The sequence below is a fragment of the Castor canadensis genome, chromosome 6, assembly GCF_047511655.1.
Source record: "Castor canadensis chromosome 6, mCasCan1.hap1v2, whole genome shotgun sequence".
Taxonomy (NCBI): Eukaryota; Metazoa; Chordata; class Mammalia; order Rodentia; family Castoridae; genus Castor; species Castor canadensis.
The window spans coordinates 33,416,065-33,488,153 of NC_133391.1; the positions used below are offsets into that span (position 1 = coordinate 33,416,065).

A 72,089-nucleotide genomic window follows, 5' to 3' on the forward strand; every position below is an offset into this window, starting at 1 on the left:
ATAAGGCGTCCTCAGGTCTCAGGTGAATCCTCTTCCGGATTAAGAAATAGAACTGGCCAACTACATGGAGGAAAAGGAAAAGAAAGGCAAGAAGAAAACAAAGGATTAGTAGAAGGTTAAGTCTCAGAAAAAGTTCTATTATATCTGTCCCTCTTTAAGATAAGTACCGGCTTTCTATACCATCTAAGCAAAGCCAAATACTGTCCAGGAACTTCTGTAATAAAACAGGGAAACTCAGAAGCCTGCATAGTCCCTGACATGCCATAGTGGAGCTATTGTTCTGCCTTACTCAATTTCAGATCTAATGTTAGCATATCCGTATATAGTATTGAAGGAATACTATATATCCAGTCCAAAATATTCCCATCATTGTCTAAAACTGACTTGAAATACCTTTCCATCCTCACTCCCACCCTTAGAGAAATTTAAGGATGGAAGGAGGTCTACTGGACTCTGGCAATCTTAGCATGGACAATCAGTCCAGTGTTGGGGCAATAAGCTCAATGCTTAACCTTTTCCTGAGAATACTGGAAAAGTTCTAAAAGGCTAATACTTCAATATATTAACTCTGGAGTAAACATATGTACAAAAATCTCACCAATGTACCCTAGATGAAGTGACTATTCCATTAAGGATCAAGGTAGAGACTGAATATATTCTTGTACTTCCAAACAGAATCTACTCATCACTAAAACTATCTTTAGGCAAGTAACTTACTTAGAATACCTACAATGTGATCCTCTCAAGAAACTGAGTTGGTTTTGTTTTTTGAATAAATCAGTATCATAACAAGGCTGATTTATTCTAAAAATGGTACCAATAATGGACAGCTGTTCTTTACTTTCAACAACTTTTGGTTTCACAGTGATGAGAAATGTTAATGGGAATTAGAAATGGAAGAACTATGGTGTCATTTTTTAATCAGCCAGCACTCTGGAGAATCTCACTCACTTTCACTAATTCTCACAAGAAGTAAGGACCCAGAATGTTTCGCCATGGAATGGTCAGGGGAGAGAAAGAGCATTACCGGTGAGGTCAGAGGGCACTAGGTACTTCCTCTTGTCCAGATCAGGCACCCTGGCTTTAGGAGCCTTCTCCACGATGACCTGAGAGGAGAGCAGGACAGTGGGAATGTAAACTAAAGAAGCTAACAGTATTTTCCTCCCATATGCTATAGCTGCCATATTGGAAGTGAAATTGTCTAGGCAATATATAATTTCTAAATCTCCCTTTCCACCCCTTTTCTGACTTTAAGTAATTTTAAGTTACCTGGGGTATCAAGGAGATTTTCTGAGGGCTAGGGGCATGGCTCAGGGGTACAGCACCTACCTAGCTAGCACAACACCCTGAATTCAAACCCAGAACCACCAAAACAAAAAAAAAAAGGATTTTCTGCTTTTTTTTCCAGGTGATTCTGATCATCTACTAGTTTTATTCTTTCTTAAAAATACCATTTATTAGGCCAGGTACAGTGGCTCAAGCCTGTAATCCTAGCTACTTGGGACGTGGAGACTGTGGTTTGATGCCTACCTAGGAAAAAGCTCATGAAATGCCATTTCAAGCAATGGCTGGGCATGGTGCCATGAGTCTGTAATCCCAACTACGTGGGAATGCACAAATCCCCACAAATGATCACAGCCCAAGGCAGCCTGGGGATAAAGTAAGGCCCTGTCTCAAAAATAATAACCAACACAAAAAGGGTAGCTCAAATGGTAGAGCACCTGCCTTGTAAGCATGAGGCCCTGAGTTAAAAAAAATTAAATTAAATTAAAACCACACTGCTATAATTTTATGTTAAAAGCTTGGTGCTGTCAGGTGGAGGTAGAAACTTTAAGAGGTGGGGACTAGTGGGAGACTTTAGGTCATTGGGGATGTGGCCTTAAAGGAGATGGTGGGACCTGTCTCCCGCTTTTTCTCTTTGACTTCCCCAGCAGGAAGTGAGTGGTTTTCCTCCGCCATGATATTCTGTCTTCACCACAGGCCCAAAAAAATAAGGCCAACTGGCCAGGGACTAGAACCTCTGATTCTAGGAGCTAAAATAAACCTTTTCTCTTAGAAGTGGACTATCTCTAATATTTGTCACATTAATGGAAAGCTGGCTAGCACACAGGTGAATGTGGCTCAAATTTTAAACTCAGTCAAAATTTTCAGGAATGACTGCAAAAAAGGCTTCAAGACACTTATTAAAATAGTTCTCACAATGAATGGCACACTATAATACGACAGTACACTAAACCATTTGTTGATATTGATTATATTAGGATTATATGTAATTTTCACTGTCTATGTTAAATATTTCCAAAGTACTTCAAGTTTTATGAAAATCATCTATTTCTGCAATAAAGAAAAAACCAAAATGTATAAAATCTTACAATATTTTTATACTTATAAAATAAAAATACCTTATAAAAACATTAATATTAGATTTTTAGTTTCAAAAATATAATAAATGTTAGATGTAAGATTTGGAAAGCATTGAAAAGTTAAGTGAAGAGGCAGAAATAGGCACTAAACAAGTATCCCTAGTAGCTGTGTGACCTTCAACAGGTCAATAAACCTCTCTGAACTTCAGCATTCCAATGAGTAAAAGAAAGATGACTTACAGTGAACCCTGAACTAGATTGACAGATGCTTTGCCTCTGTGGTCTCATCTGCAAAATACGGCCAATAATCCATTGGGATGCTTATGAATTTTTAAAAACAGACCATCTGTTTCTAACAGTTTTCTGCTGTTGCTAATATTTCAAAATCCCATCAACTCCTCTCCGAATGCACAGTGAGGTTAAGCTCAGGTTGTGTGAGTAATCAGAGTGGGACATTAGAAACTGCTTACTCTGGCCATCTTTTCATCAACAGGACACTTTAGCACAGTAAGATTAAGGGTTGTGCCCAAAGGCATACGGAATTCCTGTTAGACAGCTCAAAATTAGAAACAAATCTCCAGGGCCAAGGATGTAGTTTGCTCAGCAGTAGAGCACGTGCTTAACATGAGCAAGGTCCTGGGTTCAATCCCCAAAAGCAAAAAAAAGAAACTCTCTGCACATAGCAGAGTTCTTCTTGCATCACACTACAGAGGGTCATAAGCGAAGCATCTCATGAGCAGCTGGGAGGCCCATCGCTCCTTCAAATACAACTGAGATCTAAGTAAAAGTTTTAATGGCTTATAAATTATTACATAAGTAAAAAATTTAACACCAAGCTATGAACAGAAGAAGAATAGGAAGAATTAGTTGAAACATTCTGGCTGGTTGAATGCAGGTAAATGACTGAAATGAAAAGGGCTAAGTTTTGAGCAAAGGTAATTTTAACTAGATTTAGGAACAGGAACATGTCAAGAGCTGTGATTTATGAAAAAGCTACTGGTACAGACTGTTCTTGGTGAGTTCTAAATAAAAGGTAGTCATTTTGCATGAGTTACCCTGCTGACACCAGACTAACCTGTGAACTCCTGACAGTAACAATAGTCTATCTGTTTCCAGTACTCCATAGTATAAGGCATACAGTGTACACACTAAATTCTGGTTAATAGAACTGTATTAGAAATTCAAAAACAATACAGCAGGAGGGCCAAGGGCTCCAGAAGATCTACAGCATGACAGTCAGGGGTGGAATCCCAGCTCTGCCACAAGTCAGGAGTGCCAGAACTTTGGGAAGTTATTTTATTTCCCTGTACTTGAGATTCTTCATTTTACAACAGATTGTCATGGAGGGAGGATTACAGTGAACATATGGACAAGCACTCAGAATACTGTGAAGTATGTGGTAAGGTATCAGTAAAAGAAATTTGTCATTTTTAAATATTGTTTAAAAAGGGGTGGTACAACGAGAATTAGGAGAAACTTTTAAAGCAGTCGTCCAAAACCCAAGAGAGTAATTTGTAAAGGATTATGTACTAGGCTAGGACTAGCTCTCCACTCTGCAAAAAAACCTTTATGTGTGTAATTCCTACAGAATGGCAGAATCCTAATGTCTCCTCTTCCTTCAGGAAAAGGGGTGCAAGGAGTCTGTACTGCTGAGCTAAGGCCCATGTTTCTTCTGGTATCTAAAAAGCCAAGAAAGTGAGGTAAGAATTGGAGAAGAATCCCAAAGAGTACCTGCAGATGAAGAAAAAAATGTCAGATCATTCCAACTCTTTTACCTTCTTAATTTACATGTAATATTTATCCTAATGTCCCTGCCTGAAGACAAAGAGAACCACCTTCATATCTCTGCTCCCCACCTCCAAAATCAAAAGCTGTGTCTTCCACCTGTCAATTGGGCTGCGCAGCCTACGTAAGAGAAATATCAGGCAAGTGGGTGGCAGAAACCCGGATGCAAGAGACACCTTGATATTTCTTCCTTCTCCTCCTCACTGCTGGCACTGGCTTTAACTACTGAAACCAGGGTCCAAATCAGAGAGAAGAAGCCCTTAGTGCTGTCCCGCGGGGTCCAGGTACCATCTGACCACGGTGGCAGGGAGAAGGCCTGTGATCCACAAGGCCCTAGATCCAAGAATGATGAGCCAGGCCGGCTGTTGCGCAGAAAACGTGTGACCTTGTTTTCTGGGCCTGTCTTGTAGCGCACCCCTGCCTCCTCTCCTAATTCTAAGAAAACACAAGGAAGGATCTACTTCTTCTAAACCTTTTTCTCCCACGCACGACAGGAGGACAAAAGTTGATTCACACAGAACCATCAAAGGCAGAAACCGATGGGGAGCAAGTCCCACGCCATCAGCTGCTCCCACATTGTCCTATTTTTTTATGCAGCAAAACTGTGAACCCCAAACGGCCCTATTTCGTGCACACCACAACCTACACGTGTGCTGAGTGCTGCTGAGTCACGCGACACCGAGGCTCCGCTCTAAGGATGCAGTCGGCTCTAAAGATGGGACCAGGCCCTGGGGAGATGGGCTCTTTAAGGCCCGCAGTCTAATCTGCCCACAGGTTCTCGTTATAGCGAAAGATGTTCAGGGTTAAGTAATTGGGGACCTGTCTTCTCTGGGGACACTGGTGACCCCCAACCCCCGCCCACGCTCTGCCCCTTTTCCCTCCTCCTTTTCCTCCTTCTCCTCCCCGCCCGGATGCACTCACGGGGACCCTGTCCGGATATTTCTTTCGGATCTTTTCTCCTTCCTTTTTCCGATACTCAAAGGGATGGTCCTCCTTATACTGGAACTTCATGATGGACCGCAGGGTTTCTAGGATCCCCGGACGGGGCCTGCCTCCGTCGCTGATGACTGCGTCTCTGGCTCCTTGCTGCCCACGGTCAAGTTCAATGTTATCAGAGCCGCTTCAGAACGTCAGCTCCCGTCACAATACTATCTGGTCAAGCGTCCAGAAGGGATCTGGGGCTTCCTGGCCTGAAAGGTGGGGGATGGCCAGGTAAAGTAATCCCGGTGGCTTTTCTGAAGAGCAGGGAACACAAAAACACCAGGGCAGCGCGTTGATATTGTGATGTCATCGCGTCCAGCCCTTCGCCCCGCCCCCAGCGAGCGGCACACTCCGGGATGGGGGGTAGATCTAAACATCTGCTATTTCTATTTTCTTCCTGTCTAAGTTTTTCCTAAATGGAGTCCATTAAAAACATGCAAACGTTTGACTTTGACTTGTTATTTTGTTATGACTGTGACATGGAATATGGCTATAAAAACCAAAGGGATGTTCTAAAAATGACTTTTCCCCTCTCCTTCGCGTTCCTTGGTTGGGTCCAAAACAAATACACAGGGGGAAAATCCAGTCTTTTCCAGCTCCTTAGGATCAGGAATACAAGGGAGGAAAGGGGCCGGGCCTCATGGGATCCTTTGGGCCAGGCAGAGACATCCCGTGCTTGCATTTTGACCTTTGTCCAGTTGCACCCTCCTGGCACCTCCAGAGCTGGGCTGGCTTCCTCCTGCCACGACCTCTCCTTCCCTCTCCATGCAGGCGTCATTTTGTTTGGGTCTGTGTTGCAATTGGTTCTTAGAACGCAGCAACATAAACAGAGCATGACTCAGGAATTTGAAAAGATGTCTAAGGTCAAAGGGCATGAAGTGTAATCAGAGTTCAGGGAAGTGATGTCGGCGATGACTACTAAGGGCTTTTTGCACGTTCAAATACAGACATGATTCACTTTCTCCTATTCACTTAGAAGTTGGGCCTGTCTTCTGAAAATGAAAACATCAAGCAATTTAGATGATAAAGTCTGTGGTCCTCAAACTTTTTTTTGTAAAAACTCACCAGAAAGATAGTTCTACTGGTTACAAGGCCGTGTGGGAACAGAAAAAGCAGGCGGAGCGCAAGTGGAAGGTTCCAGGTGGTGGGGCAGGTGCAAGTGATGCCTCCCTCTGGTGTGCCCTGTTCCCCACAAAGAATCAAAAGACCAGACTGTGACCTTTCAAACTAGTGCTATTGGCAGCGATTCCAGGTCTCTGTAGGGGAAGACCAGCAGAAATATATAAAGAAAGAAAGGCTGCTTTGTCCTGGGCGAAGTCAGGCAACAGCACTCGCTATCACCTACCTTTTTTTTTTTTTAGATCAAGTTCTCAGTGTCTCTGATAAAAATACTAATAAAAGTAAACTGTTTCATTATTGAAACAAGAAAATGAATTGCCTGGCCCCACTTTTTAATGTTGTTTTTCTCCTGTCAATTCTTTTTACAAATGAAAACCAGTGAATTATTGTTTTACAGTATGTTAACAATTTTCAGGACTTATTTTCAAATTGAAAATAGTTTAAGTCCCCGCCAGTGGCTAACACCTATGATTCTAGGTACTGAGGAGGTACCTAGAATCCAGGTTCAAAGCCAGCCCCCAACAAATAGTTCCCAAGACCCTATCTCAAAAACACCCATCACAGAAAAAGGATTGGAGGTGTGGTTCAAGCAGTAAGAGTGCATATACAGTACATGAAAAATAAGTCAGAGATGAAACTTTGATTAATCTTTCTATCACAGGCTTATCTAAATAATAATACTTTACATTGAAATAAAAACCTGTCAACTTCCAAAGTTTTACTTTTTGCCTTTGTTCTCAGCATTGCATTTAAAATTTACAAAAGTTAGTTTTATAAATTAACACAGTCAAATAAAAATATTTCAAAATTCCCTTTTCAACCAGACAAAATGCCTTTTTTTTTCCCACCAGCCCTTTTTCTGTGATGGGTTTTTTTGTGATGGGTTTTTTTGAGATAGGTTCTCATGAACTAATTTACCTGGGACTGGCTTCAAACCTAGATCCTTCTCATCTCTGCCTCCTTAGTAGGTAGCATCATAGGAACAGGCACCCAGTTCCACCAGACAAAATACTTTTTAAAAGATCAAATTTTCTCAAATATTCATTTCAAATTTTTCTTACAGTTTTCTACTTTTTCTGTGTTTTCAACAGTTGAAACATTTTCCAATCTTTTATGAACATTTTCAAACATAAAAAATTTCATTCCTCTACATGATTACAATACTATGACATCTGAAAAAGTTACCAAAATTCCCCAAATTATGTAATACTATATAGGTTTATATTCTTATTTCCTCAACTGCACCTAAAACACTTTTTATAATTTTTCTTCAATCAGGCATTAGAAGCAGAAAACGGCTGCAAGTTGACTATATAAGTAGGTCTGGTACCTTCTATTCAGGGTATTTTATATCATACATAAACTGATACATTAAACCAGAATTTCAGTATATTGATCTTCAATGAGAACTATAATGGCTAGAAACAGTATCTCTTTTGCTCCCATATCTGAATGTAATGAGTCTCAGCTATGTAATTGTCTTGGGCTTAATCAGACTGTGACTGGAGGTAGATTTACTTTGAAGACCTTTCACTTACATGTCCTGTAACTGGTTTGGGAAGTTTCAAAACACTAAGAGCTTCAGGGCTACATCTTGCTTTCTCTATATGGTCTCATCATAGGTCTCTTCACATAGTGGCCACACACTATTGTTATTTCATGGCAGCTAGAAGCTTCCTGAATAAATTTTACAAGAGAAAGGATAGGCCCTTTTAACCTAGTCTTTTTAACACCTGCTATAGTTTGGATCTTGAGTGTCCCCCAAAGGCCCTTTTGTGTCCCCCAAAAGCCTTGGCCCTCAGTCTGTGGTGCTATTGGAAGGTTGTGGAACCTTTAAGAGATGGGGCCCAGTGGGAGGTCATACCCTGGGATTCTGGTCTCTCGTTCTCACCACCTTGGGATGAGCAGCTTGCTAAACCATGTGCTCCCCCCCATGAAGTACTGATTCACCATAGGCACCCCCAACAAGGAGGCCAACTAGCCAAGGTCTAAAACTGTGAGTGAAAAATAAGCCTTTACTCTTTGGAAGTTGATTGCCTTGGGTATTTTTGTTACAGTAAAACAGCTTCAGTGAAACTTCTGCCTCATGTTTTTCCTTAAGGCAGTCACAAAGTTCTCCACAGGTTTGGAAAGATGACTGTAAAGGCTACCTCTAGGTTGGGGAAATGTTAAAAAGTCCCTGGGTATGCTTTAAAACCACCATTGTTACTAAACCTAATTCCTAATTGGTCTTCAATCTTGTGTTCATCACTTGTAGGGGACAGAGAGAGAAAGAAAGAGAGACAGAGAAAAAGAGAGAAGAGAGAGATCACTAATGCTAAAGTAAGCGTAATAAAACTATATTTTCATTGTATGACTCAGTGGTTAGCAGTTCTCTGTAGTCTTTGAGAGAAAGTTCAAATGCCCTAGGAGAGAAATAGAGTACTTATAATCTATCTACTGGCTATCTCTCTACCCTGACATATATTAGGAGGCATGCCCTAATCTAATCACTTCCCAAAGGCCCCACCTTTAAACAGCATAGTGGGATTAAATCTCCACCCTGTTAACACTAATTGGCATAGGGTTTGGAAGGATAAACTCCATGAGTTCAGAGACAACCATATTCAAACTAGACCAGCAAGAGGTTTATTTCTCACAGTTCTGGAGCCTGGGTGGGTCCAAAATGAAGGCACCAGCAGATGCATTGTCTGTTGAGAGCCCACTTCCTTGTAGACAGTTGTCTTCTCACTCTGAACTCACAGGACAGAAGCAAAGAAGAAGTTTCTCCAGGGCCTCTTTTAGAAGGGCACTAATCCCATTTTTAAGGGCTCTGCTTTCAGGATTTAATTATCTCTCAAAGACCTTGCCTCCTAATACCATGAGTTTGATAGTTTTCATCATATGAATGGGGAAGGGGAACACAATTATTCAGACTAGTGAATTGTGGTGTTTGAGGATATTTTAATGGAATTTGAGTCCTTTGTTTCAGCTGTTACCCCTGTAGAACTATACACTGTGTGAAAGTCTTTCTTTCCCAGGCTTAGTCAATTCTTAGACCAGCAAAAAGTCTCAGTCAAGACTATTAGGCTGAAAAGCACAGAGAGATAGACAAACAGAACAGGTTTATTCAGGAAAAGAAACCTGCAGAAGTGGTCTACAGCAAGAGAATTAGAGCCCACTGCCACTCACAGACTGGGGTTTTATAGGAGAGGAAGGACCTGGTAAGAGGTGGGGAAATTTTTCATTGTGGTTTGCCCATTGTCTATTGCTAGGGGTAATCAAGGAACTAGGTCTTGTGTTCTGGTACAGGTGGTGAGAAACAGGACTTTCAGTCATGGACCAATGGCAAGAATAGGACTTTGATGGGGGTAGTCAAGGAACTAGTCCTTGTGTTCTAGCACAGGTTTAGAGAAGCAAGAGTTTCCCTTGGGAACCCATCTCTACTGGAGCTAAACAACTCTAGGATCAAGCAGAGTTTAAGATGGCATAAGTGATGTCAAACTGAGACCTAACAATGCCCATGCCTTTGATATGCAAACTGACAAACCCAGCACTTGACTGTCCTATATCTGGCCTATCTAATCCATGAGGCCATTAGTTATTCCAGGGCCAGGTACCAGGCAACTATAAATCACTCCTTTAGTTAGAACACAAGGGAATTATTCAAAATAGCCACTCTTAAACTGTTGACCATGCCTTGCCTTGTCTTTCCCAAGGAAACCCCAATAAAGATTCTGGTTTAAACCTTCCCCTTTGCTCCCGTCTTCTACTTTCTAAAAATTGTGGTATCTTTTTCATGTGGCCCTGCACAGCATGGGGCCTCTGTCTCAAAGATCTGTATGCATAGTAAACTTTTTCTGGGCACCTCCTCTGTCTTCTCTTGTGGCTATACATGCCTCTGACCATCTCATAAAAGAGCACAAAACACCATATTATTTTGGAATTATATCCTCAATTCTGTCTGACCTGATGTAAAAGTCAAAACATGCAGTATGGCATAGTAAAATAAAAAAGAACAAACAAAGGGGTGCTGAGCTTGGTGATTCACGCTTGTAATCCCAGCAGTTGTGAGGCAGGGTCAGAAGAAGCACAAGTTTGAGGCCAGTCTGGGTGTCACGAGCAGGTGATGGTATATAGTTGACCGTCAGTCAGGAGCTAAATAAATTAGGCAGGAAGTAAGTTGCTCATACACACACACACTGTATTGCAGGGAGTAACAACCTAACACCCAATAGCACCTCAGCCTTCCCCAAGCTGTGCTCACCTTGCGACGTGATCTTAATCAGTCAGCTGCTGGCTCCAAACTGGGCCTGGCTAGTTCCCAGTCTCCATGCGCCTCCAGGATGCCCAGGGAGTCCAACCGGATCGTGCAGAGAGTCCGGGTCCACCTCCTCCAGGTCTGCTCTCAACCAACGTGATGTGTGTTGTCCATAAGGAAGAAGTGGTGATGGTCTTGTGGCAAGTGAAGTTTAGGTGTTTGTATTGGAGCCAGCTTAGGGTTGTTTTATTTGCATATCGGCACGAGCTTAAGATTGGTTGATTAGCATATCCAGCACCATATGGGATGTGTTTACATCATAGGGCTTCCAAGTGCACACAATCTTATTTTCATATAGGTTTTACAGTATACTATATTTTTATATAATTTTCAATATGCTTAATGAAAATCAAACATAATACTCATAACAGTAGGCTGTATAGCAAGTGCTGGAGCAGCCTTGGCCATATAATGAGACCATGTCTCAAAAAACAAAACAAAAGTGAAGCATAGACTTCTTATTTATGATAGGGTATTGAAAAGATACATTTAGCCTTACTGTCTCCTGAAACTCCATTACAACAACTGCGTAATGAGTTGAGCTGTGTCTCGAAAAGGTGGAGAAGGTACTTGTGGGAGCAGGGAGGGTGAACAAAGGAGAGTAAGGTGAGGGTATACTGTTTATGGATTTCATATACTTACATGAAATAGAACAAAGAAACCTCTTGCAATTGCTTTAAGTGGGGCAGGGAGGGAATTGAGGGAGAGAGACAATGGGGGTGATCTACCAAATATTCAAGATAAGCCTGATCAGAATTGTAACTATGAATCCCCCCATAATGAATATATTCTAATAAAGAAAATTTTATAACAATAAAAAACAGTGGTGAAGCTGGGCTCCAGTGGTTCGTGCCTATAATCCTAGCTACTCTGAAAACAGAGATCAGGAAGACTAAGGTTGGAAGACAGCCCAGGCGGAAAAAAAAAAAAAAACAAAAAAAGGCAAGACCCTTTCTCAAAAACACTCAACATGAAAAGGACTGGTGGAGTGGCTCAAGTGGTAGAGCTCCTGCCTAGCAAGTGTGAGGCCCTGAGTTCAATATATTTCAACAATTTATATATATATATATATATGTATAACTTTCATACATAAAAGTGTTGAAATACTAACTCCTAGTACCTTTGAATGTGAACTTGTTTGGAAACAGGCTCTTTGCAGATGATTAATTAAGATTAGGTCATTAGAGTTCTCTCTAATTCAATATGACTGGTGTTCTTATAAAAGGGAAGAAGTCTAGACACAAAGACAGACAAACCAAAGGAAAGAGAATGTGAAATACAGGAAAAATGTTATCTAGAAGCCAAGGAGAGATGCCAAGGAAATAATCTCACAGCCCTCAGAAGGACTAACTGCTGATTTCACACTCTGAGCCTGTAGTGCAATGAGACCATGAATTTCTGTTGCTTAAACCACTTAGTGGAAGCCCTAGGAAATGAATATAGATGGTAAAAGAAAAAAGGAAGTAAAAATAACTCATAAAATGAAAAAGAAGAGCAAAAAAATCAGTTTAGGCATCCAAAAGAAAGAACTGATTAATCATAAATAACTGACAAGAGCAGTATAGGAACGACATCTTTCTTTTCTCAATATTTTTTTGTGGTACTGTGAGAGGTGTTTAAAATGCTTTTGCTGAAGCACTGACACCTTACTTGAGTCTACAAAATATCTAAAAACAGGAGAAAACCTTTAGCATCTCTGTCTCCATTTTATACCCATTATCTTTTACTCTGAGCCATTCTCTTCTGCAGCCATCTTGGACTCAAGGAAGAACATCTTGATATCATCTTTATGACAAGGGACTGAAACTACCTCTAAGGAAAGCCAAGCCTCGCAGGACAGATCACTCCTCCAAATGAGGACCATTACCTATAAAGACAAGGCTACAACCTGGAGAAGGAGTAACAATGTCTTGGAAACCAGATTGTTCCCCTGAAGTGATGACAGCAATAGCAACTTCTCTGGAACCCTTGAAGAACAAGGACTGAGAAAATGGTCAATCAGGCTCTATTCAACCACTGGAACACACCTGGGACTGAGACTACTTAACTAGGACAGGGAACTCTTGTCCTAATTCTTTGTCTATTTAAAGCTTAAGCTAGTTGATGGAGTGGCTCAATTGGTAGAGGGCCTGCCTAGCAAGCATGAGGCCTTGAGTTCAAACCCTACCACCACCACCAAAAAAAAAAAAGAGCTAAAGCTCATGTCTGCACTCCAAAGATGGCTAAAAATCGGCTGAGTGCTTACTTTGCCTGTTCCCAGTCATGTAATAAATTTCCTTTCAGGCTCTTGTGCTTACTACATAAGCATTCTGCCACTTGAGCCACACTACCAGCCTGAAGGAACTGCCTCTGAATCTGACAATTGGGAAAGTTTAAAGTAGCCTATCATCCATTAGAGAACTTAGAAATGCTTGGACATTTTTACTGCTAGGTTACCTCATGCAGCTATGTGACTGTTTCTCTCCAGTTGCTGCATAGACTGGAGATTTATTCCTAGTACAGGATGGGAAAACTAGAGTCAGTAGAAAATGACATATTCATTGAGAACTTGCATACTGACTCTTGAATCCCTGGCCTTTCTACCCCCATTCTGTTCCCAGAGTTCTTGCAGTCCAATTGACCATCAGCCCAGAAAACCATGCTTATCAAGGTTTCAGTACATGTGTATATTTTTCAAGTGAACATTTTAGTGTCCCATTTTTATTTATTTAATTTTGGGGAGGAGGTACTGGAGTTTGAACTTGGGCCCTCATGCTTACTAGGCAGGCAGTCTACCACTTGAGCCACTCCACCCTTTTTTGTGCTGGTTATTTTTGAAATAGAGTCTCAAAAACCATTTGCCTGGGCTGGCTTTGAACCAGGATCCTCCTGATCTCTGCCTCCTGAGTAACTAGGATTACAGCTGTGAGCCACAGGTACCCAGCTATGTCCCATTTTTAAATATGAGCACACAGCAAGGAGTCAAGGACAACCAAGGTTTGAAGAAAAGATCTACTATAAAACAAAGAGTTAGAAACAACTTGGAAGAAATAAAAAAAAGATTACTCAAGAAGATTAAAACATCAAAATATTGAACCATTAATACCCTCAGAAAAACCATAGAAAAGTTTGCTTCCATAAAACAAAGACAACATTGGAACTAAAGAACATTCGGAGAAAAAAAATCTTAAGAATTAAAAGTAAGCAAAGGGAAAAATTCAAGTATTAGAATAAAGTTGAGGAAACTGCCTACAAAGTAAAGCAGCAGGACAGAGATGGACAAGGAGGCCAGGAATTATTATTTTTTTAATCTTTTTAAAAAATTATTATTGTACTGGTGGTACATTGTGACAGCTATCAAAGTTCTTACAATATATCATAGTTGAATTTAACCCTTCCCCCTGCATCATTCTCCTTTTGAGGCAGGGAATTTAAATTGCAGGTCCAACCTTCAAATACTAGGAATCTCAGACAAGGAACAGAGAAAATGGGGAGAGAAGGAAGATTGTATTTAAAGCTAACTGTGCCTTCACAATTTGAAAGGAAATTATTTTTCTTCCTAGAATTTTGTACCAAGCCAAACTATTGTTTAAGTGCGGGTAGGTCAAGACATTTTTGGACATGGAAGCTCTCCAAAAATTTATTTCTCATGTACTTGTTTTCAGGAAGCACCCTAGGGTGCAGAAGTAAACCAAGAAAGAACAATACATAGGAAGAAAGAGAGATATGAAGATAAAAATGGTCACACTTAATATATTAAGGTACATGCTACATATTATATGTATCTATAAACTCCCATAATCTTCATATGATAATATCATATAAGTGTACTAATTTTATAACCATTTTATAGAGTAGAAAATTGAAATGTAGAAGTATTAAGTGTTGTTACAAGATAGAGATTAAAGGGCAGAGCTAGAATTTTAACTCATAAATCCTGATCTCAGGTTTTTAGCCACTAATGATATCTTTTCTGCTTCCATTATACGGCATTATACTCATCTCTTTCTTTTTTTCTTTTTTTGGCTGTACTGGGGTTTGAATCCAGGGCCTCACACTTAGTAAGCAGATACTCTACAACTTGAGCCACTCCACCACCCCCCATTATACTGATTGATCAAAATCATGATGATATAACCATATTTGAAAGAGGGAGTGACATGAGAAATACTCTCATGTGTGATAGTAGCAAAACTATAGGTGGCAAAAAGACCTTATTTTCGTCTTCTATAATGGCAAGTCAATAGATTTATGTTCCAAAGTGAAAATAAAAATCAAAACTACAACACATATATAGTATTTGCAGAACTGAGAGTTTGAAAATAGCTAAAATGTAGGAAATACATAATGTGTGTGGTGAGAAGGAGCTATTTTTCTGCACAAGCTTTACAGAGTTATCTAACTTTTTAAAATCTGCCTGCCTATCTCCCTATCTGTCTCCTTATCTATCTATCTATCTATCTATCATCTATCGATCTAGATTGAGTTTAGGGAAGAAAATTAAATTAAAATTAGAACACAACATTTTGCAGTTTACTTTTGAAGTCTGAACAATTTGAATGTAAATCAGGCTCAGTCATTCATCTCTCTGCAGACTGCATTGCTTCCTTGAAACTCAGCCTCCAAAGATGAACAAAGGGAACAAAAGCATAGTTTGGAGGATTGAATTAAGTATGGTGGTACATATTCAGTAGGCATTTAAATGGTTGTGACTGTTAACCAATTATCTGACTCTTGATGAAGTTGTACCTCTTCAAGTTGAATTTGAATTTATCTACTTTTGTATTTACAATTCTTAGGGAAAGGAAAAGGATAATACTCCACTTTACCACTTACAGTCATTAGTATTGGTATTAATATCATATAGAGAGCAGGTTTTAAGTTCAGAGCAAGAAGTTCCTTGCAGTTCCTGAGCAGACACCTTTTTATGCTCCTTGTAATATTCCTATTTGGGTCTTAGATAATGTATGGCCACTCATTTCTCTTAGAAAACTTGCCTCCAACAGACTCTGCTCCTCTGGCTGACTACCTGCCTTCTCAGGGAACTTCTCAGAGAGCGTGCAAACCAGATCCTGCTCCACCCTATAACAATTTCTGTTAAACCAGGGCATCTTGTTCTCCAAAAAGGATCTTCTACCCTCTCCATTGGGACTTCAATAGACCAGCCCTCATCTGGTCATTCTCATGACACCCACTGCTGTCAAGCTCAATGGGTTCCCCCAGTGGCGTCACCTCTCAAGTGTCGGAGACAAGGCTCCCTTTGTGAGCCATTCTGTCTTGACCTTGCCCTGGAACATTTTGCGGTTGTTTGTCCCAACTTCTCCATCTCCAGCACAAGATGGCGCCGTCCCTGCTTCTCTTCCGGGAGTTTACCTTGCTGCCGGCGCGAACGGGCACCCTATAGCAGAACCAGCCAACCAGCCTGCACCTCCTCATACCCCTCACTCCCTCAGCACATAAATACCCCTGTGTGAACAATAAAATTTTGCAGCTTGATCAGAACTCCTGTCTTGCTGTCTCCTTCGTGTCTCTTGTCCCTTCATTCTTCCCCTTCTAGGTTCGCTACCCACGCTGATGTGTCCTGCAGGATGGGACACTCAAGAAACAATTAGAAAAATGGAGAAGGGAATTGGAGGACTCTTGAAATTGTCTAGGGAAAACATTTCACAGTGGTTCTCCTGGCCAATGTCCACCCTAATGCCTATGTTTCTTCTGGCTGACTTATTTTTAAGCTTCCTCCCTTGTGTCATACTACGTCTGCTATTGCTAATCAAAAATTTAACCAGTTGTACCTCCAGGGATACCAACCTCTCCAAAACTGTCCAGAGGACTGCTATGAGGGCCCGCACCAGGACACAGGAGCCTGAGGATCCTGCCCCATACAACACTCCCTGCCAGCAGGAAGCAGCTAAAGAGACTGATGCTTCACCCAAATTCCTGATCTTCAGCCCCTACCCTCATCATTATTAAAGAAAAAATGGGGGAATGATGGAACAATAATGTTGCCATTTTGTGAATCAGGCAAAATGGCAGCCCTGCCCTTAAACAAATTCCCTTGCTCTAAGATAGCTCCACCTCTACCAGAGACTACTGTGCATGCACTAACTTCCTTACCCTCCCCCTTCTATAAAAACCACTGCTTGCCCAGACTCAGGGCTGCACCATCTTTTCCCTGGCCAACCTGGCAGTTTGGGCCTGCCATTAAACTTTGCTGTATGGACATGAGACTTTTCTCATGAGCTTTCTTTGACAGCGGAGTTTTTCCTAACATCATTTATCAAACAGGAATAGGGAAAGCCAGAGGGCAGCATAAACAACTGAAGGATGAATACTGGGAAGCTGAAATATACAGAAGAGTTATTGATTTAGTCTATTTGATTTTATAACTTTGTCTATGACTAAGATTTTATCATATAAACTAAAGGGATATTGTCTTTGGGGGTGGTCAATAACCATAACAGCCACCATGTCTTCTTGTATTTCCTTTCTCTCATCCACCTTTTTATGACAAACAACAAATCTTAAAAGGAACATTATCCCTTTCCTCTCTTCAAAAACTTGCAGAGGCTTTCATTGAATTTAAATGACTTAAGTTCACATTTAGTGCCTTAAATAAAAAAATGTCAACTCCTTCCAGATTCATTCCTATTGTATTACACTCAGAAATTTTACTATTCTCCAAAACTCGCATTCTCATTTTTAAAAATCTTTGCTTGTAGACAAAAAATGCTCTTCTATTTTATGTTAGATATTTAAATTTTTACCATCCTTCAGTCTGTGCCATTTTTATGGTACCTTTCCCAACTTTAAAACTGCAAGAAATTCGTAACTGGTAAATGGTTCTGGGTTGACCAAAGTGGGGGGAGCAAATGAAGGATACTGGCCAACATTACTCAGAGAGAGCATGTCGGATACTTTCCACAATTAAGCACTTAGTGCATCTGGGACAATCCATAAATCACTGTAATTGTTTTCTCAGCCTGCTTGCTGAAGGGCAGACTTCCAGTTCTGGACTCTTTATTACCATCTAGCCAGTTTACAAAGGAAGAGAGAACAGAATTCACTCTTTCCAGACTTTGCAATTTTAACCCACCTCTTTGTTAAATAATTCCTTTATTTATTTTGCTATACTTTCACACTCTCCTATACAACTATTATATTAACGAGCCAGATCTTCTAATAAGGATCTTGTAGCCACACCTATAAGGCCAACTCAAGTAAGAATTTGTGCTGCAATTCCTTAGCTAGACATGGACTGGAAGTCACTGCTAAGTGCTGGTTGTGCTATTTACCTCCATATCACAGCAGAACTGGTCAGCACAGCCCAATCAGTCCTGTCTCAGACCCAGCTTTCCCTAAAGGAGAGTCTATATTGTCCTTGTGTAAATGAATAATGTCATCTTTCAGGTCACCCTCATAGATTAAGGGTTTGGGTTGTCGGGACACTTCCTCTTTCTATGTGGATATCAGTGCCTCCCCTAGAGATGAGCATCACTGTGGAATTGACCCTGACTGTTTGCGGGAGTTTCAGGTTTGAAAAATAAACAGTGAAGGAGAATGCAATCACCCAGGAACCCAGAGGGAGCAGTAGAGGATGTAGAATGGATCTGTAATGAGGCTGAGAAAGTGGAACAAGGGAATCTCCACTGCTTTCATTTAGAAGAATGATCTCAAGAACAATCATGCAAAACTTGTAGTTCCTAGCCACTTGGTTACATATATTTTCAATTTTAATATAGCTTAGAATTTTGTTGAAAAGGAAATGTAGGCTGCCTATTGTAGCTCACACGTATAATCATAGATACTCAGGAGGCAGACATTGGGAATGTCACCATTCGAGGTCATCTAAGGCAAAAAGTTAGGAGACCACATCTCAACAAATAAGACTGATGTCTTATTTGTTGTAAATCTGTAATCCTAATTTATGTATTACATATCTGTAATCCTAACTGTGCTAGAGACATTGGCAGGAGGATCACAGTATAAGGTCATCTCAAGCAAAAAGCAGGATGCTTTGTTTTTAAAGTGAATAAAGCAAAAAAGGGTATGGTTCAAGTGGTGAGAGCACCTGTCTAGCAAGCATGAGGCCCTGAGTTCAAACCCCTGAAGCACCAAAGAGAAAGAAAAACAAAAACAAAAAATAAACCAGTACTGCCAAAAAACAAAATCCTCAAAACCAAAAAAATTGTAATTATGGTCATTTTACATATACACAGGCATACACACCTCAGAATCCTTTTTAGTCTATCACTGTTTTCACTAAGACTTTTACACTCCTCACTGGAATTAAAACCTGCCTTCTTTACACTTCAGTTAAGACTTCTAACATTCATCAAGTTTCCTTTTTAAGTCACTGGTCATATTACAGATCTCTCCTGCTAATAAAACATTAACCAGCTGAAAATGGTCTTCAAGTTCAATGTCCAAAGTTTTTAGCACCGGGCTTAATGCATCACTTTTCTTCTTCAACTCCATGCTGCCCTCCTCCCTTTTGCATTATCCAACCTACAGTAAGCTGTGCATACTGAAGGGAGGAGAGTAGTGTAACAAACAGGTACTTAGAAACTGCTGTTACTGAAAAGCACTGACTCCTCACTTGGGCCCCAAATTAACTGAAAGCATGATGAAGGCACAGCATCGCTGCCTCCATTTTGTAATTTTGTTCTTTACCCTGAGACATTCTGTCCTCCAGTTGTGTTGCAGCCATCTTGGAATCTAGGAAGGACAGGACTGATAGATAAATATCCTCTGAAAGAAGCTACACACTCAGGATTCAATGACTGTTATTGTAACAAAATCCTATCTATCCTGAGGAAATGAGTATCCAGACCACACCTAAGGCCACCTCTGGCTACATCACTGAAACACACCTGTGACTGGAACTGTTTCACAATTATTCATATAGTCTCTCCCCCTGCTCTGAATTCTTCTTCTGTTTAAACCTAAAGCAGATTGGAGGTGTGGCTCGAGCAGTAGAGTACCTGCTTTGATTGTTTGTTTGTTTGTTTGTTTTGTGGGACTGGGGTTTGAACTCGGGGCTTTGGAGTACCTGCTTTGAAAATGTGAAGCCCTAAATTCCAACCCCAGTACTTCCTCCCCCCAATAATCCTGTTTGACTTGGACATGTGACTCAAGTGGATACAACACCTGCCTACCAAGTTTTAAGCCCTGAGTTCAAACCCCAGTACCACCAATCAATCAATCAATAAATAAACAGACCTAAAGCACATGTGTGAACTGGGAAGACGTGTGGACATGCTTAGCTTTCCTCTTCCACTGTGTTCATTAAATGAAGTCTTGCTGCCCTTCACCATTACTCATCTTTTTATTTGGTGCATTGGGGTGAGTGGGTGGATCTGACATGTGGGTTTGTGTCCTAAAATTCTGGTTATTCTGGTAGAAAGTGAATGGATGAGTGAAGGGGAGGAAGAGAGGGAGGATGGGTAGAGATTACCTCATTCATGTCCATATATATAAAAATGCATCTTAAATTAGTGACTTTCAAACATATATTCCCCTATCAATACGCCAGAATCAATCCCAGGGAGACATATCCAAATGGAGACTTTCTGTTAGCATAATTCCTAATCCTCACCATCCCAAATGCCTTTGCAATGTCACAAGCCCAGGCAATCATGGAAAAACGCCTACAGGGTCCCTAAATCCTTTATGGCAGGAATGTGGCTTAATGGAAAAACTGATATCCTAGCAAGAGCTAACCACAGGAACGTTCCCCACCCAGAACAGCTAAACAAAATATTCCCCCGTCCCTCAGAGTAGCACAAAGTTACCCTAGTAACCTAGTCTGTCCCAGTCTGTCAGAGGAGCTTTCCCCTATGTCCTAGTGATCCTATGCCCAATGTATCACTCAAATCTTTATATTTATCTCTATTTCCACCTCTATTACCATGGAGGGAAGTTTTAAATGTACTCTTTCTTCCCTCTGAAAGTTTGGAAATCTTAGTCTGTAAGATAAACTGATAACAGGAAAAGAAGCATACAAATTTTATTACATGCCTAAGTTTCAAGGGCAAGAGAGCTGAACATTGTACAGAATTTAAAGGGATTGTGATTTGGGCATCTGTGCAGAAGGGAAGAGGTGGGCTACAAAAGGAAGGAAGGCTATGGGGAGGATCTGCAAAGCAAGTAGAGGTTGTCTTACCCATGGGAGGTCTTCCTGCCACACATGCCCCCCACTCCTTCTTCCTGTGTAAAAACACCTACTGAGAAGAAGCAGGGAGGGGAATATCAGTTAAGCCTTTGTCTGCATCTGCTGGTCTGCTATTTACTTTACTAATGCAGTCTCAGATGTAAATTTCTTTTACAGAAGGACAGATTTTTTAGAGCTATTCCTGAGTCTACAGAAACCCGTATTTACTCTAAATCATCAACTGGATATATGCCAAAGACATGTATTTGAGGTGGAATATTTTACACATTCAACTTATCCACCACCATCTCTCATTTACTATTCTTCAAAAGTCTCCCATCGCTCTTTCTACTTTCATACTGAGGCAGGCTACAGGTAGGGAAAGTTTGGGACTCATATGTGTATGTAGGTTGCCCACTTCCAGCTCAGGGATGGCACAGACCACCCTCACCTGGACAGGGACTGCCCATGTCCTGCCCCACTCATTGATTATTGGATTGGAATCAACTGGTTCTGCCTTTCCCATGGGGTAGCATAAGTTTTAAAAGCACCTAAAAAGGAGAAGCACACTGTCTCTGCCTACAGATTCCATCTGAGCCCCACCATGTTCCCTTTTCTATTTCCCTTCCTAACTTTTAAAAAACTCCCTTTATACCCACATGTCCTGCCATGGATTCTTCCATGCGGAACAAAGAATTTGCAAATCTTCTGATCATGGACTTCACCAGTGGCATTAACAATTCTTGTCCTTCTCCAGTCCTCCTTCCTATAGCATCAAGGGTCATTTGTCTTAAAATTCAAATTTCACCAAGTGGCTTACTGTTTAAAATCCTTTTTGCAAGGTCCTAACTCAAATTAGCCCAACCTACTCCGTTTGTAAAGGACTCCATCTTGTCTGGCAGGAAGGCTGTTTTACTTTGTTTTGCAGAAAGTGTTTTTCTGAACTCAAGCAGAACCTCACTTGCCTCTTGTTGAAAACATATTTGATCTAATGATGTCATAGAAAAGATTATATATGCTAACAAACAATCACCTTAGCAAAACACTGAGAAACTAACCACTCCAGTTACTTCCTGGAACAGCTAACTAAACCAAACAAAACCAAAACAAACAAATAAAACAAAAACATCAACAGCATCTTCCTTCTACATCTCAAATGCTTATAAACTCCACTTTTAACCTCATTCTGGGCCAATACCACCTTCTTTGGAAAGTTAGTAAAACTTTGCTTCTGCTTCAAATATTGTTTTGCTGTGAAATCTTTCACATCCTGTGCATTGGCCTCATGGACTGAGAACTAACACTTCCGTGGCTTCTCAATGCTTATAAAATATAGTCTAGACATTCCCTATTTCGGAACCTGCTCTACATGGTATATAAGGAAAGCTCCCTTTGTTCTCGGGCTCAGCCTTTGGACTCCGTTAGCTGAGTTGCTGCTGGCTTGCTTAGTAAACTGAAAGCTTTGGTGCCCCATCTCTCTCACTGAGCACTCCAACAACACTAATACTGCATCTCCCTCAAGGTCTCTTTCCTGTCTTTCTTCTTGACTCACGACAACCAGCTATTCTAGTCTTCTTTCAGTTACTCTGTCTTGCCAAATGTGTTCTTATCTATGAAAATGCTTTTCCCTCATTATACCTTTCCCATATTTTTTCTACCTTTTCCTATGTTTCTCCCTATCTCAGCCTTTTTTTTTAGTTCTTTGCACTCTTGAAGTGTGTTATCATTTTATTTTTGTTTTTTCTTAATGTTATTTACTTATTTAGCAAGCTCTGTGAGGAATGAGAGTCAAACACTCTATTTTGCACATTTTTTTTACCCAGCTGCCTCTTTGTTCTTCTTGGCATATCATTTCTTAAATAACACTTCCTGAAAATAAATCCTGCTGGACCAATGTAATGCCAATAGAAGAATTATCATTGGGGAAGAGAAAGTACATCAATTTCAGTGAGACTAAAAGGAACAAGAAATATTAAGCACAGACCTATAGAGGTTTGGAGCATTGGGACAGGAAGTTACCTGAAGGCTTTGATTCTCAAATTGCATACCTATTAAAAGAAATGCAGAAGTTACTGTTAGGTTCCAGAGCAGAGAGAAAAGAAAAGAAACAGAGAGCAAAGCAGCTCAGCAGCAACATAGAATTTACTTGGGAACCTGCAGAGGGAGATACCAGCTCAAGCTGGATCCTGCCCTTGGTTCACAAACTGGGTCAGTTATAGGTTAATAAGGTGCCTATGTGCTGCTCTGGGTGAAGGGAAATTCTTTCAGTTTGCTGTTCTGGATGGGTGAATTACTTGTCATTGGCTGTTGCTAGGATACCAGCTCTTCAATTAAGCCACATTCCTACCAAACAGGATATTTGCTAGAGACCCTGTAGGCATTTTCTTTTCTTTTTTTTCTTTTTCTTTTTTTTTTTTTTTTTTTTTTTTGCATCATAGCCTGAGCTTGGGACACAGGGAGGAATCTAAGACGGCAAGATCATGCTGACAATTAGCAGAGGCAATCTCGAAGGAAAGCTAAATGGTCCAGGTGGTGTTGGAGACCATGACACTGATCTGAATGAGTAGAGTTGAGAGATTTTTTTCCAGCCCTCCTCAGTAGTATAGGCATTGGGGAGAAAGCACTCAACTTCATTGTAACAGTGCTGAAAGTCTGAGAAGGAGATGTAAAGAAAGTTAGAAGGGGTTAAAAGCTTGAAAGTTATGATGAAAGTGACTGAGGTAATTAAAACATACCTTAGATTAAGCAAGGAACAAAATAAGTCAAGCTAACAACTTGTGACAAAATGGGTTACAAGATGAAGAGATTTCCATAAGGTAAAGAGTAGTCAGGAGACTGTACATGTACCCCAGCACAGGAGGCTCATGCCTATAATCCTAGGCTCATGCCTATAATCCTAGGCTCGTGCCTACTTGGGAGGCTGAGATGGGGAGGACTGATATTTGAGGCCACACTGGGCAAATAGTTTGAGAGACCCCCATCTTCAAAATAACAAGAGCAATGGACACTGGTGGCTCATGCCTGTAACCCTAGTTATTCAGGCAGCAAAGATTAGGAGAATTGTGGTTGGAAGACAGCTCTTGGCAAATAGTTCAGGAGACCCTATCTCCAAAAAAAAAAAAAATCACAAAAAAGGGCTGATGGAGTGGTTCAAGTGGTAAGAGCAGGTAAAGAGCACTTGCCTAGCAAACATGAGGCCCTGAGTTCAAATACCAGTGCCACCAAAACATAAATAAATAAAAATAACCAGAGCAAAACAGACTGGAGGTGTGGCTCAAGCAGTAGAATGCCTGCTTTGCAAGTATGAAGCACTGAGTTCAAATCCAGTCATATGGTGAGGGGAGGATTGTACAAGTGAAGCAGATAATGAAAAGACACATGGATCAGAAGGTTTAACACCATACAATGGATTTGGAAGTGATCCCATTGATCAAAGGAGGTGGTAAGGGTTGTGAAGAGGGCTGTACAGTAAAAGATCTTGAGAGTAAGATCTGAAAAGCAAAATTTCTTCTAATACCTTTTAATACCTATCAACATTTCAAGTCTGTAGTGTCTCCAAGAATGAAAGACTAAAAGAATAATTTTACAATGACTAAAAGAATAATTTTTCAGTGGTAAAATAAGGCCAACTTAAGTATTATTAACAAGCAATTCACACATTTCAACAATTTCTAGAGGCTGTTTGATAAGTGATTCAGGAGAAACCCAGATCAGTCAAAGATAATACTCACTGAGAACATTTTTTCCTCCTGGTTCAGTGAGTATTTCAGGAATGTATTTAATGAGGCATTGGCATTAACCAGCCAATCCCTGGGTCTCCATTGCCTCCCCAGAACACCAGAGCTAAAGAACAACTAGTTTTCTCAAACATTCTGTATCCCCACATTAAGAAGAATATCTGTAGTTGTTTGCCTCACTCAACACATATTTATTGGTAAAATGAAGCTACTTCAGGTGTGAGTCCACAATAACAGCAGGCTGGTGAAATGACAAACCAAAATACAAGTCTCAGTGGAATCATAGCAGGCAAGTGAAGATTAGATGACAATAGTCAGAATGATAACAAGCACATGTGCATAACACTGTGCAAATCATGTCACATGTATTTAGCTTCCTTGACCCCCACAACAATCTTGTGAGGTGTTATGCTCCCCTGTTTTAAAGATGGGAAGCGGTAAATATTTCAGTAATTTCTTTTAGGCAATACACTCAACTTCCTCTATTTCCCAATAACAGTACTTCTGAGAGATAGCATGTTATGTGATAGCTTAGCACTACTCAGCAAGATAGTGTCACAGGAAGGAGCCCATTCAGACTTAGTTCAGTTCTTAGTACTCCAAGAACTGGAGAGACACACCAGATGGGCTCAAAGCAGAGAATGTACTTTCTGCCATAGCTCCACTAGGTGGCAGTGAGGGCCACTGCAAGAGTAGACAGGGTTTTCTTTCTTTTAAGTGGTGTAAAAAGGAAGGAAGGGTGCCGCAAAGCAATACCATTATTTTAGAGTTAAAAACGTGCACGTGTACCTGCACTTGTGCATGCAAGCAAGTGTGTAAGTATTTGTTTCAGGACAGAGGAACTGAAGAATTAATAGTACTGTTATTGCCTCTACACATTTTTTTTCATACTTCTAGTGGGTAGGTCCAATGTGAGAGATTTTGGTACTATGACTGTGTTCTCTTAGCTCATACCTAATTCTAGCAATCCCATTTTTGGATTCTACATGGGCAGGTAGGTAGTACAGAATGTACAAAATGATCATTGTCACTTAGCATAATTGGTTGTTCTCTCAAGAGGAAAGATGCTTCTGTGCATTCAGTGCATTGAAGTCAATGGCTGTGTTTACTCTTTCTCCTCAAATTTACCACAGCTTACTAGCTGGCAGAGAGAAAAGCAACTTGCAGCATCACAGGCGTAAAGGAATTTTCTGTGCACTCAATAGTTGAATAAATTCAAGACAGCTTGATACTTTCCTGGTTTAAAAGTAGTAATCAACAAAGATGAATTGCAAACTTTGGTCACTGGATAAAGAATTAGAGTTTCAAGTATATTCTAAGGCCATACCATCCTGAACACACCAGATCTCATCTTGGAAGCTAAGCAGGAAAGGGCCTGGTCAGTATTTGAATGGGAAACCACCTGGAATTACCAAGTGCTATAGGCTTAAAAAAATAAAAAAGAATTCCAAGTACAGCATTCAATATCAGAAAGTATGTATGGCTGTGAATGAATGGTGAGAACTGGTCTTTTCCACAGAATGTTTAGATGTGATCCTAAACCTTCTGGGAGTTAGAAAAGAAAATGTTCCATTTGTTTGGGGCTCCCTACAGATGCTGGGGATACTGCAGTCACCACGGACAAAATCAAAGGTGCTCTCAGTGTGAAGGAGGTTCAATTAGAGAAGATGCCTTCTCCATTGGAGGGAGCTGCTTTTCCTCTGGCACCGAGGGTAAATCTGGTGTTTTCTGCCCACACCTTGCTACTGTGAAGCGAGTCATATGAAGAGCTTCCTCATACCCTGGGAGAGTGTCCAAAGAGGAGGGCAGTTGGCTCAGGGAGCTGTGTGAATGAGCAACAGCCAAGATTCTCCGAGCTGCAGGGCCAAACACTGACTGTAGAGCTGTGAGGAAAGAAAACAGAGCTAGTATAAAGGTAATGTCCTCAGGCAGGCACCAGAGGTTCCCAACATACTTCCTGTCTCTGACTCATTTTTAACAGGTATCCAAACTCATTGTCACTCCCTGCTTGAGATAATGGAAATCCTTCAGAGCTTATTTAGAAACCAACTGTACACTTTTATAGAAAAATGTGTCTTCTCTGGAGTCTCCAAAAAACCTGAATTGTGTCTCTATAAACTCACAACCCCTTCTTCCCCATCCATATTTCATACCAACCTATCAACATTACAGACCCCTTGAGAATATTTACTTCAACTTTCTTTATGTTTTCTCTAAGATGACAATGAGAAAAAGGAGGAAGGAAAGGTAAAGAGCAACATGCCATATTTTTCTCTTTTTAAAATAAATGTCAGCATTTTGACATCTGGTGTTCTACCTTGCACTTAACTCCCCAATTTTAGGGAAGAATATAGTATAAAGAACAGAACATATAGCAAAGTTTCTTAAAATAACCATCAAAGAGGTGGAGGGGCTAAAATTCAGCATACTAAGATATGAGGAATGCAAAACCAAAAGTGCATTTTCCTTAAAGATATAAAATAGTGTAGATACTAGGAAATGCAGGTTTTCACAAAATCCAAGATAGTATAAAAGAAGGATACATTTAGAATTTAAGATAGTTTCAACAAAGTAACTATTTATGAGCTAGTGGTTCTTCTTATAAAACATGTCCACTGTTATCTCTAATATTTCAGTTCCTTCTTCACTCTACTAACATCCAGACAAATATCTGAGATTACAGTATCAGTGAGAAACCAGGTCATTGTACCGCTCGGCTTCTGGAAAGTAAAACTAACTGGAATCCTAGAAACTTTAGTACTATACCTTTGTACCCTTCTAATCATTCATTTAAACCTGAGTTTCTCCATTCATGTTATAACATCAGTGCACTCACAAGTGATGGTGTTCTGGAGAGTGCTGTCTTGATCAAAGGAGATGACAGTCACTTCACAGGGCTGTGGGCCCTGGTCTTCCACACTTTGCTGGTGGCTCAGGCAGCAGCGGAAGCACACAGAAGTCAGGCCGCACAGGAGGAGCAGCACGCCAAATACCACCAGCAACCTGCAGGAATCCACGAAGCAAGGCCAGTTCTGGTGTAACCAGTCTTTAATGTCAGTCTGCCTCTTGAGACTCAGTAGGTTTTTTTTTTTTTTTTTGTACTGGGTGGTTCTGAGGTTTGAACTCAGGACCTCACCCTTGCCAGGCAGGCGCTCTTGCCACTTGAGCCACTCTGCCAAGCACTTCTTTGTGATAGGTTTTTTCAAGATAGAGTCTCTGGAACTCTTTGCCCTATGGCTGACTTTAAACCTCTATCCTCTTGATCCCTTCCTCCTGAGTAGCTAGGATTATAGGCGTGAGCTGTGGGTAGCAGGCTTCATTAATGTTTCATAGAATAATTCCCAGATTTTAATTTCAAGGCTTTCATTTTACATATAAAGCTATTTTTCAGCAACATTAAGTAAGTTCACTAAAGCAAATAAGATATTTAAGAATAGTTTGAAGGGGCTGCTTTTTACCTCACTGAAGTGAACCCCTATGTAGAGATATTTCTCAAGCAGATGTTGAGGGAAAGACACAATAATCTTTTGATGTTGGCTGAAGAGATCATATTGAAATAGGAAATCCAGCCAGGCACAAGAGGCTCACGCTTGTAATCTTAGCTACTCAGTAGGCAAAGATCAGGAGGACCATTGTTTGAAGCCAGCCCAGGCAAGAGAACCTATCTCGAAAAAATCCTTCACGAAAAAAAGGCTGATGGAGTGGTTTAAGGTGTAGATCCTGAATAAAAAAGAAAAAGAAATGAGAAATCCTGTCATATTCATATTGATTACTGATGGGATAAAGAAAGCTTACTCCAGGAAATACTAAGCAGTCAGACTGATTCTTTCTTCTCAAAATAAATGTACATGAAAACTTAAAAAATTAAAATGCCATTGAAAAATGAAGTATCTTTGTGGATATTATAACTGAAACTTACCATATATACCAGAGATGTACCCAGTCTGTGGTCAAGCAGCTATAGACAAAGAATAAAGTTCATTACATTACAAGTCGGAAATACGAATTTTAATAATTATGTTGTTACCTATGATACCATGTTGTAATGAAATATCAAAGATTATTTTATTTAAACTTCAATATAACTAGCCAATTCTATTGTGAAATGCTGTGCCTTAATTAGTGCTTTATCTATAGGTAGCATTGTGCAGATCATTTTGTAAATCACTCCAAAATGCACTAAAATTGCAATCAGGAAAAGTGCCAACAGAAAAATGTACCTATGATTATTATAAATGATTATGATGAAAATTGCCAAAAAATAACTTAAAAAACAAATTTATAGAGTGAGTTCAAAGTGTACATGAATGTTAAGGATTGTGTATATTTGAGGCCAATAAAATGTAAACAAAAAAGAAAATTTCAGTTAAAAACATGAAATCAGGATTGGCAGAGTGTCTCAAGTGGTAGAGAACTTGCTTAGCAAGCATGAAGCCCTTAGTTCAAATCCCAGAACCAACCAAAAAAACAAAAAAGCAAAAAAGACTATGAAATCTATAAAATTGGTAATATCTGTTTCACAAGCTCTTGCAATGTCCTCACCATAAAAAAGGAACCTAAACTTTCTGTCAAAAATGAAAACTGATATGGCCTATCCATTGAGAACAAACAGGAAGGGAGAGAAAAAAGAAGCCAACATCACTATGATGAAACCTAACTAAATATTCTGAATTAACTCTGGCAATTGTAAACTTTCTCTCTAGGAATGAAAAAAAACAGGAATTGCATGGGAGAAGGAGTGTGAGATAAAATTAGGAATAGGAAGAGAGGAGAAAGAAAGTCTGTGTGCATGTTTGTAGATTAGTGAACTTTATCATGGGATAATACTTTCCTGTACATTGATCCACTGAAATCTATTAAAATCCACTTCTGCATTCCTTCTTTGGTTACACAGTTGTAGAAAATACAGTTTGTGCTTTCCCCAAACAATGTATCATCTTGCTTTTTTCACACTCTTCATTTATTCAAAACTCTACTAGTTCTGCATTTGATTCTGATTGTATAAGGGAAGAACTCTTCCTGTGGCAGTAGACTTAAAACCTCAGACAGCATTTGTTAAGTAGCCAAGGTCTGATGTGCAAGTGACAAAAGTGACAAGTTGTAAAGGTAACCATCATCTCTCACAGCCTGAACAAGTTTCTGTTCACTGCCCTACTTTATTTATTTTTCATAGTTATAAGTAGAATGATTCTCTTGTAGAATGTCTTTACATTCTGCATTCCCTGTATCTATATAATACTAATTGCAGCAGGGTTAGATTCATGGACCACTCCATCATAGTAATAGCTAAATGAAGTCTGCAATATTTATGAATGTGTTCTGAAAATTAGAAGGTGATTTTCAGATTTGAAGTGGTGAGGTTGCTTTGGAAATCACCAAATAGAAATGCCTGTGACTAGATATTGAATCTTGTCTGCCCTGATGAGTCACTGACAAGCATGGCTAAGTCTTTAGCCCATCTCTATGACTACAGATATTGAGATAAATTGTGCAGCATTGATAGGAAGATTGTCATTGGGAAAAATTCTGTCAGCAGGGTTATTTTGACTACTTACGATGACACAGGCATGCCTGTGATGGTTGGTGGATGACCATTTAGGGAGAAGTATGAGGAAGTCATAGACATTTAATGACATTGTGACCCTTGTCTGGGTGTTGATGCTTTTGTCTCTCCCTCCTTCCTCCAAGCTTGAACTCTAGTATACTTACTGTTCAGCATTAACACAGTTCTCTTCACATCTTGCCACAGAAAGCTGTAGGAAGGGAAATAGTCTCAGACAGTGAAATCATCTCATTTGCTATGTTCAGCAGTCTATTGACCATCTCTTACAACTGAGCTTGGTTATATCCACTGGTAAAGGTGAGGACCTGGTAAAAAGGTCAGTACATTTCTAGGACTTTGACTTTTGTCACTCTCATACCTGCTGACTATTGCCTTGAGATGGGAGAACCTGGAAGAACAGATATTTCATATGTGCTTTCAGTAGCCGTGATTATCATCAATTAAGTAATCAAGATAGCCATTTTTATTAATTTGTTGGCTCTAGAAATTTCCCTAGTGTAGTGTGATTGTCCTTCTCATTCCTGCCCAGTTGCAAATTGACTTCTACCCACAATTCTTTTCATGCCTTCAGTACATGGAAACTCACTATACAAGAGAAAGAGAAAGGAGTTGGTAAGTATTTATTTACTGAATAGCTACAGTCAATCATATCACTTCATCACAATAATTCTGTAGATAGGTATCTTTAACCTTATTTTGAAAGGTAAAGTGAATAAGGCACAGGGTTTTAAATAATGTGGTGAAGTATATACGCCCATTGATACAAGCAGAAGTTAAATCAGACTCTATCACAAACCTGATTGAACGAATTAATACAACCAATGGGAAGTTTACTCTAACAACTTCTTGACATTGCTACCAATTCCTTCTATTCCTTGTAAAAACAGACAATAAAAAACAACAGAAAACCTTCCACCCCTTCTACCATATATATCAATTGACTTCCTCCTTTTAGTTTCCCTTTAGTTCTAGAAGATGCTTCTGACTTCAATATCTTGAATGATAGAATATTTCTGGAAAGCAACAACAAATGTCCTTAAGACAGACATTTATACCTATGAGGGGGTAAAGGGGTGGGGGACATGCATATTCAAGATTTATCAAATGATTTGATAAAATGATTTGTTAAAGGACTAATATTTGAGAAATACCTGGTTTTCATTTGAAATAGATGGCCAGAAAGGATGCTGTTTCCTCAACCCAACACTGGGACTTTGTTTCACTCTCTTCACTAAAGGTAAGAGAGATCTAAGGTGTTCAGTGGACAAAGTGCCACTTTTTCAGGTTTGTTACAAACAGAGAAGAAAGCAATTGGAGGGGAGAAAAAGAAAAGAATTAGAGTAAACAAAAAAGAAAATACAAAGAGCTGGACGCCTGTGGCTCATACCTATAATCCTAATTACTAGGGAGGCAGCAATCAGGAGGATTTCAGTTTGAAGCCAACACAGGCAAATACTTTGTGAGACCCTATCTCAAGAAAACTCATCACAAAAAAGAGCTGGTGGATTGGCTCACGGTATAGGTTCAAAATCCAGTACTGAAAAAAAAAAAAGGAAAAGAAAGAAAACATGGATAACTGGTATATAGGAAACAGAACAGACAGCCCATACCCTGAACAGGAATACAATACAAACCAGTTTCTACATTCGTTCTCTTTCTTGCTAGATTTCACAGCTATATAGACTTGGCCTTGATAATTGTCCATAATTCTTCAGTTCAATGATCCCTTTCTCTAGCTAGTGGATGACCCACAGGCTCCTGATTCATAGTAAGGAGAAATGAAAACACTAAGTTATTTTTAAAAGAGCCTTCTCTCTTAATTTATTTCTGGAACGGAAGCATCTAAACTACTAATATAGTATTACAGCTGATGTGATAAATTCCATTTAGTGGAATTATATATTCAGTATAATTTACTTGAGATTTTGAAGGATAAGTGATAACATGCCAGAATGACATTTTTTCTTTTGAGACAAACTTTTGCTATGCAACCCAAGCTGACCTGGAACTCATTATGTAGCCCAGATTGGCCTCAAACTCATGATTCTTCTGCCTCAGTCTCCCAAGTGTTGGAATTACAGATGTGTGCCTCCACACCTAGCTCACAAGTGGCCTCGTAGCTACCTTGCTTGCATCTATGATTACCCTAATATCTGCCACCTTTTTTCATGGACATTACCACCATTCACAAATGACTGAATATCACCCCATAAGACTAAGAGAACTTTCTAGATTCTATATTTGTCTTTTGCCCCATCCATCTCCTGTCAGATTTTTTTTCTGAGAGCTCTTCTATCTGAGAAAAGAAAATGACTGAATCTTGCCTATTCATAACTGAACTTACCTGGAGGAAATATGCCAGGGTGGAGGCCATTACCACTTGAGCTGGGGCTCCCATGGGGCTGACCACCTGCTATTCCAGGGTCACACTCCTGGTCTCCGCTGTTTCCTTTCCATGCTCTGTGCCATGTGTGACCTCTTGGTCTGGAATTCTTAAGGAGAGAAACGTTTCTCTGCAAAAAATCACTGTTTCCTTCTCTCTCTCTCTCTCTCTCTCTCTCTCTTTCTGTCTCTCTCTCCTCTGACTCTCTTATATTCTATGGTATTTCCTCCTGGTTTCCTTCTTTTTCTATTTTGGTTTTATACTCTCCATGATAGCTTCGCTTTGCCTTCTTTTCTTCTTTCTGATATCAAGTCTTTCTATGTTTTTAACTTTCTTTCTCCTTCTGCCCTCAGTAGGAAGATATTCAAGAACACATTTGTCCTCTGAAATTAGAGATATTTTTCTAGTTCTAGTTTCATGATGAGAAACTTGGCTTTGAGGACATCAAAGGCAGATTGCTAGTGATCAGAGATGTTCTAGTCTTGATCAGAAATCTAGTAACATTGTGGATCACTCACCAGTGCACTCCAGGGTGATTGTTGAAGATTGAAAGTCACCTGCCAATCTCCTTTTACCACCTCTGCATGTGATTAACATCCCCTGCTTGTTCTTTGAAATCCTCCATTCCTGTGTTGATAATCTGCTCTCCTAGTTCTGGGTCATTTATTCCTACCCAATGAGGTAGTACTGAGAAGTTACCAAATGAACTGGAAAGCTGCCCCATCTTTGGAGACAAACAGGTTTGAAAATTAGCATTTCCAGGTGCTATCGGTGGTCTGCTCTTCCACTCCAACCTCAGTTCCTGTTGAAACACACAAGTTGGACACAGGCATATTTTTAAAAACTGGTTTCCAAGATTTGACAGGCTTCTTTCTTTGTCTTTCTTCTCTTGCTCTCCTCCTTCCTCCTTCTTCCTCTCTCTCTATCTCTCTCTCTGTCTCTCTCTCTCTTCCTCTCCCCTTCCCTTCTCCCCTATTCTTTTCTTGTAAAGTAGTTTTTCAATTGAGCAATAGATCTTCTCACTGAAGAACTAGACATGGTGGCACATACCTGTAAGTCCAGCTACTTGGGAGGTGAGGAAGCCGGGTCATTTGTTCCTAGGGATTTGAGACTAGTCTGGGCAATATAGCAAAAGCCCATCTCAAGAAGAAAAAAGTCTTGCCACTTCAAAAAACAAAATCTAAAGTCAGAAGAAAAATTAAGCACACATAGAAAGTATATAAACCACTACAGGTGTGGCTCAAATGGCAGAGTGCCTGCTTTGCAAGCATGAAGCCCTGAGTTCAAACCCCAGTCCCACCAAAAAAGAAAAAAAAAAAGGTGAAATACTAGTAAAGAAACATATCTATAAGAACAAGTGAATATATTTAAGTAGGTAATCTTTTCCCTAATCCAAAGTATTTGAAAGGAACATTAAATGTTAGTTTACTGTGATATATATAACTCATAAGAATTGAATAAAACCATATTTCAAATTCTTTCTAACTCTGAAAACATAATTATACCAAGAAATTGTTGAAGGGAGACTGTTGGGTGGTACAAATCACACTCTAAATACTCTCGTACACCATGACAATGTAACACAAAGATGGAGATGGTAGACGTTGTTTTCTCATCTAGGGAAAGCACTGGTATCATGCCAGTTACTTAAAAGCTACCAGTTGCAAAACTGAGTAAGGCTGTTGGATTAACATGAAGAGTGTTTTACAAATTTCAGTAGAAAACTTAGCGAAGTAGAAGGTATAGGACAAGACCAGCAGGAGTTTAGTTCTCATCTTTCACTAAATTACTATGTCATTTCCCTAGTCCTGGTGTTCCCATTCATAAAGCAGGAGTAGAATGGATGCCATGGATCGGTGTTAGCTGTTGTTTCAAGGAGGCATTTTGAGTAAAATATTTCCATTAGAGCACTATACACACAGAAAGCATCATGAGACTTTGTCTTCTCTGATTTTTTTTTAATCAGATAAACAGTAAAACATCATAGGCAAGAGCCCAGTTAGGATGCCTGGGATTAACTACTTGCTTTGCCATTTATTAGCTGTGTGATCTGGGACAAGGTATTTCATTTCTCTATAGGGTCAGTTTTATATTATATAACAGGGGTAATGATATTTACTTCATAGTCTTACAAAGATTGAATAAGTTAATGTGTGAAAATCACATAGTAGTCCTGATAACAAATTTTTTATGTGTTAGTTAAGATGATTTTGATTTTAACTCTAATTCTCAAATGATCCTTCCGTCCAATATCGGGAATAATTACTGTCCTTTATTTGAGATACTTTAATATAAAGTGTACTAATCCCTTTCCATATGATATTTTAGTTTTCTAAGATTCTAGTTTTTGAGTATTTTTCCCTTATTAATGTGAACATCTTTTCTCCCAACCATACCAGCCTTCACCTGCAAGAACAGGTTTACCACTTAACATGACATTTTGTCCCTCCTTTCCCTTTCCTTCCATGTGATTGTAATCATCTTTTTGCCCTCCAGCTTCCCAACAGGTTTGAACAAAACAGGCCTCTGTTAATAACTGCCTTGTATTTTCTTTCTTAAAATGACTATTGCCATTTCTTTTTTTCTTATCAGAACATTCCCTGGGAACTCTATTCCTAATGAACATGCCTGTGCTTTGTGATAGTTCCTATTAAAGCCATTATGTTGGGAATGATGACAGAGGAAAAATCCATGGAGGTGAGAAAAGTGAAGAAGGTCAATATGGGATAGGAACAGAAAGGCAAGGGGCTGCGGCAGAGAGAGAATGAGCTCATTACCATCCTCCACAACCTCATGTGGTTCCATTAAGCTTGTGAATCATTAGCTTGTACCCACATTAATAAGGATTTATATTGGAATAGAAAGTGGCCATGCACAGACCTTTTCACCTGTGCTTCAGGGAATTGTTATACAACCACAATAACAAGTGTATCCAAATAATTGCTTACTTGTGGTTCCTTTGGTTATTCTCCTTTTGACCTTGGCTAAGTCAGGTGGCCCACCATGGATTCCTTTTTCTTTCTTTGCTTCAGTGAAATCAAAGCCAGGATGATTACTACACTAAAGCACCAACATCAAGCTATAAGGAGCTGAGCAGTGGGTTGGGTCACAACCATGGCTTCAGAATAAATAAGATGATAGAAGAAGTAAGGTGCATCTTAACATTACTGAGAGTTTCATTAGGAAGTGCTTCTGTCTTATGAGCCAGGATCACAGCATAGATATTGAGCACCAACCTCAGAGGCATCAAAAGTCAGTAAGATGATTAAATTAAAGAAGTTAAAAAACACAGGATTCACTTTATCAAAGAATGCATTAGATTTATATGACATGTAGCTTATTCCCACAATGTGACTAACAAGACAACACATACTATATATAGCATTTGTGGGTCACAAGCTTTGGGTCTCACAAGGCTAAATTTAAGATGGCTGAGAGGATGCATTTTCATCTGAAGGCTTGCAAGTTTGCTCAGAGAGAATGCATTCTTTTCCTTTCCTCCCTTCTTCTTCTTCTTCATTTTTTGTTGAGGTAGAGTATCACTAAATAGCCCAGGTTGGTCTTGAACTTGGGATCTTCTGCCTCAGTCTCCCAAGTACTGGGATTACAGGCATGTACTGCCACATCCAGCTAAAATGCATTTCCTTATAGCTGTAGTGTTAATGTAAACTTGTGTCTACGTCCTTTGTGTTTGTTTTTTTGTTCTGAGGTAAGGGCTCCTTGTATAGTTCTGGCTGACCTGGAGCTCACTATGTAGCTAAGACTGGATTGGAACTCGGAATCCTCCTACCTCAGCCTTGTGATAGCTGGGATTATAGGCATGAACCACTACATATGGCTGATAAGCTTGCTTATTTAACTCTAGATGGATAGAGATAGGAGGTGAGAAAGGTTTTAGAATACTAGTCACTGCATCCTATTTAATCATGTACATATGATCATATATATTTTGTCACTTTTGCTATATTCCAAAACATGGGTCCTACCCATGCTCAAATGGAAGACATTACACTAAGTCATGACATCAGGATGTGGAGACAATTGGAGCCTCCTGAAATATTCCAAGTCTATATAGTTATCTTCCTTAAAAGAATTATGGAAACAATATCCATGGATGTTTAAAGATAGGAGGCACTTAAATGCCTGTCAACAGATTAAATAAAAAAAATGTGGTCTATATAGTCGATAGAATATTATATGACCTTAGACAAGAAGGGAATTCTGACACATGTTAAACATGGATGAACCTTGAAGACATTATGTTAAGGAAAAAAAGTCAAACAAAAAATAACCAATGTTGTATGCTTCCACTTAAATGAGGTATGCTGTAATGTAGATCTTGAATGTCCCCCAAAATGTTTATGTGTTGAAGAGTTGGTCACCAGCCTGTGGTATAATTGGGAGGTGGTGGAACCTTTAGGAATGGGGCCTAGTGGAAGGAAGTTAAGTAATGGGAGGTGTGTCTGTAACAGGGAAGTTGGGACGCTGACCCTTCTTTTCTCTTTCTTTCTCTCTCTCCTTCCTGACCACCATGTGTTGTGCAGCTTTGCTCCACTGCTTGCCTTTACCCATGACATTCTGCCTCACCACAGGGCCAAAAGCAACAGAGCCGACTCATCTTGGACTGAAACAATGAGCCAAAATAAACCTTTCCTCCTTATAAATTGATTATCTCATATATTTTGTCACAGTAATGGAAAGTAGCCAAACTTATAGAGACAAAACTGGTGGCTTCTGGGAGAAGAGGAAGGAATAGGGAATTATAGTAATGAGAGTTCTCTAGAGAAGCAAAATCATTAGGATGCATACATATGTAGAAAGAAATTCATTATAAGAATTAGCTCATGTGATTATGGTGGCTCCAGTGTAAGCTAGCAGACTGAGGATCCAGGAGAGCCATTGCTACAATTCCAGTCCAAAAGCTAGCAACTGAAGACCTAAGAGTCTGTAGTAAAGTGTCAGCCCAGAGGCCATTTGCTGGAGGGTTGCTTCTTACTTGGGGAGAGGTTAGTCTTATTGTTCTTCAGGCTTTCCTGAAGAACAGGAATAATGTTTCTACTTTAAAATAAAGTTTCTGCTTATGTGAAAGTTATCATGGTGATTAGAAAAATGTATCCAATTAGGATCTTGCCTCCTAACCTAGTGCTCACAGCTGACAGTCAAGGGAAGAGGGATGGCACTAGAGTGATAAAGATAAGTTATATTTAATTGTTATAAGCTGATTGGACAAGAATGTATTTGCTATGTACTGGAGTTTTTTGTGAGCTGTGTGATGGAGCAAAATGTTAAGTGGCCAAGAAACTATTTTCAACTTGATACTAAACACCCTGTAGAGAAAAAGTGAAGACAGCTGGGTGCAGGTGGTTGGTTAGTCATGCCTGTAATCTTAGCTATTAGAGAGACAGAGATCAAGAGGATTGTGGTTGGAAGACTGCCCTGGGCAAATAGTTTGTGAGACCCTATCTCAAAAATGCCCAGTACAAAAAAGGGCTGGGTATGTGACTCAAGTGGTAGAGTGCCTGCCTAGCAACTATGAGGCCATGAGTTCAAATCCCCTCTACACCCCCCAAAAGACAGAAAAAGTGAATACAGAAAGCTAAGGGAGGAAGAGGGAAATAGAAGCCTCATTAGGCTGTCAATACTGGTGATTTTTCTTCCAAATTAGCTTCCTACATACTTTATTTATTTTTCCATTCTTCTTTTATTAATCCTTTTCTTTTTACCTTTTCCACCGGAGTGATTTAAAACAAATTTCAGCCATCATTTCACTTTGTCCATAAATAATTCAGAAAACACCTTTAGTAGGTAAGGGTTTTTAAAAACACATATAACTTCAAAGACATATTTCCTTTCTGGTTAGATGCTTGTGGAGGAAAATGGGCAAACATTGTATTCATGAACACGTACAGACATACTTATGCTGAACCCATGGAAGAAACTTTCTGACTCAAATCAATCATGAGGTAAACTAAAATGCATCCTTTGCTGGGAAACTTAACTATACTGATGTTACTACTAATAGTGGTTATAACTATTAATTTTGAGTTTTTATTAAGTTTATTTTCATTCAATATCTCATTTGAATCACTATAGCAATATCGTCAAGTAGACATTATCCCCAACTTCTAGACAAAGACATAGATTCAATGTTAAGAAATCTCCAAAGATGGTAGACCCAGGGAAAAATTTGAAACTAGTTCCAAGGAACTCTCTGTTGCCCTGTTACACTACCACTATATGAAATAATCGCCCTAGTTGAGTACTAAAATTACCTAGGACACCACAGCCAGAAATGGGAATCCGATGTGATTCACCTCAACTGCCTAATTCTATTGCCAGAATTTTCTATTTAAAATAGTGAAAATTAAAAAAGAAAATGTGTGACTTATAAAAGACAAACTGCCACAGTAAAATTAGTAAACAAATAAATGTGAACATTGGAATCAAATAACTTGGTCCAAATGCACACTATCCCACAAATCTAGTGTGATTTACTCTCTCTGCATTTATTTTCTTATTTCACAAGTGTCTATCTATGATGTCGTTCCTCTAAAGCTCATGGAAAGTACAGTTTCCCTTTCACAAATTGCTTAGTGAAATAACATAAAACACTTAACAGAATCACCACTTTCCCCACCTGCAATAGACATAACCCAAGAATTTGCGTTAGTCAACTTCCCAATATGAAGCAAAGCCTCCCCTTCCTCATGCAAGGATTGAGTCATTCTCCTTATTAGATAACAGTAGCTATTTAAACACTCCTTCAGAAGCTCCCACAGTTAAAGTTTGTTGAAGTCCTTGGCTGCTTCACTCTCTCATTCTTGGCATGAGTTTGGAAATGACTTTTGATGACCTGAAGATGAAACCTATGAAGGACCAGCCTAATCACAAATCATATGGAGAGAAAGCTAAAGGTATTTGGGGTGGGTGAATGTGCATAGTGACAGAATCCCAGTGTTATCTCAGAAATGTAAATTTACTGAAGAATGGTGTTAGAAAGCTAAAACATTCAAGTTTTGGAATATACAATACAATTGATACTACTTATTTTGAAGAAAAACAAATAGGATTTGATGGTGATGATAGCAATGATAACTAAGTTATTCTGAGTATTTGCTATAAGCAAGTCACATTATTTATTTACTTATTTGTTTATTTTTGTGATACTGGGGATTGAACTCAGGGTCTCACACTTACTAGTCCAGCACTCTACCACTTGAACCACTCAGCCAGCCAATTTTAGGTTGGATATTTTTTAGATAGGGTCTCCTGAGCTATCTTTCTGGGAACTGACTTCCAATGGCCTGCCTCCAGGGAAGCTAGGATTAAATGCTTGAGTCACTGACACCTGGCCAGCAATTGACTTTATTGGTTTTTTAAATTTTTTTTTGTATTTTGGTGGCACTGGGCTTTGCATTCAGGGCCTCACGCTTGCTATGCAGGCATTCTTACTGCCTGAGCCAACCCACAAGCCCTTTTTTCTTTGTGATGAGTTTTTTTTCAAGATATAATGTCATGAACTATTTGCCAACTTGGAACTGTGATCCTCCTGATGTCTACCTCCTGAGTAGCTAGGATTACAGATGTGTACCACCAGTACTTGGCCAACATGACTTTACATGCATGCTTTCTCTAATTTTTTACAATAACACTTTGAAAGTGGTATTCATATCATTTCCAGTTTGGAGGACTAACTTCAAATCAGGAGGATTAACAAAATCACCCAGTTTCACAGAGCTAGTAGATGATAAAGGCAGGATGGTACCACAAAGTCCCATTGATCCAGTCCATGAAAAAGCTCAAGAAATGCATTCACCCAATGTGTTCAGCGATAATTGTACAAACTTCCTTGAGACACTGCAAAAAAAACGTAAATTTTTTTTTGACGTATTGGGGCTTGAACTCAGGGTCTACACCTTGAGTCATTCCACCAGCCCTTTTTTGTGATGGATTTTTTTGAGATAAGGTCTCTCGGAACTATTTGCCCTGGCTGGCTTCAAACCACAATCCTCCTGATATCTGCCTCCTGAGTAGCTAGGGTTGCTGGCGTGAGCCACCGGCGCCTGACCATAAAATATTTTTTTATTTTACTTTTTTACTTGAAATAGTTTTGAATTATCCAGAGCAGATTAGGTGACATTCAATATGATTTGGCATAAGTTATATTTTATTGTATATCATCGCTTTGAAAAATTATTTCTATTTGATACACAGGGTAAATTAAACTGCTTAGATGTATACAGTAATTGATAAGCACAATTCCACAGGCAACCTGGATAAATTGCCTTTTATTTTATAACCATTTTGAGAAAAAGAAACACAACATAAAGAGAGGAGGACAGACAAGTGCTATCAGAAATTTAGGTAAAGAAGTTTCAGATCATGTTTCTATACACAAGATAGACATTTCTTTTAACAGGTAAAATAATGGTGAGAATTGAATGACTTAAAGTTTGAGCTGATGAACTAATAGTATGAAAACAGTACTGGCATTTCTTGATAGGTTTACATGTTAAGTAGTTATGTGTTTAGTCATTCATTTACTCATTCATTTTTCATATAGCAAATACTGAGTGCTTAACTTTTACTATAAGTATAAAATGAATTCTTTCAGAATTTTGGTTAGATCAATTACCTACTCTGAAGGCTCTGATTATTCTCTGATTAAAAAGTCATGAGAAGGAGTAATAATCTCTGCCTACCACCAAGACAGAATAAAGGGAGCCCCATAGATAATGAAGACATGTGCCTTCTTTTCACATTGTGTGGGACCTATGATTTTTTTTTTCTTCTAAAAATTCAGAAATTTATCATTCAAAAGTGGTGGGCACACTTGATGTTCTGTAATGTGGAATGAATGTTGAACAAAGAGAAAGGCCAACTGAAAGATTTAGACAAAGGTACAAGCTAGGATTAGGCAATTATTTGCAAGAAGCACAACTATCTTCTACTTCTTCTCTGCCAGTTTGCCACACACTTGTGAGAAGAGTGCAACTATTGAATCAGTGAATGAACTGTATTTTTCTGTGTCAAACTTCCATTTTCTTTTCATCACCTGTAGAGCCTAAGAATGCTGTTAACACATGGGAACTCTGTAATATTCATATACATTATAATTACATATATATTATATTACCACTGATTGACTTGAGTCATTACACGTTTACACTGGAACTTTTGTGATACAATACTCTAAGCAATGTGTCCTGAAAATTGGATTAAAGGCCTGTGTTTGGGTTTTATCGTCTACATAGTCGTAGGCAATTGACTAAAACTTTCAGTTTGCTTCTTTAAACATAGTGGCTAATAATATTGCTTTATTTATTATCTCACAAAATGTGAAAACAAAATACATTTTATAGGATGCTTTTCTGCTAAACCAGTAATATCTGATATTTCAGTGGTGGAGCATGAAATTGAATATTTATCTCATTAGGAGCTACATGACTTGTTTTCATAAAATGGTCAGTTTTTCTCTGGTTAACAATAGACTACACTTGGAGAGACATGCCGTTAATATAAGCCAAATGCATATCAGGGTTTCATTCTTATTTTTCTTTGGTCAATAATCCCAGTTCCAAGCTGTAATTTTAGTGGAATAAAAATTAAATGGCATTGAATTATGCATAGAATCACTTGAATAAATCTGAATTGATTAATTGACAATTTTTTTTTCCACTTAGGTGGTCCTGGGTCTCAAACTCTGGACCTCTGAACTGCTAGGCCAGCACTCTAGGGCTTGAGCCACTCTGCCAGCCTGACAAAATTTTATTTGCTTGACATTGGACATCAGTTTCTATCATATTACTTATAAAATGTGTGTGTGTGTGTGTGTGTGTGTGCATATGTCTACATTACAAATATCAGGCTCTCTGATCTATGGATGAAGTTGATCCACTTAAGCTGAATTGAGAGTTCCTTAAAAAATTGAGTTACTTAAAGAGTCATTGTAGAGAGAGTATACAAAAAATAAGCTTTGGAATTAGATATTTAGAGTCATATATCTATTTAGTATCGAATCCTAGCTCTTAAATTTACCAGGTGCATGAGCAAATTACTTAAATGCTTTAACCATTCTATGTTCCATCTGTAAGTCTGTGCTAGGAATGATTTGTAGAGCCAATGGGAAGATAAGTAAGGAATGTAGACAGGATCCAAAGAATGGTCTGATGACTTTCTTCCATCTTTTTGTATTTCTGATTCTATCTTCCCTCTTTCTAGGTCTTCGTTTTCTTTCTTCTTTGTGGTGGTGCCCTGCTACTATGACTCTGGGGATCATTTGCCTGGGATTATTGGTGATCATTATAATGCTGGGGATGCAATGTAAGTGCTGAAATAGGGAAATGGAGTTGGAGGGTGAGGGTTTATAGTTTTGGGTTTTTTTGGTGGCACTGGGCTTGAACTCAGGTCTTCATGCTTGCAAAGCAGGCACTCGACCTCTTGAGCCACGCCTCCAGTCCATTTTGCTTTAGTTATGTTGGAGATGAGATCTCACTATTTCTCCGAGCTGACCTCAAACCACGATTCTCCCAACCTCAGCCTCTCAAGTAGCTAGGATTACATCTGTGAACCACTGGTACCTGGCTATAAACATAGCTTATAACTTTGTTTCATAACAACTGCAAAACAGCCTTGAGTTAGATTCATTTTAGGCAAAATATTTTAGAATGAGGTAAAGATTGAGTGGGTGTTTATCCTTCAAATGGATAGAGACATGGAATAAAGACTACACATAGTAAGTCTTTTTTATTTTATAACTTTTTTGTTTATTTTCCTAAGTTCATGGAGAGAGGCTGTTTAATTATTACAATAATTTAGGAATTACCTAACTTGAAATTTCTTATTTATAAGATCACCTGAGCCACCCAAAAGAAAAATAAATTTAATCTAGTTTTTGCTGAATTTTGATGAAGATGATTAAGTGCTCTTAATGTTAAGAACCAGAAATACAACTTTAATAAGAAAAACATTTAAAACAAAATATAACTTATATTTATATCATGGCCATGTGTGAAAGAGGAAATATTGGAAGGAAAAAAAAAAAGAAGTGAAAATAAGTATTAGAGTGGCTAAGAAGGAAAGAAATAGTGTCCACCATTCATTTGATCCTCCATCAGTCAGGGTTGTAGATCTGCTATTTCAGCTAGCCAAGATCCAAGTTATTAAGGTGTTTGAAGTGCTATTTGTTTCTTAATTGTCCATGTCATAAAATATTTTTGTTTTCAATCTGTAAACACTTAGGGCCTTTCCTAATGATTTGGAGGTGTCCTCCACTTAGCAGCAGTAATTGGAAAAATCTAGCTTTGAGTCTTTGATAATCTTACAACAGACTCAAATTTGTTCTCAAGCATGAGTTCTGTTTTGCACTGCACCATCAAGATTCTAAAACAGAGACCTGTGACCCTTAACATTTACTGCTGCTTGATTTTACAACCTTCATTTAATTTCCACCCTGTCTAAAATGTACTGTAGCTAAAAAATGGTTTGTGATACAGTAATTTTACAATTCTGTGGGTAAACCTTCTTGAAAAAAAAGTCACAGTTCCTAAATAAAATAGGAAGTCTAGAAGGACAGACAGAGTGGGAGGAGATGTAGCAGAGGAATTAAGACAAAAATATAATAAAAAACTTACTCACAATTCCTAATAGTCATTGAGTCTGATGGGTGCCTGATCAAGTTGGATTATCTATATTTTATTTATTTCACTATATTACTTGTCATGTCTTTTGTGTATAACTCTCAATCAAACATAAAATCTTTGAAATTTTTAAAATTCATAACTGTCAGCACAGCTTCTGACATTGAAAATTACCCCAGGAATATTGAATAACTTCTAAATTCATAACTTCTGAGGTAGTTTGTTTCATTTTCCCTAGACTTCAAGGGGTTATTTGCTTCTCAATTGATAAAGTTCATAAAATATTTCTAATATCATTCTGTAAGTTCATACCTATTGTGAGAATAGATAATTTGTTTCTGTGCTTTGATTTCTACAAAATCCAGTGATGAGATATACATTAGGAATAGGAAATAGAGTCTTAATTCAGCTATAATTTAGTATTTCAGGTATCTGAGCTGTTAAAGCAATGCCAAGCAAACCTTACTCACCAGGAAGATATCCTGGAGGGACAGGTCTTAGCCCAGGAGCAGGCTGAAAACACTTCACAGCAGTCACAGAGGGAACTCAAAGAAATGATAAAAACCCTTGCCTGGAAGCTTGATGAGAAATCCAAAAAAGAAGTGGAGCTCCACCAGCTGAACTTGGACCTTCAAGAAGCGCTGAGGAGAGTGAAAAACTTTTCAGGTACTGGGGTTTGGGAAGTAAAAAGAGGCAGAAGTATGTGTGCTGTTGAAGCTTAGCTATTTTTTATTTTTTCAAAAATCTCTAAGCATGAAATTATCTTTTTTTATGGTACCAGGGTTTGAACTCAGGGCCTCCCTCTTGTTAGGCAGGTGCTCTACTACTTGAGTCACTCCACCAGCCCACAAAATTGTCTTATTGATATATGTATCATTATTCTTTCAGCATATTCTACACCAGAAAGTATCTGTTTTTGTTATTTCCACCTTACCCTATGTCAAATCCTTGGGACAGATGATGGCTTTCTCTAAAAGAAGAGCCTCTTCTTGTTAAAAATCTAACTTTGAGATTTGTCTGGAAAAGCCCTCTCAGCCTCTTCCCATAAATATTTACCTGTTTCCATTCCAGTATATCTTAATAGCTGGATTTATTATTTCTTCTTCTTCTTCTCCTTCTTTTAGCAGTACGGGGCTGGGGCTTGAACTCAGGTCCTCACAATTGTTAGGCGCTTTACCACTTGAGCCACTCCTCCAGCCCTGGATTCTTTTTCTAAGGAATCTTCTTGTCATTGCAGGTCTTTACCCCTATGTTTGAATTTATTCTGTGACACTGTTTCTTAAAGTGCATTGCGTATAAGTAGACTGACCATTTGAGTCACACCTCCAGCTTGAGTAGACTCAATGGAGGTGGGCTGGCCTGGAAATCTTAGGTAGATAATACTTCAGCTTACACAAAAAATATTAGATCCAGGAAGTCAGTTTATATAAGAACTGAACTATGTGAACTATCTAAAGGTACTCAGAATCTAGGAGGCAGACAGAAACAGTTGCACCAATAAGATTATTGTGTGAATTCTGATATTATTACAGTGGCTGTCTGCAGTATTTAGTTTTTCTACAGTGGGTCATCAAATCGCGCATGTTTCTAGCCATTGGGAGAGTTCAAAGGTATGAGATGCAGGAACTTTCAGCAACATGTCCCTTCCTATGAAGTGCAGGAGCAAGTGTACTTTTCTTAGGGGTCGGAATTAAGTGCCACTAAAAAGCAAATTTCTCTAGCTTCTTGCTTATACAACTCTCTTAATCTCAAATATGCAATTTCTTAACATAAAGATAGATACCCAATTCCTTTATTTTATACACAAAAGATTGAGACCAAGATCAAGTTCAATTAATAATACTTATGAGTGGTTTTGTGCAAAGTTTTATGGTTTATATAAATTTTTAAGCAAACTGTTCCTTAGCAAGTGTCAAACATACATTTAATCCTTTTAGAGAGTGATATTTCAAGGAAGTAAGTGAACCCAGCACTTCAACCCAGCTTAAGGGAAAGAGGCTTATGTATCAAGCACAGGAATGTTTGCATAAGCAGTCTTAGCTACATACCAACCAATGGCTTATTTCACAGATGAGGCAGTAAAACAGTTTTGTGTTTATTAGTTGTAAATTGTGTGGGATTAAATCTACATCAGGACCATTCAGAACCATCTCCCAAAGATGCCAGACCTGTACAGTTAATCAGACATGGTTAGCAGCATGTCCGTTGCTGGCAGATATACCAGATAACATGCATAACATGCTCCATTTCTCACAATGTCAGATAATGGTCAATTAATAGAGATTCCAAACATTACTGCTTTCATCAAGCATCTTCAGGAAGATTATATAGATTCTGATTAGAATATCTGGAGGAGCATCAATAACTATTTCCTTAAGTGACTCAAACTTAGACGTGTGAGAGGTAGTATATTATTGTGATTAAATGCACAGACTTGACAGACTGACTAGGTTCAAATTCCCATTCTCTATCTGTGCAATGAAAACTATTAACAGAATCTATCTCATAGAGTTGTTGTAAGGATTAAGTGAGTTTTGTATATGTAAAGTATTTCCAACAGTTTCTGGCATTTGATAAACAATGTCAGCATAGTTAAGTTTTATATATAATATATATTTTAATGGTATGTTATATAATATAATTACTTTATGATAGATAGATAAAGAGGGAAAAATAGAGTTGGTTTTTGCTATGTTTTTCTTGCTTTGTCATAGCTTAGAAAACTTGCTTAAATTATCTCTTCAGTCCACAAAAAGGGTTACATTGTTTAAAATTACAAAATATGATGGGACTTGGCAAATAAGAGTGTTACATTTATTGCTTTCAACTTGATCTTCCTATCTTTCCCCTTTCATTGTTCAGTGCTTTCCTACATTCTCATGTTTGACAAAGAAAGTTATCTGCTAGTTTTATGTCACAATGAAAACAGAAATTAAAATGTAACTCTTCCCAAAGATTTTAATTTTTTTGAATTTTGGTCACAGTATAGAACAAAGGTTTTGTTTCTTTAAAGAGATTTCAAGTGTTACTAACTCAAGAAGATGGTCCTGAGGATGACAGTGACTTGGGAGCTGTGGAAAACAATTCCATAAACATATGGATATTAGCACACTTTACCTATTGCCTAATCCCTGAGTTAGGTTTGTTGGACTTCCTGGTAATTTTGCAGCTGAGAAATTCCTTATTTTCTTAAATCTTACTGACATTCGGATCCTTATTACACATCAATATAGTGCACTCCCTAAAACAACTTTGTTCAAAAGGAATACAATGAGTGCTGCTATGTAACATTACATTTTTTAGTGACCATGTGTTTTAAAAAAGAAAAAGAAGCAGATGAAATTAATTTTAGTCAATTCAATTATTTTAGTCAATTCAAAATATTTGAAATATCAGTTCAACAGTAATCAGTGTACAATTGTTAATGAGGTATTTTACATTTTTTCTTACTAATTTCTCAAAACCAAATATGTATCTTATACTTACAGTGCATGTTAATTCAAATTAGCTAGCTTCAAGTACTTAGGACTCACACATGGCTACGGTATTGGTTAGCACATACTTAAAAGCAGTAGTCACAGAAGTTAGCTTTAATTACATTTTTCAAAGATGTGAAGTTTTAGCAAATATAAACCTAACTTTTTAGTAGCATTATAGCTATATTCCGTATTCATGCCTTCAAATTTCACTTTCATTATTCTATATATAACTGAAAAAAATCAGATCAGCCTTCAAAACTATATCCCATCTTAACTTACTTTTTAACAGATATAAAGCTATTAAATGAGAAGTCAGTTTAGCTTACTGAAATCAGAATGCTTTATTTCTTTTTCTTCAAAAAGAAAAGAAATAAAGATTTCGAGGCTACTTACATATTTTCAGAGTCTGGATATGATGTCAATTAAGAAGAAATGGCATGCACACGAAAGGACTAAAGGGAGAATTGGTGTAAGAATTACATAAATACTACTCAGACAGAATTCAGTGATTAAATACTTACCACTTTCTAGGCCCTTGTCCCCAAGATTGGATCTGGCATGGAGAAAATTGTTACCTGTTCTCCTCTGGACAATTTAATTGGGAAAAAAGCCGAGAGAACTGCTTATCATTGGACGCCCAGTTGCTGAAAATTAATAGCACAGATGATCTGGTATGTTTTCATAGGTGACTCTCTCTCTCTCTCTCTCTCTCTCTTCTCTCTCTCTTTCTCTCTTTCTGTCTCTCTTCCCTTGCCCCCTCCCTCTCTTTCTCCTTCCTTCCCTTGCTTCCTTCTTTTCTTTGCAGCACTTGGGTTTGAAATTCTTTTTTTCCCCTCCTTTTATTTTATCATTTTTACATTTACTTACATGTATATACATTGTTTGTACCACCTCCCCCCACCACCTTCCAGAACTTCTTTAAACCAGGCCTAGCCACTAATTACGTGCATGACTCTGGATTGACAGGCCGTGCAGCATCTTAGGCCTCAGCAAACGTCAAGGGGATGTCAGAGATTCATTTTTGTTCTTTGTTTTATGAATCTAATACCAACTAACTTTCAGATTCTAAAACTCCTATGTTAATTCCATGGACTAATTAACATTAACATGACTTTCCACAGGACTTCATCTGGCAAATGACTTCCCACTCCAGTTTCCCATTCTGGACAGGACTGTCTCTGAGGAAGCCCAGCTCATGGCTCTGGGAGGACGGTTCTCCCTTGAGATCCCGCTTGTAAGTTTGCTGTTCCTTGTATTGCTCAGGCTAAACTTTCTATGTCTTCCTGAACCTGCTTTGACGTTACTACTTCACTCCACCAGTGAGTGTCCTTCTCCCTTATTGTCTCACAAAAAAGATTTGACCATTTATCCATTCAAACTATGAACTTTTCTTCCCACAGTATTACTGGTTTGAAACTTTAAGACAAGGCTACGTTTCTGGCACAAGGTGGCAGTAAAGCTAATTTTTTTCTTTTCTCTTCATCTGCAGATTTAGACTTCAAGGTGCTTTTTCCCAGATGTACCCTTCAGGCACCTGTGCATATCTACAACAGAGAAATGTTTTTGCTGAAAACTGCATTTTATCTGCATTCAGTATATGTCAAAAGAAGGCACATCTATTGGGAGCACAATGACTTTCCAGCATCTGGAAGAAAAGAAGAAGACTTTTGAGCTTTATTCTGGAATTTAAGTTATTCTTTATCATGTGGGTGTAAATCATGGCTGCCCTGAGAACTGCCAGTTACTAACTGGCTACAGAATGCCTTAGCAGAGACTGAGACTGGGCTTATCAGCGAATAGAATGGAGGATCCATCTGCCTGACACCTTTATATCAAAAGTTGTGATTCTAGAATGGGCACAGTGGTTCATGCCTATAATTACAGCTACTCAGGAGGCAGAGATTGGGGTGGTTTGAGGCCAGACAGGGTAAAAAGTTAACAAGACCCCCATCTCAATGAATAAACCAGATATCGTGGAGCATGCGTGTGATCTCAGCTATGTGCAAAGAATATTTAGGAGCATCATGGACCCAAGGCTAATCTGGGCAAAAAGCACAAGAGTCTACCTGAAAAAAAACCTTAATGCAGAAAAGGCTGGGGGTATGGCTCAAGTGGTAGAGTACCTGCCTAGCAAGCATCAGACCCTGAGTTCAAACTCCAGTTCAGCAAAGTTGTGATTCTATCTACCTATACACACACACATATATAATTTATTATTTTCCTTTTTTATCTAGCCTGTCCCAAGTCTCCCCACTAATCTTCAATCCTTCTTCCCTTTTAAATTTGACTCCTATTTCATGTGGGGAGCCCTCTACACTCAATCTTCTCTACCTCAGTGCCATCTTCTAAAACTGAATAGGAGACAAATTGCCCAACAGCAAACATAAGGCAAAAGGGGAAATAAACCTGGAAACAGTGTGCGTGAAGAAATAGACAGAGGAGAGGCCACACTGCAATCAAGGGCTCCTGCTCTATCCTTTAAAAATCACTGCCACAGCTGGAGGAGTGGCTCAGATGGTAGAATGCCTGCTTTGCAAGTCTGAAGCCCTGAGTTCAAATTTCAATACCACCAAAAAAAAATTACTACTTATTGGTCTTTGTAATTAGGTCCATCTCCAGCCTCCACCATACACACACATGGGACAAGATGTGCCTCAGAAAGTAGTTAGTAATTTGCATGGTCTTTTCTATGAACTAACTTAATTGTCAGTTTCCCAATCAGTTATTATTTCTTCATCTTTTCTCTACCAAATAACAGTGTAATAGCTTTACTTCTTCAAGAACAGTATTTGTTAGAATCACAGGACATGTGTGTCCCAGAGGCAAAAGTAGAATGTTTTTTTCCCTAAAGTACATACCTTTTGTAGACAACCTCTCCTTAACTCTGTTATGCTATGCTAGAATTCAGAAACATACAAATCCGAAAAATGAAGACATTAAATACTAGAACAAACTGAGCCGGGCATGAATAGAAACAGGTGGAATTAGAGCTATCTAGAAATAGCTCTTCTCTTTTAGAGCTTCTATTCCCTTTCCACTCCCTTCACAGGCTGTTTTTCTTTAAAAGAAGCTTTTCTGTTATGGTACCCATACTATAACTCCAATTATATATGATCCTCAGGAAGACGAGATGTGTGCTCTTTTGTTCACAGCTTTGCTGCATAGACATATTTTCTAAGCATATTTAAAATGTTCAATTTGACATAAGCATGTTTCCCTGTGCTGAAATTGTCACTGCAATCAAGATAGTAAACATGTTCATTACCCCCAAAAGATTCATCTTGCTCCTCTCCAATGCCTCCTTCCCAAACAACCACCACAGTTTGCATTTTGTAGAATTTTATATGATTGGAATTATATAATATGTCTTTCTGTTGTCTAACTTCTTTCATTTTGGGATTCGCATGTCTCCATCTTGTTGCATGCATAAGTGTTCTTTTTGAATGTTTGAGATTCTCTCATATGGATATGTTATAATGCTTATTATCTGTTGTCTATTGGTGACATTTGGATTGTTTCAGTTTGGATCATTACAATAAAGCTGCTATAAACTTTTGTGAACACATCTTTTTATGAAGACAGAATTTCTTTTGTCTGAAGTAAATACTGAGCTTGGTAATGTCTGGACCTACAGTAAGTGCATGTTTAGCTATTTACAAAATTACTAAAATGTTATCCAAAGTTGTACCAGCATACATATGATCCAGTTCTGCTTCATCTGTGCTAGAAATTGCTATGGCCAATCTTGTAATTTTACCTATTCTAATAGATATATGGTTACATATAATTGAATCTTAGCATATATGCAAGTTTTTGAGACTTTTTAATTGGCCTCTCTCTCTCTCTCTCTCTCTCTCTCTCTTTATATTTTTCCAATTTGAGAGCTCTATATATTTTGTATGGAGCTCCTTTATCTGATAGGAGACTTGAGACTTTTTTTCAATCTGTGGCTTGTCTGTTTGTACTTTGAACATTATACCCAGAAAAGCAGAAGTTTATAACTTTGATGAAATCCATTTTCATGCTTCTGTTGTCATTTCCAATAACTCATTGTATAATTCAATGTCACAAAATTTTTTCATATGCTTTTTTTTCACAGATTTTGTTTTCAGGTTTATGACTTAATTTAGACTTTTAAAGTCCTTTTAGTATGCATATGGATATCCAAATGTTTCAACATCATTTGTTGAAAGAATTCGTTCCTTACTGCATTGCTTTAGCCCCTTTCTCAGCACTCTTGTCCATGTTTACACGAGTCTATTTCAAAATTCTCTATTCTTTGTATGCACTTATTAGAGAATATTCACCCCACCCTTGCCACTATATTTTGCATACTGTAGTTTTATAATAACTCTTGAAATCATGTTGTAATAGTCTTTTAATTTTATTATTCATTTCCCAGGTTATTATATCTGATTTACAACATTACATTTCCACATTAATTTTTTTATTATCATATTGTTGTTGTACTGGGGGTACATTGTTACACTTATAAAAGTTCTTATAATATATCATAGTTGAATCACCTCCTTCATCATTCTCCTTTGTCCCCCTGCCCCACTTTCCAGGAATAGTTTCAACAGGTCTCATTTTTCCATTTTTATATGAATACATAATATTTCCACCACATTTGCCATCCTACACCCTTTCAGTATTTCCTCTCCCCCCGCCCCCTTACTGGTACTAACTTCCAGACAGGACCTATTTTACCTTCCTATTTGCTGTTTTTTTTTTTTTTCATTTTTCTTTTATTATTCATATGTGCATACAAGGCTTGGTTCATGTCTCCCCCCTGCCCCCACCCCCTCCCTTACCACCCACTCCGCCCCCTCGCGCTCCCCCCCTCAATACCCAGCAGAAACTATTTTGCCCTTATCTCTAATTTTGTTGTAGAGAGAGTATAAGCAATAATAGGAAGGAACAAGGGGTTTTGCTGGTTGAGATAAGGATAGCTATACAGGGCATTGACTCACATTGATTTCCTGTGCGTGGGTGTTACCTTCTAGGTTAATTCTTTTTGATCTATCCTTTTCTCTAGTTCCTGGTCCCCTTTTCCTATTGGCCTCAGTTGCTTTAAGGTATCTGCTTTAGTTTCTCTGCATTAAGGGCAACAAATGCTAGCTAGTTTTTTAGGTGTCTTAAAAGGCATTTTTGGTTGTCTAAGATAGCTATAAAGGAGTGGCACTTCCATGTATATACGTATTATAACCAGAATTGGTTCAACTCTATTTTTATCCTTTGTACCTTAGTCCCCTTCTTATGGTAATTTAAACAGATTTAAAATTTCTATATTCATTCTTGTACAGAAAGCTTATCAACCATATTCACCTTCTCAACTTCCTTCTTTTACCCTCCTTCTCTTGTTAATGACCTCACCTTAGCATGACCTGGTTTTCATTATATCGCTTGCATCTATGTATTTATTTTTATTGTTGTGCTGGGGGTACATTGTGGCATTTACAAAAGTCCTTACAATACATAAAACATCTCATACTTGAATTCACCCCCTCCATCATTCTCCTTTATCTCCCCCTATTCCAGGAAGAGTTTCAAAAGGTCCTATTCTTCCATTTACATACATGTATACACAGTATTTGCACTAAATTCACCTTTCTATACCCTTTCCCCACATCCTCCTTGCTCCCACTGGTACCACCAGCCCCCAGACAGGACCTGTTCCACACTCTTGTTCTTTGATTTTGTAAAAGAAAATGAATGACATTTTTGTTTAAGAAAGCTACACAGGGAGTTTCCTTGTGACATTTCCATGTATATATGTATTATAACCCAAGTTGGTTCATCTCCACTATTTTTATTCTTTTTACCTTAGTCCCCGTCTTATGGTGATTTCAACAGGTTTAAAAATTCTATATTCACTCTTGTATAGAAAGTACATCAATCATATTCCCCTTCTTAACTTCCTTCTTTTACCCTTCCACTCTTTTGTGACTTTCCCTTAACATGACCTGCATTTCATAATATTGCTGTATTTGCATTGGGCCTATATTCCACATATGATAGAAGCATGTGGCCTTTGGCTTTCTGAACTAGAGTAACGTCACTTAAGATGACTTTCCCTACTTCTATCCATTTACCTGCAAATGATAAAATTTCATTCTTCTTTATGGTTAAATAAAATTTTGTTCTATACAAATACCACATTTTCTTAATCCATTTATCAGTTGTGGGAAATATTGACAGTTTCCATAGATTGGCTTTTGTGAATAATGCTGCAATAAACATGGATGTACAGTGTCTTTATTGTAACCTGACTCACAGTCCTTTGGGTATATCCCTGGAATTGCTGAATCTTATGAGAGTTCTATTTTTCGTGTTTGGAGGAGCTTGCATTTTATTTTCCATAATGGTTGTACTAATTTACATTCCCATAAATGGTGTATGAGGATTCCTTCTTTCCCACATCCTCGCCAACATTTGTTGTTGTTTGTGTTCTTGATGATAGCCATTTTAACAGGAGTTAGAAAGGTAGAATCTTTTTCTTTTATTATTCATATGTGCATACAATGCTTGGGTCACTTCTCCCCCCTGTTTCTACCCCCTCCCTTCCCCCCACCCCTCCCTCTCCCCCCACCACCTCCATACCCAGCAGAAACTATTTTGCGCTTATCTCTAATTTTGTTGAAGAGAGAGTATAAGCAATAATAGGAAGGAATAAGGGTTTTTGCTAGTTGAGGTAAGGACAGCTATACAGGGAGTTGACTCAGATTAATTTCCTGTGCATGTGTGTTACCTTCTAGGTTAATTTTTCTTGATCTAACCTTTTCTTTAGCTCCTGGTCCCCTTCTCCTATTGGCCTCAGTTGCTTTTAAGGTATCTGCTTTAGTTTCTATGTGTTGAGGGCAACAAATGCTAACTAATTTTTTAGGTGTCTTACCTATAGTGAGGTAGAATCTTAACATGGTTTTGATTTGCAGTTTCTTTATGACCAGGGATGTTCAACATTTCTTCATGTGTTTTTTGGCCATTTGGACTTCTTTCTTCGAAAAAGCTCTATTCATTTCATTTGCCTATTTCTTTATTGGATCATTGGTTTTGTTTAGGTGTTTAGTTTTTTGAACTCTCTGTATATTCTGGTTATTAATCCCTTGTCAGATGCATAGCTGGCAAAGATGTTCTCCTATTCTCTGGGCTACCTCTTCAATCTGGTGACCATTTTTCTTTTGTTTGGCAGAAGCTTTTTAGTTTCATGTAGTTCCATTTGTCAATTGTTTCCCTTAGTTGTTGAGCCACTTGAGTTCTATTTAGGAAGCTATTGCCCATGCCTAGAAGTTCCAGTGTATTCCCTGTTCTTTCCTGTATTAGCTTCAAAATTTCCAGTCTTACAATTAGGTCTTTAATTCACTTTGACTTGATACTTGCACAGGGTGAAAGATATGGACCTAGTTTCAATTTTCTGCATGCAGATATCCAGTATTCCCAGAAACATTTGTCAAAGAGGTTGTTTTTCCTCCATCATAGGTTTTGGGTGCCTTTGTCAAAAATCAGGTGGTGTAGTTGTGAAGATTCATACCTGGGTCTTCTACTCTGTTCTATTAGTCCTTGTGTCTGTATTTGTGCCAGAACCATGCTGTTTTTACTGCTATAGTTTGTAGTCTGATATATTGATACCTCCAGCATTGCTCTTTTTGCTCTGCATTGCCTTGGCTATTCATGATCTTTTGTGTTTCCAAGTGAATTTTAGTGTTGATTTTTCAGTTTCTGCAATGAATGTCTTTGGAATTTTTGATGAGGATTGCATTGAACATGTAATTGCTTTTGGTAATATAGCTATTTCACAATATTGATTTTGCTAATCCATGTGCATGGGAGATCTTTCCATATTCTGTAGTCTTCCTAAATTTCTTTCTTGAATGGTTTACAGTTTTCATTGTAGAGGTCTTTCATTTCCTTTATTAGGTTTATGCTTAGCTATTTTTTTTGAGGCTATTGGTAATGGAATTGTTTTCTTATATTCTTTCTCAATCTTTTCATTGGTGGTATATAGAAAGGCTACTGATTTTTGTAGATTGATTTTGTATCCTGCTAATTTGCTAAAGGGGTTTATGATGTCTAGGAGTTTTTGATGGAGTTTTCTGGATCTTTTAGGCATAAGGTCATGTCACCTGCAAGTTGGGATAGTTTGACTTCTTTCTTTCCAATTTTAATTCCTTTTATTTCTTCTTCCTCTCTTAGTGCTCTAACTAAGAATTCTAAGACTGTGCAGGGTAAGAGTGAAAAGAGTGGACAACTTTCTCTTGTTTCTTACTAGAGGAAATGGTTTCATTTTTTCCCCATTTAGTATGATTTGGTTATATGGTTGTTGTATATAGTCTTCATTATGGTGAGGTACATTCCTTCTATTCCTAGCTTCATCAGACCTTTTATCTTGGAAGGATGTTGAATTTTGTCAAAGGCATTTTCTACATCTATTAATCATGTTGGCTTTTGTCTGCTTCTATTGATATCCTATTTTTCATTTAGTGATTTGCATATAGTGAACCATCCCTGCATTGTTGGAATGAAACCAACTAAATCATAGTATATGATCTTTTTGATATGTTGTTGAATTCAGTTGGCCAGTATTTTATTAAGGATTTTTGCATACAAATTCATTAAAGAGATTGGGCTATGATTCTCTCTCTCTCTCTCTGTCTGTCTCTCTCTCTCTCTTTTCATGTGTGTATCCTTGTACAATTTTGGGATGACTGCAATACTAGCTTCATAGACTGATTTCCAGTTCATGGAAAAGTTAAGGAGTGTTGGGATTAATTCTTCTTTAATCTGTTAGAATTTGGGAATGAATCCATCCAGTAGTAGATATTTGTTTTAGAAGACTCTTTATTGTTGCTTCAATTTGATTGCTTATTATAGATCTATTTAGGTGATTTATATCTTCTTGCTTCACTTTTTGTTTGTCATATGTATCTAGACATTTACCCATTTTTTCTAGATTTTCCAATTTATTTGAATATAGATTTTCAAAAAAATCCCTAATTATTCCCTGGATTTCATTGTCATTTGTTGTGATCTCTTCTTTTTTCATTTCTAATTTTATTAATTTGGGTCTTTTCCCTCCTTTTTTCAGTTAGATTTCTTTTTCTTTTTGCAGTACTGGGGCTTGAATTCAGGGCCTACACCTTGAGCCACTCCACCAGCCTTTTTATTGTGTGTGTTAGGTATTTTTGAGATAGGGTCTTGCAAATTATTTGCAGGCTGGCTTCAAATCATGATCCTCCTGATCTCTGAATCCTGAGTAGCTAGGATTACAGATGTGAGCCACTGATGCCTAGCTGTTTCAGTCAGATTTGCTGGGGGTTTATTAATCTTATTTATCTTTTCAAATAACCACCTTATTGTTTTGTTGATTCTTTGTACTTTTTTTTTTTAGTGTCTATTTCATTGATTTTAGCCTTTATTTTTATTATTTATGTCCTTCTGCTGATTTTGGCTTGAGCTTATTCTTGTTTTTCTGGGAATTTAAGATGCACCATTAAGTCATTTATTTGTGATCTTTCTGTGTTTTTAATATATGCATTCAGGGCTATCAACTTTCTCCTTTGGACTGCCTTTGCTCTATCACCTAGGTTCTTGTAGGTTGTACTTTCATTTTTAAATTCCAGGAAAATTTTGATTTCTTCCTTTCTTTCTCACTGATCATGGAGTAATGTATTCTTCAGTCTCCAGGTGTTTGAGTACTTTCTACTCTTCTTTTTGTTGTTGAGTTCTACTTTTATTGTGTTGTGGTCAGACAGTATGTAGAGGGTTATTTCAATTTTTTATATGTAGTAAGACTCTCTTTGTGACCTAAAATATGATCTATTTTGGAGACCGTTCCATGGGTTGCTTAGAAAAATTCATATTGTGCTGTTACAGGATGGAATATTCTGCAGATGTTTGCCAGGTCCATTTGATCTATGGTGCCATTTAATTCTAAAGTTTCTTTGTTGATTTTTGTCTCAATTACCTCTGTATTTATGACAGAGGTGTATTGAATTTCCCACTATTACTGTGTTGGAGGTGTATCTGTGTTTTTAAGTCTAGTAGTAAATGTTTAATAAAGTTGGGTTCACTAACATTGGGCACATATAATTTGACAATTGTTATTTCATTTTGATGTATCACTCCATTTATAAGTATGAGGTAACCTTCTTTGTTTCTTCTGACTAATTTTGCTTTGAAGTCTACTTTATCTGATATAAGTATAGCTACTCCTGCCTGTTTTGGAGGGCACTTAGCTTGGTAAATCTTTTTTCTACCCTGTCTCACTAAGCCAATGTTTGTTTCTGTCTATAAGGTGGAATTCTTGTAAACAAAAAATTATCAGGTCTCCCTTCTTAATCCTGTTTGCCAATAAACGTCTTTATTGGTTTTTTTTTTTTTTTTTTGCTGTACTGGAGTTTGAACTCAGGTCCTCACACTTGTTAAGCAGGCACTTTTACCACCTGAGTCACTCTGCCAGCCCTTTTTTGGTGATAGATATTTCAAGATAGTGTCTCTTGAACTATTTGCCTGGGGCTGGCTTCAAACCATGCTCCTGTTAATATCTGCCTCCTGAGTAGCTAGAATTACACGTGTAAGCCACCAGTGCCTAGCAGTTGATATCTTTTGATGCTGGAGTTGGGGCCATTAACATTCAGTGTCGATATTGAAAGGTATGTGGTGATTCCTTTCTTTTTTTTCCTGTGTAAGGGTTTGTGTGTTCTCATTTAAATCAATGCTACTCGTTAATTACTTGTCTCCTCTTCTCTTGAAATTTAACAATTCTCATCCTTTTGTGGCTATGTTTATTTTCATCTTGTCTGTGTAAGATTCCCTGAGAATCCTCTGGAGTGCTGGTTTAGTGGTCATGTATTGTTTTAGTTTCTGTATATCATGGAAGGTTTCTATTCTTTCAATTTTGAGTGATAGAATTGTTGGGTAAAGTATTTTAGTATTGAAATTGTTTTCTTTTAGTTCTCAAAATACCTCACTCCATGCCCTTCTTTCATGTGAAGTTTCTATTGTGAAATCTGCTGTTATTTTGATGGGTTTACCATTATATGTTATTTGTTTTTTCTTTCTTACAACCTTCAACATTTTTTCCTTGTTCTCTGTGCTAATTGTTTTAGCTATAATATGCTGTGGAGAGGTTCTATGTTGGTCATGTCTGTTCAGTGTCCTAGAGGCTTTCTGTACTTGTAAGAACATCTCTTTCTCTAGATTTGGGAAATTTTCTGCTATTATTTTGTTGAATATATTACCTATGCTTTTGGATTACATTTATTCTCCTTCTTTGATGCCTGTGATTTGCAGGTTTAGTCTTTTGATTGAGTTGCAGAACTTTCACATATTCCTTTCACAGCTCTTCTGTGTTTTTTCTTAGTATTCTTCTGATTTTCCCTTTAATATCCATTTTGTCTTTAAGCCCAGAAATTCTGTCTTTCACTCTATTTTTTATGTGACTTAAGGAAATTTTTGTTTCCAGGGTTTTTAGGTTTTTTTTTTTTTTGAGAATTTACATGCCTTTGTTAAGTTCCTCTTTCACATCTTGTACGGCCTTCTTTATTTCATTAATCTCTCTTTTTTTTTAAATATAATTTCTGTGGTTTCATTTTGCAGTTTTTTGAAATCCTCCTTGTGTTCATTTACTTGTTTCTGTTTCAAGTTTTTTTTAATACATGTTCCCTTGGGATTCATTGAATTGTTTTTATATGTCCTCTTAAAGCTCTTCAAACATTTTTATCATCATTCTTCTGACCTCAGCAACTGAGGACTCATCTCCTCCTTTATTGTGGGATTGTTAACCTTTCAAGGAGTCATATTCCCCTGCCTTCTTTTATTCCCCATGTTTTAATTTTGAGATTTGATTATGTGTTTTTGATTGGTTAGTTGCAGGTTTTAATCATTTGTCACCTTTCCCTTGACTTAATTTATATGCTCTGGCTTGCTTACCTGTTAACCATGTTTTTGTAATATTTCTGTTAACTTACCTAGAGATAAAACTTAGCAATAACAAATTCATGGATTCAATGCCAAAACATGTATTATTTGCATGATATATAAAACTCTTAGCAATATTATCTATAAACAGCAGGTATTGGGGAGATAACAGTCACTTCCATAGAGATTGATACTTAGGTAATTAAAATGATGGTGATAGATAAGGGGACAGGGAGAGGGAGGATAGGGCAAGAGGGAGAAGAGGTATGAGGTGTGGAGTTATGGGGTAATAAGGCCCTAAGGTGTAAAGGTATAATTTAGTCATTGTGAGGGAGTGTGCTGTTGTCAGGGATTGCAGAAGGATAGGATGGATGGGGGTAATGTGGAAAGTTGGGATAATATACTACTCAGTGAGTGGTTACTGTGGAGGAGATAGAGACAATGTGGGGGGAAGAAGGATGAGGAGAGGAAGATAAGGAGAGGGAAGGAAGAAAGGTTACAAGAAAAGTGAAAAATCAGGGAGAGAAAGAAAAGTGAAGCAGGAGAGGGCTAAGGAAATTGAAATTTCAACAGAATGGATAAAGCAGATAGATAATAAAAAAAGAAAAACAAAGTGTATATTTATTGTTCAAATTTCTTCCTTGTTCTGGAGAGGCGTGGGTTTCCTCTTAGTTCAATGTGTGCTCTGGGCACATCCCTCTGATTTCTAATCTGGGTTCTGTCCCTTCTTAGGGTTAATATGCTGAACTATCTGACAATTGATGGTGTCCCTCTTTATGGGACAGGTTTAGAGGGATTCTACTCAGAGTGTCTAACCCCAGGCCCTTCTTGGGTAGGTGCAAAGTCAGGATCAGTTTGTTTGGGTAGTTAGTATTTGGAATCAGTGGTCCAGGTCACAGGTAACAGTCAAGAGTTTCCTTATTTGTGAATTTTGTTGGATCCAGGACAACCTGGGCACATTCAGAACTTGTTCTGTGGTTCTCTGCATTGAGATTTTGCTTTTTGAAGAGAGGAAAAAATAAGAAAAAGTAAAAATTGATCTCCAACGGACTACAGTGGCATCCAGAAGCCACAACTCTGGGCTTATAGGGCTGTTATGTAGTATAAAAAGCTAATTTAAAGTTCAGTTGTACCACCTATGTATTGGCCATATCTTACTTGGCAAAGCCAAGTTATCTGATTCTTGCTACTATGAATCTCCCATATTGATTTTTGAGTTGATTCATCAATTTCCTTCTTTCCTTGCTTCCTTCCTTCCTTCCTTCCATTCTTTCTTCCCTCCATCCCTCTCTTTCTTTCTTTTGGCCATACTGGGTTTTGAACTCTGAACCTCAGGGTTATAAAGTGGAAACTCTACCACTTGAGCACTTGAGCCATGGCTGAAGTCCCTATTTTACACTTTTTGTTTAATATTTCTGAAGTTACTGTAAATAGAATCATCATTTATCATTTTTATTTATAAATATTTGTTACTAGTATATAAAAATATAACACATTTTTTATTATCCTTATGTCTTAGAACCTTAAATTCATTTCATCCTTCTAATAATTTTTCTTTGATACAGTCTTTTGGATTTTCTATCTAAGTAATCATACCATCTCCAAATAAAACATTTTATGTCTTATTTTTCAGTCTGGATGCTTTTTATTTATTTTTCTTGATTGATTTCATTGACTAGATCCTCCAGTCCAATGCTGAATAAAACTAGTAAGAATGGACACCCTAATTTTGATGATTTTAAGATGAACTATTTGAGTATTCACCCTGTATAGAGTTGTCATAGGTGTCCTTTATCAGTTTTAGTAATAAATAATCTTCTAAAGACATTTAAATCAAAAGAAAAACATCTTAAGTATTTACCTATATAGTTATTTCCAGTGCTATTCATTCTTTTTGCTTAATCCATTTTTTCATCATGTGACATTTTCATTTCTCCTTGAGGACAATGTTTAATTTTCCTACAGTGAATTTCTACTTGTGATCAATTCTTTCTGCCTCCTTTGTATGCCTGAAAACAATATTGTTCTATCATCTTTGTGAAAAGTCTTTCTATTGGATACAGAAGACTGGGTTGACATATTTTGCTTTCTGTATTTTAAATATGTTGTTCTATAAACTTCTCACTGGTATTATTTTTCCCCAATTTTATTAGGATATATTCATTGTATGAGGGGATTCATTGTGACGAATCTAAATGGTCTTATATTGTACATTAGTAAAATTGGTCCCAACATCTCCCCCCCACACACAAACCCTTTCCTGCCCCACTAAAGCAATTGCAAGAGGTTTCATTGTCCTGTTTTGTATATGTATATGAAGCCCACCAACCATATTCTGTCACCTTAGTCTCCTCCACTCACCCTCCCACCTCCCACAAATACCCCCCACATTGTATGTATTTTACAGTCCTGCCTTTCATTTTTAATTCCAAAGTCAATATTCAAAGGGATTTCTCTATGTACTCCACGATGAGTACACCTTACTTTTGTCATTTCAACCCCTCTCCTTTACACCTTCTCTCCCACCCTCCACTATTCAACAGCTTTCAATACATATCATTAAATCCTCTAACAGCACAGGTAGAGTATATTTTGATACTGTTCATGCCCCTGTTTCACTTTTCCTGTACCTCGTCCCACTAGTTCCATACAGTATTTCCACTATTGCAAACATGTTCCATATATGAGTTTATATATGACAATGTTTGTTTTTGTATATATGTTTACCTTTTGGATTTATGTTTCACATATGACAGAAAACGTGTGGACTTTGTCTTTTTGAACCTGGCTTACTTCGTTAAACATTATGTCCTCCAATTGCTTCCATTTATCTTCAAACCATGTGCTTTCATTCTTCATTGTGGCTGAATAAAACTCTATTATATGTCACATATTCTTAATCCATTCATCATTTGTAGGGCATCTGGTTGTTTCCATGCTTTGGCCTCACTGGTAAGGTTTTTGATGACAAAGATTTTTATCTTTGTTTCTCTGCACTATCTCTTCTTTCCTAGATACTTTGAATGTTTTTGTCAGGTCTTATGAATTTATTACTATGATATATTTTGGTGTAATTTTTTATTATTTCTGTATTTAAGGTTTAATAAGCTTTTGTATCTATTGATTTACACTTTTCATTAAGTTTAGAGAATTTAAGCTACTATTTCTTCAAATATTTTTTGTGCTCCTCTTTCCCCCCACTCACACACTGTTAAGGGATTCCAATGCAATGTATTAGATTATTAGAAGATATTCCATAACATTCTGTACCTCTTCCTCTCTCTCTCTCCCTCCCTCCCTTCTATCTCTTTCTTTTTTCTTTCTTTCTTTTCTTTCCCCTTCCTCTCTTCCTTCTTCCTTGCCTTTCCTTTTTCCTTTTCCTTTCCCCTCCCTTCTCCTGTTTTTCCTCTTCCTTTCCCTTTCCCTCCATTCCTTTTCCCCTTTCCTTCACACTTTCCCTTTCTTAGTTGTGGGGAAAAGGCACTGTTCCCCACTTTGTGTGAGCTCTGGGTACTGTTTCCTCTAATCTTTCTGAGTGGTCCTTTTCATGAATCATCTATCAGTTTCTTAACACGTGTGCTTTCATCTGTCCTCTACTGATTACTCAGGGAGGATCCTCTACAGGTTTCTAATGGTCTTTCTCTGAGCAGCTCTTCCTTCCCTTATACTCTCTCACAATTTTTGTCTTCCCATACTCTTAACTATATTTCCTCATTTCAGGAATTTTTCTAACATCCTCCTCAGCTTTCCTTCACTGTGATCTAAATATTGTAAGCTAGGGACACACATGGAGCTCATCTTGTTTGTTTTCCATTTCTCAGGAATGGAAACATTCCTTTGTTGCTTGCTATTCAATGTTTTAGAAACAGTTGCTTTATATATTGTGTCTGTTTTTGTTTATTTTTGTATAGAAGATAAACTCAGTCCTTTTTACTCCATCCTTTCTTTAAGCAAAGATCAAAATAAGTATTTTGTACTTAGGTACTTAAGCTTCATTGTGTCGAAGAGCTATTGATGTCACCAAACAAAAATGCACTTAACTGAAAACAAGGGGGTAGGGAACTCTAGTCTAAGATTGGAAGATGAATTTAGCTTTGTGTCCAGTACAGCTTTTATTTAAAGATGGATGACAGACCTATCTTCTAGCCAAATTATTCAAATGTCTTTGAATAATTTGCATCCACCCTACTACTTCTGCCCATTGTTTCCTAAGCCTTGGTTCAGTCACAGTTTCCCTGATATGATCTGTTCCTAGTATAATTTTTCTTTTTGGTGGGATTGGAGTTTGAACTCAGGGTTTCATGCTTGCAAAGCAGGCATTCTCCCACTTGAGCCACACTTCCAGTCCATTTTTGCTAGGTTATTTTAGAGTCTCACACACTATTTGCCAAGTCTGACCTTGAACCACAATCTTCCCAGTCTCATCCTCCCAAGTAACTAGAATTGCAGACAAGAGCCACTAGCACCCAGCCTGGGAATATCTTTTTATCCTCTATATTGCATCTTGGTTCTAATTATTTTAATGTTCTCATTCTTGATATTTAAATCACTTCTCCAATTATTACTTTTTCCCTGTAGCCTGTTTCTGTATTCCCTGTGAGCTAAGACTGATTTTTGCACTTTTAAAAGGTCATTAGAAATATATATGCAGCAAAGACTGTAAGTGATTCAAAAATTTAAATTATTTATCCTTTCACTCTGTCAGAAGAAGTTTGCCGATTGCTGATATAAATAACTTTTGTTTATGAATGCATTTATTTAATGAGAAATGAATATGATGGTCTAGCAAAAGGACTCTGTGGTTGGATTACATGAGCTTAAATTCCAGTCAGTTACTAACTTTATTGTCGAAGGCAAATTATTTACTCTATTGATGCCTGGATTTCCTTACATGAAAGATAAGAATGAAACTAGTGGCTATCTCACAGACATTTGAGAATTAAATGGGATAATTGTTTGTTTACATAGTATGTCATATAATGACTAGAGTTTGGTAATTGTTTAAGAAATCTTACCTATTTATATTATTAGTCATTTATTTCTGTCTTTCTAACACTTTCCAAGTGCTCTGTTTTTATTAATAGATCCGTAAGCTTGTACATATTGAGCATAATCCTTGAGCTTGTACATATTGAGACTTCACTGTATATGTAGACCTTGCTTAGGATTTTTTGTTGTTGTATTGCAATGGTGTGCTTTGGAATGTGCCCTGACTTGGCCATAAAAAAGCAATGCTCAGAATTTCTTCAATGTTTTCAGTGTAGAGATTTTTCTGAGATTTATTAGGGTTCTGCAGACATTTTGTTCAATACATGAGTAGATAGTACATCAATGCATATAATTGCGAAGATCAGATTACCTTAGAGTATTTCATTAAGCAAACCTTAGCTGTCTGGTTTGGCATCATGGGCAGAAAGTGTATGCCTTCCTGAATCTGTTGTTAAAATTTTAAATAGGTAGCTAGGAAAAAAAGCAAATTTAAAATTTCTGATCATTATATCTTAATATCTTCATAAGTACTTTCCTTGCACCTGCATTTATTTCCTAAATCCATTCAAACTCCACTCCTCTATAGCAGCTTTATCCCATGGTAGGCAAGGCATTAGCATGGGAGGATGCCATGAACCAGAAAATGGGTAAATCACTAGTTTCCTGGAAGTAAATTTTATCAAATGAGAGAGGAGTGAGGAGTTCTAAGTAATGTCAGAATTAGGACACTCAGACTTCTAACTAGGAGTATTATCCATCTGATTCCTATATGGACTACAAGTCAATCTGATTTTTAAATTTTTTTTAAATTTTATCATTTTTACATTTACTCATGTGTGTATATATTGTTTGCTGCCTCCTCCTCACTTCTGGGCAGAACCTGTTCACCTTCTTGTTCTCTGATTTTGTTGAAGTGAAAACATAAGTGATAATAAATTTGAGATAAAAATAGCTATGCAGAGAGATTCTTAGCGCTGCTTCCATGCACACGTGTATTGCAACCCACATTAGTTCATCTCTACCAGTCTGATGGTTTTGGCAATTATTAAATTGGGCCTTGGTTACAACACGTTCAAATTTAATGGTCCACGTTAGAGTCCAGCCAATAGTCATACTCCTCAGCTCTTCCCTAGTTGCCTTGCTTCATTTTGAGCATAACTGATAACTTATAATTCAAATCTTAAGAATAAGCAAGTTAATATCACTAGAAATAATTAAGTTTAATAAAGCATCCCATAATACTGACAGCAAGAATATACCTCATTATATTCATGAATGTCAAATCATCTGTCTTTTAAGGCAGCTTAAATGTCAAATAATCTGTTTTTTAAGATATCTTACATAGCACTCTCTTACTTATCCATGAAAAACCCCCAACAATAAAATCTAAAAATAAGCAAATTTTCTACATCTTATGAAGCATGTATAACATGTATTATTGTAGAAATAATATAGAATTCTTAATGCGTTATTTAAAAAATCCTAACCATATATATGCTTCATTAACTTAAATACTAAAGTAATGGTGTTAGATATTTTGCTTTTTTTGTGAGTTGTTCTAATTAACATTGACAAAGAGATAAGGATTAGATTTTTTTCTCATATTTTAGTTCATTCATTCATTTAATGATTGTCTAGTGAAGATTAATTCTAAAGAAGTTTCTTTCTTAGCACTAACAGTGTGGGTAATAATGAATATACACAGACACTGTTCTCATCATAATCACAGTCCAGTACAGAGGAAGAAAAATAAAGAATTAAATTGAAAATAGCTGCATATATCATTTTATTTATTCAATTAATACAAAGTAGGAGCTATTCTAGGTATTGGGATTAATACTAAATATGACAATTTCCCCCCCTCATAATTTGATAACAGACATTAAAAATAAATGTACATATTATTCCAATAGAAGCTTAAAATAAAACTAACTTCTAACAACCATAGCTCCTTATAGAAGAAGCAGATGACTTTGAGCAACATGAAAGTAGCACTTTTATTATTGTAAGAAAAATGATCTTTTCTATCAAAGTATTTGTTACCCCTCTCAGATTACTTAAAAATTCCTCAGGTCGTCATTTTAGGTGACTTGAATGTTTAAAGGGTACTTGCTTCTTCTTCTGGATTCCTGTATGACTCCACTGCCTATCAAACTATATGCCCTAAGCCTTTTAGTCAACTGAGGGAGATTGTGAACCTTTGACCTGGACAAATCCGAGGTGAGGGGAAGGTACAAATGCATCAGGGACATAAGGAGGGGACACTGTCAGTCATTTTGTACTTGTGTGCTTGCTTAGTTGGAGTGAGCACATGCTTGCACCCTCTAGATCAAGAGAAATTGCCTTGTCAAGATTATCTGTATCTGTGTGTCTGTTTTTGGCACCAGAGGGTTATTAATTCCAACATTATCATTCAAGTTCTGTCTGTTTAAATTCTTCAACTTTACTCCCAAATAAACAAAATAAATTAACTTTCTCTAAGACTTAAATTGAAAAATAGCTCCATTTTGTCTGAAATTCCTAAAACAAAACTGAAGATGGCACTATCACCTAGGTCACTCCTGATTGATTTTACTGGATGCTTTTTATTAATTCATACAGGCTTAGCTCAGATCACACACACATCTATTTCATATTTCAATTTTCCTATACCTCCCTTTTTCACTGTATACATTCCCATTAGAGATTTAAGATCCATCTCATTACACTGGTGAGGAAGCAAGCACAGAAACTTAAACCCCTCAAAAGTCACTCAGCTATTCAGCAACAGGATCAGGAGAAATGACAATGCATTTACTAGGCTGCATTTACTAGGTTGAATATGGACTCTAAATTCAGAAACTGTATTAGTGACTGAAATCACAATTCAATTTCCTTCTCGTGGGCTATTTCCTTTCTTTAAAAAAAATCAGGTGAATAGCTTCCATTTTATTTTACCTCAATTGCTTTTTCAAAGTAAAATTTCCTATGAAATTTCACATATAAAAAAAGAAACACCAGAGATGCTTTTGTTTTATCAATTCCTGGACAGGCAAGAGAACTTCTGTTTAAGCTGTCTCCTGCCTCATGTTTTGCTATATTTTTCTATTGAATATGATGTTGATTTTAAGGGTACAGAAAAAAAGAAAGTCATATTTCAGCATGACTAAAATATGGATGGCTAATAAAGTAATAAAAGTGAATACAATGAAAAAAGAAGAGCCACTGTGGATAGAAGAAAGAGGAAAGGTACACAGGTCACTTAAAGCAAATAAACAATATACATACAAACCTATACCTAGTCCTGCCAGGAAATATGAGGCCCTGAGTACTGCCCAAAACAAACTAAACCCATCCCACATTGTCCACATGCCTGAAAATATCACATTGTCTCAATAAATGTAATGCAGCTATGATTTGTCAATTAAAAGCAATTTAAATTTGAAAAATAAATGAATTAGATACTACTACTTGTTAGGAAAAATGCTGCTTACAAAGAAAGCTCACTAGAAAAGTCTCACATCCAAGAGCAAGGTTTAATGGCAGGCTCAAACTGCCAGGCTGGCTGGGAAAAGATGGTGCAGCACAGACTCTGGGCTAGGTGTGGCTTTTATAGAAGAGCAAGGAGCTAGTAGGTATAGGTAAGAACATTCTCAATGGAACCCCAGCAGCACAGCAACTAAAAGATAGCATAGATAAATAGGACCTCATAAAACTAAAAAGCTGCTGTTCATCAAAAGAAATGGTCTCTAAACTGAAGAGAACACCCACAGAGTGGAAGAAAATATTTGCCAGCTACACATCAAAGGACTGATAACCAGAATATACAGGGAACTTAAAAAACTAAATTCTCCCAAAACTAATGAACCAATAAAGAAATGGGCAAGTGAACTAAACAGAACTTTCTCAAAAGAAGAAATTCAAATGGCCAAAAAACACATGAAAAAATGCTCACCATCTCTAGCAATAAAGGAAATGCAAATTAAAACCACACTAAGATTCCACTTCATCCGTTAGAACAGCCATCATTAGCAACACCACCAACAACAGGTGTTGGTGAGGATGTGGGGAAAAAGGAACCCTCTTACACTGTTGGTGGGAATGTAAACTAGTACAACCACTCTGGAAAAAAATTTGGAGGCTACTTAAAAAGCTAAACATTGATCTATCAATACCACTCTTGGGGATATACCCAAAAGACTGTGACACAGGTTACTCCAGAGGCACCTGCACACCCATGTTTATTGCAGCACTATTCACAATAGCCAAGTGATGGAAACAGCCAAGATGCCCCACTACTGATGAATGGATCAAGAAAATGTGGTATCTATACACAATGGAATTTTATGCAGACATGAAGAAGAATGAAATGTTATCATTTGCTGGTAAATGGATGGAATTGGAGAACATCATTCTGAGTGAGGTTAGCCTGGTCCAAAAGACCAAAAATCATATGTTCTCCCTCATATGCAGACATTAGATCAAGGGCAAACAACAAGGGGATTGGACTTTGAACACATGATAAAAGTGAGAGCACACAAGGGAGGGGTGAGGATAGGTAAGACACCTAAAAAATTAGCTAGCATTTGTTGCCCTTAATGCAGAGAAACTAAAGCAGATACCTTAAAAGCAATTGAGGCCAACAGGAAAAGGGGACCAGGAACTAGAGAAAAGGTTAGACTAAGAAGAATTAACCTAGAAGGTAACACACACACACAGGAAATTAATGTGAGTCAACTCCCTGTATAGCTATCCTTATCTCAACCAGCAAAAACCCTTGTTCCTTCCTATTATTGCTTATACTCTCTCTACAACAAAATTAGAGATAAGGGCAAAATAGTTTCTGCTGGGTATTGAGGGGGTGGAGGGGAGAGGGAGGGGACAGAGTGGGTGGTAAGGGAGGGGGTGGGGGCAGGGGGGAGAAATGACCCAAGCATTATATGCACATATGAATAATAAATAAATAAATAAATAAAATAAAAGAAAGTTAGTGCATGTACTGGAGTCTCTTGTAGGGGCAGAGCTTGTCTTGGAGCATGGGAATTTCTGTTTAAGTGTGGAGCTGTCATTGAGGGTGGCTCCTTTTCTCAAGAAGTGAAGCCTGAGGATGAAATGGACATTGATTCACAAAGTGGAAACATTATTGTTCTATCATTCCCCCATTTTTTCTTTAATAATGATGAGAGTAGGGGCTGAGGATCTGGAAATGGGGTGAAGCATTGGCCTCTAAGCTGCTTCCTGCTGACATGGGGCATTGTATGGGGCAGGATCCTCAGACTCCTGTGGCATCCAGGGATGGGCCCTCATAGCAGTCCTCCAGACAGTTTTGGAGAGGTTGATATCCCTGGAGGTAAAACTTTTGATTAGCACTAGCAGACATGTGTCTAAGAGAAATCTTTGTGCTGTTTTTATGGTACAAGGGAGGAAGCTTAAGAATAGGAGAACAAGGAACACAGGCATTAGGATGGGCATTGGCCACGAGAACCACTGTGAAATGCTGTTCCCTAAAGGATTCCAAGAGTCCTCCAACTCCCTTCTCTGTTTTTCTAACTGTTCCTTAAGAAGTGCTGCCACTGGGGGATCCCATTGAGCTTGACAGCAGTGGGTGTTGTGAGAATGACCAGATGAGGGTTTGTCCACCAAAGTCCCAATGGAGAGGGTTGAAGACCCTTTAGGAGAACAAGATCCCCTGGTTTAATAGAAATTGTTATAGGGTGGGGCAGGATCTGGTCTGCATTCTTTCTGAGAAGTTCCCTGAGAAGGTTAAGATAAAGTAGATAGTCAGCCAGAGGAGCAGAGTCTATTGGAGGTAAGTTTATTAGAAGGAGCATAAAAAGTTGTCTGATAAAGGCTGCATATCCAGGGATCTACATTCTGCAAAATCCTGTAACTCCCAAGAAATCTCTAAGCTGCTTTATTGTATGGGGGAGTGCGAAATGGAGGATTGGGTAGATTCCCTCCTGACTCAAGGAGTGCATCCATCCCTTTAAGGCCATACCTAGGTAGGTGACCTGTGGGAGGCAGGGGCTGACCGTCAAGATTTAGGTTAAGTGTAACACTCTTGGAAAAAAAAGAGCTCTAGCTCATTTTTAATGTAACTTTACATTTTTAACTTTGTAAATGTTTGTATCATATTTAGATAAAGTGTAGGCATAGAACAATTATAAGGTGGTCCTTTAGGAGATCTTTGCATGAGCAAATACGTAAATGAACTCTGATTTAGTAGTACTTAAAGCTTGACAAGATCAACAGAAAACACAAATTATTTCTTTGATAAAATCTTTTCTTATACTGGTTTTTTGTAGATGTTACTCAGAGCAGAACAATATTAAGATAGACATTATTTTATAGACATAGAGAATTTGATTTTAGTTTGACATGACCCTAAAAATCTTTTGGGCAACTCTTAGATTATAGTCAACTTTGACTTTATCACACATCAAAAGTTTTTATTGGACACTTTTAAAACTTACTCAGACCTTCATATAACATAATAAACCCTTTGATGGCTTGTCCTTATCCCTCCTACTTGAAGCAATCTTTAGGACAAACCCTTCTTTACAAAATCCTTTCTCATCCAAAAAACATTCCTTTTTCCTTTAACTTCTCAAAAAATACATTCAATACCTATCTATATCTTTTCCAATTGTTTACTTTGTAAATTGTATTTTAAAATTAACTTTTATAAGAATTTTAAATTTATTATTGGGGCTGGAGCAACTAATTAGTAGCCCTTGGGATTTTTTTTTTATTTTTTATTTTTTAAGAAACTTATGATAGGCATAAGGCCACATCATCCCTCAAGCTTGAGGAGATATTGTTTTGGGTGTGGAAACTGTGAGGGATTTTTGAGCTTTATTTGAATAGGGAGGGCTGTCCTGGCTCACCCTACAGTAATCCCATCAATCCATACTGTGGGATATATTTGTTTCCAAAGGAGGGGGCAGCAGAAATAGCTGCCTGGAGGGGGAAGAATTTGACCTTTTAGTTGAGATAGTAAATCCCATCCCAGCAGAGTCACTGGAGTTTCAGGAACTATGTGGAAAGAATGACAGAAGAGGATGTCTCTCCAAGAGTAGGCCAGAGGCTGGGTAAAATATCACTCTAGGGGCTGGCCAGATTTGCCCCAAATGATAACTTTTGTCATTGGACCAGGGACCCAGAGAGAAAGGTAAGACAGAGAAACGAACTCCACTGTCTAGCAGGAAAATGACCTTTTGTTTTTCTGCCCTTATGGCTACCTGGAGGCTCCTCAACATCGATGCCAAGAAGTGGAGCGTGGACAGGAGGCCAGGACCCATCAATCCATATGAGGTGGCACCTTGCCTTCTATCTGGAGAGGGGGGCACTTAGACCTCCAGTGGTTACCTTTGCAGAGAGGGCTGGGTCCTGGTTGCAGGCAGGGCTGTCTCCCAGGCTGTCCCCCTTAAGCATTCTCTGCAGAAAAGCCCCTCCTGTTCACCATGGTAGCAAGTTCAGGTTACAAGCCCCTGTCAGGTGGGGCCCTCTGTGAGAGCAGCAATGAGGTCATGGTGTCTATTATCTTTTTCTCTCCTGTTAGTAGGTCCCAAACATACAGACATACAGAAATACAGACATAGCTATGTATATAGACATGGATAGCTGTATTACTTGGCTCAATGAGTTTTCTCCTTCAGCCACAGACTTTGAGTTTTTTGCAAATATCTGGGGCTGACTGTGTTAGAAATTTATCTTTGGGGAGA

The 72,089-nt window shown here is 38.0% G+C and overlaps 3 protein-coding genes across 3 annotated transcripts in view; 1 reads left to right on the forward strand and 2 right to left on the reverse strand.

Annotated features, from left to right (window-relative positions):
• The window catches only part of Gabarapl1 (GABA type A receptor associated protein like 1), an 8,097-nt gene extending 2,670 nt beyond the window's left edge, over positions 1-5,427 (reverse strand). The window contains exons 1-3 of the mRNA XM_020168685.2: positions 5,070-5,427; positions 1,028-1,106; positions 1-60 (exon numbers count right to left, since the gene is read on the reverse strand). The exon at positions 1-60 is cut by the window's left edge and continues 59 nt beyond it. Of these exons, the coding sequence (XP_020024274.1) occupies positions 1-60; positions 1,028-1,106; positions 5,070-5,159 (229 nt within the window). The 5' untranslated portion in view covers positions 5,160-5,427. The remainder of the gene's footprint in view (positions 61-1,027; positions 1,107-5,069) is intronic.
• An 18,754-nt stretch (positions 5,428-24,181) lies between these two features.
• Positions 24,182-33,086, reverse strand: Tmem52b (transmembrane protein 52B). The gene is made up of 6 exons (XM_074076067.1): positions 32,879-33,086; positions 32,322-32,469; positions 30,124-30,167; positions 28,334-28,372; positions 27,251-27,417; positions 24,182-26,297 (listed from the first exon to the last, which is right to left on the reverse strand). Exons 2-6 carry the CDS (start codon positions 32,373-32,375, stop codon positions 26,053-26,055), a joined length of 549 nt encoding a protein of 182 aa, XP_073932168.1. The 5' UTR covers positions 32,376-32,469; positions 32,879-33,086; the 3' UTR covers positions 24,182-26,052.
• A 6,068-nt stretch (positions 33,087-39,154) lies between these two features.
• Olr1 (oxidized low density lipoprotein receptor 1) lies at positions 39,155-51,069 on the forward strand. The gene is made up of 6 exons (XM_074076068.1): positions 39,155-39,274; positions 42,582-42,683; positions 44,420-44,665; positions 48,010-48,149; positions 48,600-48,712; positions 48,968-51,069. The coding sequence occupies exons 1-6, from the start codon at positions 39,187-39,189 to the stop codon at positions 49,110-49,112; spliced, it is 834 nt and encodes a 277-aa protein (XP_073932169.1). The 5' UTR covers positions 39,155-39,186; the 3' UTR covers positions 49,113-51,069.
• Positions 51,070-72,089: the final 21,020 nt, after the last annotated feature.

Excerpts from the sequence above, each read along its gene's own strand:
- Tmem52b (XM_074076067.1), bottom strand. The coding sequence starts at position 32,375 with ATGGGAGCCCCAGCTCAAGTGGTAATGGCCTCCACCCTGGCATATTTC. Across the intron at positions 30,168-32,321 it reads CCCTGGCATATTTCCTCCAG|CTTTCTGTGGCAAGATGTGA; the intron begins GTAAGTTCAGTT and ends CCCTTCCTACAG. Across the intron at positions 27,418-28,333 it reads GTACATCTCTGGTATATATG|GTTGCTGGTGGTATTTGGCG; the intron begins GTAAGTTTCAGT and ends GGATTCCTGCAG.
- Olr1 (XM_074076068.1), top strand. The coding sequence starts at position 39,187 with ATGAGTTTGGAAATGACTTTTGATGACCTGAAGATGAAACCTATGAAG. Across the intron at positions 39,275-42,581 it reads ATATGGAGAGAAAGCTAAAG|GTCTTCGTTTTCTTTCTTCT; the intron begins GTATTTGGGGTG and ends CCCTCTTTCTAG. Across the intron at positions 48,713-48,967 it reads TCTCCCTTGAGATCCCGCTT|ATTTAGACTTCAAGGTGCTT; the intron begins GTAAGTTTGCTG and ends CTTCATCTGCAG.